This window comes from Ovis aries, chromosome Y (assembly GCF_016772045.2).
Source record: "Ovis aries strain OAR_USU_Benz2616 breed Rambouillet chromosome Y, ARS-UI_Ramb_v3.0, whole genome shotgun sequence".
NCBI lineage: Eukaryota > Metazoa > Chordata > Mammalia > Artiodactyla > Bovidae > Ovis > Ovis aries.
The window spans coordinates 857,945-927,479 of NC_082741.1; the positions used below are offsets into that span (position 1 = coordinate 857,945).

The following is a 69,535-nucleotide window of genomic DNA, read 5'->3' on the forward strand; positions in this document are numbered from 1 at the left end:
CAGAAACTAACGCAACACCGTAAAGTGATTCTCCTCCAATTAAAAAGGATCTTATGATAAGTTCAGTTCAGTGCAGTCGCTCAGTCGTGTCCGACTCTCTGCGACCCCGTGAATCGCAGCACGCCAGGCCTCCCTGTCCATCACCATCTCCCGGAGTTCACTCAGACTCACGTCCATCGAGTCTGTGATGCCATCCAGCCATCTCATCCTTGGTCGTCCCCTTCTCCTCCTGCCCTCAATCCCTTCCAGCATCAGAGTCTTTTCCAGTGAGTCAACTCTTCGCATGAGGTGGCCAGAGTACTGGAGTTTCAGCTTCAGCATCGTTCCCTCCAAAGAAATCCCAGGGCTGATCTTTAGGATGGACTGGTTGGATCTCCTTGCAGTCCAAGGGACTCTCAAGAGTCTTCTCTAACACCACAGGTCAAAAGCATCAATTCTTCGGTGCTCAGCTTTCTTCACAGTCCAACTCTCGCATCCATACATGACCACTGGAAAAACCATAGCCTTGACTAGATGGAACTTTTTTGGCAAAGTAATGTCTCTGCTTTTGAATATGCTATCTAGGTTGATCATAACTTTTCTTCCAAGGAGTAAGCGTCTTTTAATTTCATGGCTGCAGTCACCATCTGCAGTGATTTTGGAGCCCCCAAAATAAAGTCTCACACTGTCTCCACTGTTTTCCCATCTATTTCCCATGAAGTGATGGGACCAGATGCCATGATCTTCATTTTCTGAATGTTGAGCTTTAAGCCAACTTTTTCACTCTCCACTTTCACTGTCATCAAGAGGCTTTTTAGTTCCTCTTCACTTTCTGCCATAAGGGTGGTGTCATCTGCATATCGGAGGTGATTGATATTTCTCCCGGCAATCTTGATTCCAGCTTGTGTTTCTTCCAGCCCAGCGTTTCTCATAATGTACTCTGCATATAAGTTAAATAAGCAGGGTGACAATATACAGTCTTGACATACTCCTTTTCCTGTTTGATAAACCATAATGGAAAAGAATATTAAGAAAAGAATGCACATATACATATAGCCAAATCGCTTTGCTGTACAACAGGAATTAACAATATTGTAAATCAAATTCTTGAAGAGCTGGGAATACCAGACCACCTGACCTGCCTCCTGAGAAATCTGTATGCAGGTCAGGAAGCAACAGTTAGAACTGGACATGGAACTGGTTCCAAATAGGGAAAGGAGTACGTCAAGGCTGTATATTGTCACCCTGCTTATTTAACTTATATGCAGAGTACATTATGAGAAACGCTGGGCTGGAAGAAGCACAAGCTGGAATCAAGATTGCCGGGAGAAATATCAATAACCTCAGATGTGCAGATGACTCCACCCTTATGACAGAAAGTGAAGAGGAGCTAAAAAGCCTCTTGATGAAAGTGAAAGAGGAGAGCGAAAAAGCTGGCTTGAAACTCAACATTAAAAAAATGAAGATCATGACATCCAGTCCCATCACTTCATGGGAAATAGATGGGGAAACAATGGAAACAGTGAGAGACTTTTTCTTGGACTCCAAAATCACTGCAGATGGTGACTGCACCCATGAAATTAACAGACACTAGCTCCTTGGAAGAAAAGTTATGACCAACTTCGACAGCATGTTAAAAAGCAGAGACATTACTTGGCCAACAAAGGTCCATCTCGTCAAAGCTATGGTGGATCCAGTGGTCATGTATGGATGTGAGAGTTGGACTATAAAGAAAGCTGAGCCCTGAAGAGCTGATAATTTTGAACTGTGGTGTTGGAGAAGACTTGACAGTCCCTTGGACTGCAAGGAGATCCAATCAGTCTATACGAAAGGAAATCAGTCTTGACGATTCATTGGAAGGACTGATGCTGACGTTGAAGCTCCCATACTTTCACCACCTGATGGGAAGAACTGACTCTTTGGAAAAGACCCTGATGCTGGGAAAGATGGAGGGCGGGAGGAGAAGGGGACGACAGAGGATGAGATGGCTGGATGGCATCACTGACTCGATGGACATGAGTTTGAGTAAGCTCTAGGAGTTGGTGATGGACAGGGAGGCCTGGCATGCTGCAGTCCATGGGGTCGCAAAGAGTCGGACACGACTGAGCGACTGAACTGAACTGAAAACAACACTTCAATACAAATAGATAGATACGGAAAACATGGTGATTCTGGTGCTCCCTGTGTAGATCTGGGGGAGAAAGACTGTGGAGCTGTGAGGAACGCTTTTGAGAAATGATGGAGAAGACTGCAAAGCCTGAGGACATGACTCATGTGTGCACAGTGGGAACAACCACCCTGAAAATACAGCTCAGCTCTGCATGCCTGGAGCGGGGAGGGCCCTTGCTGAAGCGACCTCCTGCTCCAGGAAGCACCTTGTGTGTCTGTCTACAATCTCATGATGGGCCACGTAGGCGAAGGGAAGTGTTAGATGAACGTGAACTTGTCACAGCGAGCTCTAACCACAGCCTCCACCTGGAAGCTGCCGGCCGGGGTACGGTTTGGCTTCGTGTTGATCAGCCAGGATATTGTTCTCCGGGGGAACTCCACCAGAGGGCTCTGAGCTCCTCGCCCCCAGGGAAAGTCCTCATAAGGACCTTGGGCTACTGCCCCCTGGGCTCCGTGCAGAGGAACCCTGTCTGCACCAGGAGGCCAGGTTCATCTCAGCTTCCTTCAACCAGCCCTGTGGTCCCTCCCGCCTTTGAAGCTCTCATCCTGTTCTCCTACGGGTACTCCGCCTTCACCTCCGCAGGCTATCAGCCTTTGTCATCTTCCTTCAAAGCCCTGCTGTAAACCGTAGCTCTTCTGTGCTTTGCTCGTGTGAAGTGAAGATGCTGTTGTTGTTCAGCGGCTCGGTCGTGTCCCAATCTCGGCGACCCTGTGGATGGGAGCCCGCCAGGCTCCTCTGTCCGTGGGATTCTCCAGGCGAGAATACAGGAGTGCGTTGCCATTCCTGTCTCCGGGGGATCTCCCCCACCCAGGGATCGAACCCTGTGTGTCTTGCAGGGTTCCAGGCAGGTGGATTCCCTATCGTTGAGCTACCAGGGAAGCCCCTGGCGTGTATGCAGTCAAGACTTGACCTGACTCAAAGACACATCCAAAGCTCCAATCCTTTGGCCACCTGATGTGGAGAGCTGACTCAACGGAAAAGACCCTGATGCTGGGAAAGATTGAGGGCAGGAAGAGAAGGGGGTGACAGAAAATGAGATGGTTGGAGGGCATCACCGACTCGATGGACATGAGTTTGAGTGACTGGACAACACGGAAGACAGGTCTGCCTTTGCCTCCAGGCCCCTGGAGTTTCCTTCTCAGAGCCATGCCTTTGTTTATTTGGGGGCTTAAGTAACTGGACCCTTTAATGATGCAGTTTATGATAGAGCCTTTGGGACACACCATGTAAGATCCAAACTCCAGGGGAAGACAGAGACTGCACATATTAGTTTCCTGAACTTCTGGGAGGGGCTGGAGACTTCAGAACAGACATGTGGCTAGTATGTGTTTGAGTACTGATAAATATTGGATGCTGAGCTTCAGGGGAGCTTCCCTGGTGAACAATACTCCATGCATATTGTGACGCATTGATGCTGGCATGAATGGATGGATGGATAATTGAACTGGTGGATGGATAATTGAATTGGTGGATGGATGGATGGTTGGATAGATAATTGAATTGGTGGATAGATGATGAGTGGATGGATGGGTAGATGGATAATTGAACTAGTGGAGAGATGGGTGGATGGATGGATAACTGAGTTGGTGGGTAGATGGATGGATAAATGAACTGGTGGGTGGATGGATGGGTAGATGGATGGATGGATGATGGATAATCGAATTGGTGAATGGATGGATGGATGGGTGGGTGGAAGGGTGGATGATGGATAATTGAATTGGTGGATGGATGGATGGGTAACTAAGTTAGTGGGTGGATGGATGGATAACTAAGTTAGTGGATGGATAACTAAGTTAGTGGATGGATGGAGGGAGGGGTGGATGGGTGGATGAAGGATAAGTGAATTGGTGGATGGATGGATAACTGAGTTGGTGAATAGATGGGTGGATAAATGAACTGGTGGGTGGATGGATGGGGGAATGGATGGATGGATGATGGATAATCGAATTGGTGGCTGGCTGGATGGATAACTGAGTTAGTGGATGGAGGGATGGATGGGTGGAAGGGTGGATGATGGATAATTGAATTGGTAGATGGATGGATGGATGGGTAGATGGGTGGATGGCTGGCTGGATGATAATTGAATTGGTGGGTGGATGGATGGATAACTAAGTTAGTGGATGGATAACTAAGTTGCTGGATGGATGGATGGAGGGGTGGATGGGTGGATGATGGATAAGTGAATTGGTGGATGGATAGATGGATGGATGGATGGGTGAATGGGTGGATGATGGATAACTGAATTGGTGGATGGATGGATAAGTGAGTTGGTGGATAGATGGGTAGATAAATGAACTAGTAGGTGGATGGATGGATGGAGGGGTGGATGGATAGTTGAAGTAGTGGATAGATGGATAATTGAATTGGTGGATGGATGGATGGATGGATAACTGAGTTAGTGGATGGATGGAGGGAGGGGTGGATGGGTGGATGATGGATAAGTGAATTGGTGGATGGATGGATGGATGGATGATGAATAACTGAACCGGTGGATGGATGGATAACTGAGTTGGTGGATAGACGGATAAATGGACTGGTGGGTGGATGGATGGACGGATGGATGAATTGAGGGACAGACGTGTGGACTAATGGATTGTGCCCAGTTTTGCTCCTGTCCTGGGCAAGCTCCTCCTATATCATGACCTTTTTCTGCTGTAGACTCACCCTGGACTCCTTACCTTACGGGACAGCTCCTTTAAGGCTGCTGGTGTCTCCGAACTAACTCAACCCGACTGGACTCTCTTGCCTCCTTCCTACTCCAGCGTGTCCCTTCCCCTGTGGGTTTCCCCCTCAGCTCATGTCACTGCCCTCAGCTGGTAGCCAGAGCGTGGGACCTCAGGTGCAATCCAACCGGACACCCCTGATCGAGCTGCGAGGCCTTCATCCCATCCTCATCCTCCGCTCGGCACCTTCGACACGGCAGCCGCCCCCGCCCCCGCCCCACGCTGCCGATCCTGGTGTGGAGCCACGTGGGAACGCCGAGGCACGACACCGGTGGGAGGCGTCACAGGTCTGCAGTGTAAGGTCTTCCCGCGAGCGCGTGGGTGGGTGAGCACACCCGAGCCTGACTCAGCGTAGCCGTTACTGCAAGAGCTTACTCGGCATCCTGTGTGTGCCTGAGGGCTGTCTCCAATTTCCGGTCGCCTGCAGACAGACGCCTTCACTGCGCACACGGCTTTTACACCCACAGGGACTGTGTGTGTGCGTGCAAGCCCGGTCACGCGGTCACGTCCGTCTCTTTGCGACCCCATGGACTGCAGCCTGCCAGGCTCCTCTGTGCATGGGATTCTCCAGGCCAGAACACTGGAGTGGGTTGCCACGCCCTCCTCCAGGGGATCTTCCCGACCCGGGGATTGAACTTGCATCTCCTACATGGGTACGCGCATTCTTTACCCCTAGCGCCACCTTGCGGAGCGGCCACACAAACGTACGGAATACAACTTACACATATGCTCTTGTGTATCTGCGGGAAAATCATTCCATAGGACGAATTACCAACATCGAGATTGCAGACGCAAAGACAATGTGGGCACGTTGAAAGCGGTATGTAATAGAATTTGTCCAACCTCCTTTGGAGAATCAGACGAACTTGTGCACCCAACTCCAGCAGAGCAGAGACTGGATTCTCTGCTCTGTCTTCCATTCACAGGGCGACTTTTTATTATGCTGTGGAGTGGCCACGAATGGATGTGAGAGCTGGACCACAAAGGAGGCTGAGCGCTGAAGAATTGATGCTTTCGAACTGTGGTGCTGGAGAAGACTCTTCAGAGTCCCTACAAAAGCGGGGAGATCAAACCAGTCTATCCTAAAGGAAATCAGTCCTGAATATTCATGGGAAGGACTGATGCTGAAGCTGAAACTCCAATCCTTTGGCCACCTGATGCAAAGAGCTGACTCATTGGAAAAGACCCTGATGCTGGGAAAGATTGAAGGCAGGGGGAGAAGGGGACGACAGAGGATGAGATGGTTGGATGGCATCACCGGCTCAATGGACATGAGTTTCAGCAAACGCTGTCAGACAGTAAAGGACAGGGAGGCCTGGCGGGCTGTAGTCCATGGGGTTGCAGAGAGCTGGACACAACTTTCAAGTGAACAGGAAAAGGCACGGGAAATTGCATTGAAAGTTCTGGACTAAATAAAGATCTAACAAGAGGCTGAGGTGCAGAGGACGGACGGGTTCCATGAACTGGGTAACGTTCATGGGGAATGACCAGGCTGATGCCTTTGCTAAGGACGGATAATTAACGTTGGCTTCAAAACCAGACCAAAGGATATCTAAGGGAGCTCCCTCCAGTTCCTTAAGGAGGTGCATGCGCCACCTGGTGGAAAGGAGTGGTTCTGACTAAAGTCTCGAGATTTCCTGGTGACTCAGTGGTAGAGTCCACTTGCAATGCAGGAGATGTGGGTTCAGTCCCTGGCTGGGGAAGGTCCCCTGGAGAAGGAAATGGCAACCCACTCCAGTACTATTGCCTGGAAAATCCCATGGGCAGAGGAGCCTGGTAGGCTACAGTCCATGGGGTCGCAAAGAGTCGGACATGGCTGAGCGACCTTCCGTCAGTGGTAAAGAGTCCACCTGCCATGCAGGAGACCCGGGTTTGATCCCTGGGTCGGGAACATCCCCTGGAGGAGGGCATGGCAACCCGCCCCAGTACTGTCGTCTGGAGAATCCCACGGACAGAGGAGCCTGGGTGGGGGAGCTACTGTCCACGAGGTCACAAAGAGTTGGACGTGACTTAGGGAGTGAAACAACAAGTCTTGAGAGGCATGGATCTGTGAGGTGGATGGACAGAGGCGTGGCCCAATGGGCAGATGGAGAGGTGGGTGCGTGGTGCACATACGGACGCCCAGATGGATGGAGGCATGGACAGATGAGTGGACGCAGATGCGCAGGTGGATGGATGGATAGTCAGACCAGTGGACAGCTGGATGCATGAGTGAGTGATTGGGTGGACAGATGGATGGGTGGAAAAATGGATAGATGGGTGGATGGATGGATGGATGGGGGAGTGGATGATGTATGCATGGATGGATGATGGATGGTGAGATGGATGGGTGGAGAGATGGACAGATGGGTGGATGGATGAATAGATAATGGAATATATATTTATGGATGGATGGATGATGGATGGTGAGATGGATAGATGGATGGATGGATGGATAGATGGATGCATGATGGATGATGGATGGGTAAATGGATGGATGAATAGATGGATGGATGATGTATGTATGGATGGATGATGTATGGATGGATGGATGGATGGACTGCTGGATGAGTGGGTGGATGAGTCCCCGGATGTTTGGACAGATGGGTAGATGGATGGATCGATGAACAGATGGATACCTAGGTAGACGGACGTCGGAGGGGGGCTACACGTGGAAAGAGCACAGTCAGCTCTGACAGTCATCCTCAGGTCGGTCACCAGTGGTCTGACCAGCCCCATCTTGGTTGTTTTAGGTACAATCAATCTTCAGTTGCAAGGTCAGTTTGTTCCCATTCCTTGAGGCCAGTTCTCAGATCTGGGACAGCCTATGTCATGCCTACAGCCTGGCCATGACGTTGTTAACTTCTCCCCCTGGTAGGCGGTGTCAGTATCTACAAGACAGCTCACAGGAGGTGGCTCAGAACCTCTATAGCTCTTGAATGCGTGCTCCGTTGTTAAATCGTGTCCGACTCTTTGCGACCCCCATGGACCGTAGCGCACCAGGCTCCTCTGTCCGTGGGATTTTTCCAGGCCAGAATACTGCAGTGGGTTGCCTTTTCTGACTTCACTACAGCCCTTCGGGAGGAACTGAAGGTACTTGACTGTGCTTAATGAGTCAACTGTCATAATTTAGTCTCGCTTGACTGATTTTGTGTGGTTCTGCCATGTTCTTACTTCTCTGATTAAACTTCTGCTTCAGCTAAAGCTTATTTTATTTTTCTACAGACAGAAGGCAGGCGGAGGGCGTGGGAGACAAGGACCATAGGTTGTTGCTCCGTTTCAAAGGGACACTGCAGACTGTCAGCAAACCACAGAAAGCCTGCCGACAGACCCGGAGCAGATCCTTCCTGGGAGCACTCGGAAGGAACCGAAATGCACCCACGCCTTGGCTGGTTTCAGACTTTCTGGTCTCCAGAACAGTGAGGGTATACATTTCTGTTCTTTTTGGGGTCACAGCTCACAGCAGCCCTCGGAAACGAACAGAGCAACAACATTTAAGCACAGAACATACATCATTGTCTGCATGGGGTAGAGAGGCACGCTTTACTGTGGTCGGTTGTTGTTCGGTTGCCAAATCATGCCCAACTCTCTGCGACCCCGTGAACTGCAGCACGCCAGGCTTCCCTGCCCTTCACCATCTCCTGAAGCCTGCTCAAACTCATGTCCATGGAGTCGGTGATGCCATCCAACCATCGCATCCTCTGTTGCCCCATTCTCTTCCAATCTTTCCCAGCATCAGGGTCTTTTCCAATGATTTGGCTCTTCACATCAGGTGTCCAGAGTATTGGAGCTTCAGCTTCATTCCTCCCAATGAATATTCAGGGTTGATTTCCTTTAAGATGGATTGGTTTGATCTCCTTGCTGTCCAAGGGACTCTCAAGATAGTTTGAAAGCATCAATTCTTCAGTGCTCAACCTTCTTTATGGTTCAACTCTCACATCCATACGTGACTATAGCTTTGAATACAGACCTTTGTCGGTAAAGTGATGTCTTTGCTTTTTAATATGCTGTGTAGGTTTGTCATAGCTTTTCTTCCAAGGTCAGGCCCACCTAGAATACTCTTCTCATTTCATTAGACTGACAGCATCCATACCTTCACCACTCAGAAGCCACATGCCAATTCCTGCCAAACGGCTTCTTTTTTCCCACCAGGCAATTGGCTTCCTCAGAGGCAACCAGGCTGTGTTTCCGCCGTTTTAAATGGTTTGGATGCCAACACCTGATTAGGGCAGGCCCACACGGAATAACTTCCCATTTCATTAGCTGGACTCTACAGATGATGGACTTTAACTTCAATTGTAGAATTCCTTCAGCTTTGCAATCTCACCCTGGAAGTGACCGTGCATCCTGCTCCCATTCCCCATCATGCTCAATGAGAGTGAAATTTACATACCTGGTATTTCTCACTCCTCCAGAGGATTAAGGTCCCTGGGGACTTTGCTTCTGTGTTTCTGGGGAACATTCCGTGGAGGGATATTTTGCTGAAAAATGTAAAAGGACTTTCTTTGAATATTTCCCAGATTCTTGCAATTGTCTCTGAGTCTTGCTCGTCCCCAAGAAAAGTGAGTATCTCATGTCTTAATTCGCTTTGCTTGGTACTTGGCAGTTTCCAAATTTAACAGGTCCCCAGGGATACATTTTTGCCTGAAAAATCTCACGAACAGAGGAGCCTGGTGGGGGCTACAGTCCAAAGGGCCACAAACAGCTGGACACGACTGAGCAGTGGGTGCCCATTTCCTTCTCCAGGGGATCTTTCTGACCCAGGAATTGAACCCAGGTCTCCTGCATTGCAGGCAGATTCTTTACCAACTGAGTTATGAGGGAAGCCATTTTATTTATACCATAAAATGACCTAAATGTATGGAGAAGGCAGTGGCACCCCACTCCAGTACTCTTTTGCCTGGAAAATCCCATGGACGGAGGAACCTGATGGGCTGCAATCCATTGGGTTGCTAAGAGTCGGACACGACTGAGCGACTTCACTTTCACTTTTCAGTTTCATGCACTGGAGAAGGAAATGGCAACCCACGCCACTGTTCTTGCCTGGAGAATCCCAGGGACGGGGGAGCCTGGTGGGCTGCCGTCTCTGGGGTCACACAGAGTCGGACACGAGTGAAGCGACTCAGCAGCAGTATCAGCAGCAGACCTAACTGTATTATTATGCATAAGATAAATATTACAGGTAAAGTTATACAAAAGGTCATTATTTTTGAAATCGATTATATATAACGTGGGTGGCATAGTGGTAAAGAACCCACCTTCCAATGCAGGGGACACAAGACACACAGGTTTCACCCCTGGGTCAACAGGATCTCCTAGCGAAGAGAATGGCAACCCACTGCAGTACTCTCGCCTGAAGAATCCCACGGACAGAAGAGCTTGGCAGGCTACAGTCTATGGGCTCGCAAAGAGTCAGACACAACTCAGCAACTGAGAACACAGATATATAACACAGAAAGCACATTATATATTTATATTTACATTTTATATATTAAGCAATTTAAAATAATAAAATGCACAGATGCATATCAAAAATATAAAATAATAATTATGCAATTTCTGTTACTTTCCGACATCCTTAAAAGTAAGCATGGAACATCAATGTTAAAATGTAAAAAGTTTCAATAGTAAAATACTAGATGTTTATACTAACACTATATTACTTAAGTGAGTGTAGTTACATTACGGGAGGTGAAAGTCGCTCCGTTGTGTCTGACTCTTTGCGATGCCTATAGCCCACGGGATTCTCCAGGCCAGAATACTGGAGTGGGTATTCATGCCCTTCTCCAGGGGATCTTCCCAACCCAGGGATTGAACCCAGGTGTCTCGCATTGCAGCCGGACTCCTTATCAATGGATCCACCAGGGAAGCCCGTTGCATTATATGTATGCTACATTATAGCATGATATAACAATGTCATACAAGCAATCCATACTCATACGGAATAAAATCAGTAATTAATAAATATACACTTGTCATAGTTCATAACGATATCTCATGTGCGACGCATGACTGTAACAGCAGTGTGCCCCACACAGCCGGCCTGAGTCCCGAGTCCGGTGTCTTCACCCTGGGGCCCCAAGGTGAGGCCTCTGCCTGGACCTGAAAACAGGTGGCAGGGTTGGGGGCGGGGCGGGGCGGGGCGGGGTGGGGGAAGGGCGCGGCGGGCTCGCGCACGCGCACCGCGAAGCCCGGGCCGGCCGGCCCCACCCACCGCCGCCCCGGAAGTCCCGCCTCTTGGGGGGCGGGGCCATGGCCAGGAGGAGAAACCCGGGCCCGCCGCGCGGCCTGCTTCCGCGGGCCCGAGCGGCGGAAGCGGAAATGCGTCACAGGGGCGGGCGGCGGCGGCGGCCGAGGCGGCGGCAGCGGGTCGCGTCGGGGGCGCCTCCGGCGGACGGTGGCGGCGCCGGGCGGGGAGGCCGGGCCTGCCGGCGTCGTCGGGGGCCCGCGGGAGCGCTGGGGCCAGGGCGGCGGCGGCCTGGTACGTGGACGGGGCCCCGCCCGCCGGGCGCCGGGGACCCCGGGGCGTCGGGGGGCCGGGGAGGGCGGCCTCGCGGGGCGGGCGGCCGGGGCGCGGCTCTCCTGGGCCTGCGGGCTTCGGGGGTCGAGAGCCTTCGAGGGGCCTGGGGGCGGGGGGTCTGGGGGTGACGGAGAACCGGCGGCCGGGGGCTGCGGGGGTCTCTTGGGCCTGCGGACTTGGGAGCGGGGGGCCTGGGGACTTGGGGGCGCGGCTTTGGGGGTCGAAAGCCTTTGAGGGCCTGAGGGTGACGGAGTGCCGCGGGCTGGGGTCTGCAGCGGTCTCTCGGGGCGACCGGGGCACGGGGTCTCGTGGGACTGCTGACTTGGGGGCAGGGGCTTCGGGGGTCGAGAGCCTTTGAGGGGCTTGGGGATGACCGGGGGCTGGGGGATGCGGGGGTCTCCCGGGACGGCCGGGGCACGGGTGTCCTGGACCTGCAGACTTGGGAGCAGGGGTCTGGGGGACTTGGGGGTGTGGGCTTTGGGGGTCGAAAGCCTTTGAGGGGCTTGGGGTGACGGACAGCTGGGGGCTGCGGGGGTCTCCCCGGGGTGCGGAGAGTGGGGGGCGTCTTCTGGGAGAGGATTTGGGAGAGGGGACAACGGCGATTGAGCAGAGGAGGGGAGGTCTCCAGGGAGCTGCGGGGTTGGGGCGGGGGGTGGACAGGGTCCCTGCAGGCGAATCGGGGTCCACCAGGGTAAGAGGTAAGCAGGCTGTACTGGGACGGGGAGTGAAGTTAGGGGTTACTGGAGGTTGGAGGGGGTAACCGGGGGCCACAGAGGCGGCTGGGGAGAGAGAAGGCGGGAGTTGGGCCAGTGGGGTGAGCATTTGGAGGGGTGGAGGCGATGGGGATCGTGAGGGGCTGCCAGGGGTGTGTTGACAGGGGTGCAGCGAAGGGGCTGGGGGTCATCCCCAGGGTGCAGGGGCAGCTGGGCGACCAGGGAATATGGGAATCCCCAGGGTTCCTAGTAGGCAGTGGGCTTCCGGAGTCTCTGACTCAAGTTCTCTCTGAGGTCTGGAGGTTTTCTGCGGGTGGAGGGGGGCTGTCGCCACTCTCAGCCCAGGCTGAGCCCCCTCCCTGGTGCCCCAGACCTGGGCCAGGTGGCTCTTCCCTCCAGCTGGGACCCCTCCACCCCCGTCCCTGCAGCTTCTCCTGGGTCTGGGTGTGTGTGTGTGCTGAGCTGTTCAGTCGTGGCTCTCTGTGACCCTGTGGACTATAGCCCACCAGGCTCCTCTGTCCGTGGCTTTCTCCAGGCAAGAATACTGGAGTGGGTTGCCATGCCCTCCTCCAGGGGATCTTCCCGCCCCAGGGATTGAACCCAGGCCTGGTCAGAAGCTCTCAGAGCCATCTGGTGCGCGGGCACACAGCCCAAGGCCCCCTCCATTACTGTTTGCTGTCCGTGGGTCAGGTCTGGCCCTGCTTTGCGGAAGTAGGCACCTGTCTGACCGGTAGGGAGAAGCTGGTTGAGGGGGAGGAGAGCACAGTCAGCTCCCCGTCCGCGGCTTCCCAGAGGCCCCGCGGCTTTGATGGTTTTATCTGGACACAGAGAAAATGCTTCTGCCTGCGGTAGAGATACTGAAGTCAACGGTCTTCAACCATTCTCTCAGCCTGAAAGTTCCTTCCTGTTTCCGCGGGCTTCCTCCGGCACAGACCTTCCCAGGTGCTTGTGTGGGTCGTCCCTTCCCCAGTGAGACGTCTGCAGCCTCCATGGAGGTGGCCTGTCCCCCACATCCCGAGGGCAGGGACCCTGCCCATCTGGGCTCCTGCCAGCCCAGCCCTGGTGGAGATGCCTCTGAGTATTGGGGGCAGCTCAGTGCCCATGGAGGCTTGGGGCAAGCAAGTGTTCCTAAAAGTTTTGAAAACCCAAATTTTTTTCCCCTGCATTTGTGTAATCTGATTAAAAGGGCCCACATGTCAGGGGCTGGGGTTTCCCTGGTGGTTCAGACAGTAAAGCATCTGCCTGCAATGCAGGACACCCAGGTTTGATCCCTGGGTGGGAAAGACCCCCCCTCCTGGAGAAGGGAAGGGCAACCCACTCCAGTATTCTTGCCTGGAGAATTTCAGGAGCAGGGGAGCCTGGTCGGCTACCGTCCGCGGGGTCACAGAGAGTCTGACACGACTGAGCGACTAACCCTGAGGGGCCGAGGGGCCTTCCCTGACGTAGCGACTAGTGTGTCGGGCACGCGGAGGGCAGACGGGCCTCCGTGCCCCGGGCCGCGTGCTGGCCAGCCTGGGGGCGGGGCAGCGGGCCGGCCGTGAACGCGCGGCGTGCGCGTCTTGTGTTTCAGGCCCAAGGTCCCGGCTATGGCTGCGGCCACCATCGTGCACGACACGTCTGAGGCGGTGGAGCTGTGCCCGCTGCACGGCCTGTACCTGAAGCCCATCACGAAGATGACCATCAGCGTGGCGCTGCCGCAGCTGAAGCAGCCGGGCAAGTCCATCTCCAACTGGGAGGTGATGGAGCGGCTCAAGGGCATGGTGCAGCACCACCAGTTCTCCACGCTGCGCATCTCCAAGAGCACCATGGACTTCATCCGCTTCGAGGGCGAGGTGGAGAACAAGAGCCTCGTCAAGTCCTTCCTGGCCTGCCTGGACGGCAAGACCATCAAGCTGAGCGGCTTCTCCGACATCCTCAAGGTGCGCGCCGCGGAGTTCAAGGTCGACTTCCCCACGCGCCACGACTGGGACTCCTTCTTCCGCGACGCCAAGGACATGAACGAGACGCTGCCGGGCGAGCGGCCGGACACCATCCACCTGGAGGGGCTGCCCTGCAAGTGGTTCTCGCTGAAGGAGTCGGGCTCGGAGAAGCCGAGCGAGGAGGTGCTGGTGCGCGTGTTCGAGCGCTTCGGCGAGATCCGCAACGTGGACATCCCCATGCTGGACCCCTACCGCGAGGAGATGACGGGCCGCAACTTCCACACCTTCAGCTTCGGCGGCCACCTCAACTTCGAGGCCTACGTGCAGTACCGCGAGTACGCCGGCTTCATCCAGGCCATGAGCGCGCTGCGCGGCATGAAGCTCATGTTCAAGGGCGAGGACGGCAAGGCTGTGGCCTGCAACATCAAGGTGCGGGGGGTGGGGGGGAGGCGGGGCGGCGGGCTGCGCCCCGAAGGGCCTCCGACATGGGGAGGGCTGCCTGGGCCCCCCACGCGGTGAGCGCACTCTGTGTCTCAGGAAACGTGGGGAGAAGTGGAACACGCTCGCAGCCGCCCTTGAAATGAGGGCGCTGTCCATCATCGCCGCGGACTCTGGCTCGTGCTGGCTCCCCACGTCAGGCTGGCGGAGGAGCCGGGGCCCTCGGGGCGCGAGCTGTGCCCGGGCGCTGGGTGGTGAAGGCAGCTGGCTGCGGAGGGCGGGGGGCGCCCACCGCAGGAGGGGGAAGGAGTCAAGCTCTTGCATGCAGGGCTGGCCTCCGGAGGCCCTGGTGTTTCCGGCAGAAGGGGCCGTCCTGGAAGGGGTGGGGTCCCTGAGCGCTGACTTCGAGCCCTGCCCCGCAGTCCCGAGGTCCCCCCGGTCAAGGGCGTTGGGGGTCCCCGCTCTCTGCGGTGAGTCTGAGGCAGGCCGTCCGGTGAGCACGGGCTTGTCTGCGTGCTCAGGACGGTGCGTGCACCTCCTAACCCTGCCCTGTCCTGCCTCCGAAGGTCTCTTTCGATTCCACCAAACACCTGAGCGATGCCTCCATCAAGAAGCGGCAGCTCGAGAGACAGAAGCTTCAGGAGCTGGAGCAGCAGCGGGAGGAGCAGAAACGGCGGGAGAAGGAGGCAGAGGAGCGCCAGAGAGCTGAGGAGAGGTGCGTGCTGCGGGGCCGGGCTCTGCGGGCCTGGGTGCATGCGTCGGTCCCCTTGGAGACGCAGCGGGACTGCGGGGCTGCGGCCTACCCCCAGGGCACCGCCGGCTTCCCACCCGGCGTTTCGCTGAGCCTTCCTTCTCGCTGAGCCTCCCGGGGCACCGTGCAGCACCCTGCTGACGCGGGCACGGAAGTTTTGTCCAGCTTACAGGTGTTTTGCGTTCAGGCTGAAGCTGCCTTTAAGTGAAGTAGGGAAGTGAGGGTATTGTTGGCCTTTCCCAGCAAGAGCCGTTCAGGAGCCCTGTGAAGTGACACTGAGTCAGGCGTCTTGGCTCAGGACCTCTGTTTCTTGCTTTGACGTTCTGGCGCTAGAGGAAGAGAGCCCGCCTGCCTGCCAGTTCAGTAAGAGAGAGTGCGGGTTCAGTCCCGGGTTGGGGAGATCGCCTGGAGAAGGGAAAGGCGCCCACTGTGGTGTGCTGGCCTGGAGAATCCCGTGGACCGGGGAGCCTGGCGGGCCGCTTCCGTGGTGCCGCAGAGTGGGACGCGACTGAAGGGACTGCGCGTGGCATGCTGTGAGCCCTGCAGGCAAGCTGGCCAGTGTGCCGAGCTGGCTTCTGGGAAGGAGCGGCAGTTCCTGGTGCTCCACCGTGACCCGTGTGCTCGGGCGCTTGTCCCGCACTTGTCCGTGTGTGCGGCGGGCAGGGTTTCTTGTGTGTTTTGCAGAGTGCTGAGTCTCAGGCGTGTGTGCTCCGGCATTCTCTCCTCACCAGCCTGTGTGTGGGTCTGGGCTGACCTGGCTTGTGCGCCGCTCCGGCCTTGGGGCTCCTGTGTGGTTCCCGTTTGGTTCCGATGCTCACTAACACAGATTCGGGCCTTTCTCGGGGGTCAGCGCTTCCCCTGTCTGCTCCGGAACCCAGTGCCAGAGTGGCAGGTGCTGGAGATGGTGCTGGCCTGTGCGCAGGCAGCTGGCGGGGGTGTGGACACGGGTAGGGGGTCGGGAGCCCCGGAGTGAGGCTGTGGCTGCAGAGAGGACAGGTGCCCAGAGAGGGCGGGGTGTCCTGGGTGCATGGCAGGCCTCAGGTGGCGGCCACAAGGGGGGAGCAGTTTGGATCTCACACTGGACGAGGCCGCGGGATCGACGTGCCCACCACAGGCTGAACCAGGGAGCGCTGGTGGCATGCGGACCACGGGTCCTGGTCCCAGGCAGGCCCCGTCCTCTCTCTTCCGCGATCGACCTTGTGCGCAGTCCCCGAGCTGGGTGTCACAGGGGTTACCCCATGGCCTTTCCAGGGTCTCGGGGCAGGCGCTTTTCTCCACCTGCACATTAATGCGGGGAAAGCCGCCCTGAGGGTGGCCTTTGAGCTCAGGCGGCAAGGGGTGTCGTGTCGTGGTGGGGACACTCAAAGTCGGCGGGGCGGTACCTCTGACGGGGCTGAGGCGGCTGGCAGGGCTGGCCTGGCATGAAACATGGGCCCGGGGGTGCCCGGGAGGCCCTCGGGTGTGCAGGGCTGTGTCCAAGCCCAGTTGGCCTCACTGTTAGCCTGCAGGCCGGCCCGGGAGCCTGGGCGTCTGTCCTTTGTCAGGGGCGAGCGAGTTGGTCCTTTCCTGCTAATGAGGTACAGCGTGGCCTGCAGCAGTCCTGTTCCTGGCTATGGGCCCTTAGCTGGACAGGTGAGGGCTCTGGGCACTCAGGGCCGCTGACCAGCAGTCTGAGCGGCAGCCCCTCACCGACCCCTGTTGCGGGAGACCGTCTGGTGTGTGGCCTCCCGGACGCCAGCATCCTCGCGAGCTGCCTCGCCTCCCTGCGTGACCCGGCCTCCCCCCACGCCTGGAGCGTGGGTCCTCCGGCCTCCTCGTCCAGCGCTGCTTCTCTGCGGGCCTGGCGCCCTGGGAGTGATGCCGGCTCCTCTGCAGAGTGTCCTTCCTGGCCTTGGCGTCCCCGTGCCACGTGCTGTCCAGGGTGGCCTTGCCTCTCTGCTGTGCCCGCCCTGCCCCTGGCCTGAAGGTTAAGTCTGAGGGGTGCGAGTGTTCCGTGAGGACACGCTCATTGGTCTTCCCGCCCCTGGAGGCCCGGATCCCTCCCAGCTGTGCTGGGGTCCTGGCTTCTGGGTGAGGAAAGGGTGCTGTTGGGTCTGAGCTGGCCGGCGCTCTGCGGGTGCTTACGGAACTGCCACTGTCCCCAGGTGACCTCACGGGCTTTCCCCGGGGTGTGTGCTGTGGGGCCCCTGTGCCGAGGGCCGCCTCCCTCCCCAGAGCAAGCCGGATTGGCTTTGTGTCACTGAACATATGCCTTTTCTGCAAGTCCCCATGAAAGGCCATGCAGTGTGTTCTCTTGGGGGCTTCCAGTAGCTGGGTGCTTCTAGAACCTTCCTGCCACCGGGTGCATTCCTGCTCCCCTCCAGCTCCGGGGCTGGGGGCTCGGGATGGGAAAGCCCAGGGCAGGGGTCTCTCGTGCAGTGGGAGCCGGGCCTGTCCAGCGCTCCGGCGGTGCCCGTGTGGTGCCCGTGGTGGAGGGCCTCCTCCCTGTGCCGCTGCGGCCCGTCCTGGTTCGTCTGCTGCGGTCCCTGCAGGAGCAGCTGCATCTGGTGAAAACTCCGCTTCCCACGCGTCCGCCTTGTTTGTTCCGGTGTCTGGGCTGGGGTCGAGTTTAGCCAGGCTCTCCCTGGAAACATGGGGGAAGCCTCGCCCTGTGCGCCCCTCGCTCCTGGGGCCCTCGGCCGCGGCTGAGATGTCTGTGCGGACAGAGCGCTAAGGAGCCAAGTGCCGCGATCGCCGGCCCGGGCCCTGCGGCCCTCACGGAGCCGCCGTGTCCCGCCCGCCTGCGCAGGAAGCAGAGGGAGCTGGAGGAGCAGGAGCGCGAGCGGAGGCGCGAGGAGAAGCTGCGGAGGCGCGAGCAGAAGCAGCGGGACCGCGAGCTGCGGCGCAGCCAGAAGAAGCTGGAGAAGATGCAGGCGGAGGAGCAGCGCAAGCTGCAGGAGAGGATCCGGCTGGAGGAGCGCAAGCTGCTGCTGGCGCAGCGCAACCTGCAGTCCATCAGGCTGGTGGCCGAGCTGCTGAGCCGCGCCAAGGTACCGCCCCCCAGGGGGACGCCCTGCCCTCGGAGGCCCCGCCCACACCGGGCTGCCCGCCTATAGGGGTGCCCCGCCCTCGGGAAGCCCCGCCCACAGGGGCTGCCAATCTATAGGGACGCCCCGCCCTCGGGAGGCTCCGCCCTCGGGAGGCTCCGCCCACGGGTGACGCCCCCACAGGGACTGCCAGTCTCTAGGGATGCCCCACTTACATGCTCAGGAATGCCTGGTACAGAGGGCGGGTCAGCCCTTGGGATGCCGTACCCTCGGGGAGGCCCTGCCAGCCTATAGAGATGCCCTACGCTGGGCCATCCCCCGCCCACAGGGCCTGCCCGCCTATGGGGATGCCCCATCCACAGGGATGACCCGCCAGCGGTTATGCTCCGCCTCTGGGAAGCTCCACCCATAGGGCCTGCCAGCCTATAGGGATGCCCTACCCTGGGGGGTGTCCCGCCCACATGGCCTGCCCGCCTATAGGGATGCCTGGATGTCTAGGCAGGATTGGCCCTTGGGACGCCGGGCCCGGAGGGAGGGAGGCGCGGCCTTCACGGACACGCTGCTCCTCGCTGGCGCCTGGTTCTAGCCTGGGGATGGTGTTCGTCGTGGGGGACCGCGGTTGCAGCTCTCCATGTTGCCCCAGGCCTGGGCTGTACCCCAAAGAAATGGCAGCGCCGTGGGCCCGTGTCCAGGCTTCCAAGGCCCGGCGCGCCACAGCCTCGCCAGCGACGGGAGGGCCACTGCCTGGCTCCACGACTCTTCGTGGTCCCGCTGCGCCCATGGCGCCAGTGTCCTTCAGGCCAGGCGTCCCCGACCGCCCGGGAGGACGGGGCGGGCCCCAGACGAGGCACAGTCCGCGTGGCAGCCCTTGGAGCCGGGCTGTGCTCCCGCCCCCACTGTCGTGAGCTAGCTAGCGGCCCTGTGCGGGTGGCGCGCGTGGAGCGCAGGCAGGCGCGGGGCGACCCTCACCTGCCATCTGGTTACAGTTGTGACCAGTCTGCGGGAAGGAGAGCAGCATGCATGCCGAGAGCTGTGGCCGCGTGTTCTTATTGTGTGGTGAACGTTGAAGACCCCGAGCAGGCCAGGTCTCCACGCCTCCCACACCCACGCGGGATGTCAACTGTCCGCACCGTAATCTGGGGCCTGTGTGGCAGGGAGCGTGCACCGGAGGGCCCGGGCCGCCCTCGAGGCGCACCCCACCCAGGGCTGTGCCGAGGAGGTTTGCTGGGCTTGCTCCTGGCTGACGATCGTGGCCACAGAGCGTGCCACCCGGAGAGGCCTGGTCCACCCGAGAGGGGCCCCTTTCAGGAGGGCTGTGCCGGGAAGCTTTGCCGGGCTTGCCCCTGGCTGACGATCGTGGTCTGCGAGCGTGCCATTTGGAGAGGCCTGGGCTGCCTTGAGCGGCGCCCTTCCCTGCCTCCCTACGCCACGAGGTTGTGCCCAGGAGCTTTGCCAGGCGGCATCCTGGCTGATGGTCTTGGCCTCCGAGTGTGCCACCCGGAGGGCCCCGGCCCCCGCTAGGCGCCCCCCCCAGTGTTGTGCCCAGGAGCTTGGCCGGACTTACCCTTGGCTGCCGGTCGCAGGGCTCCCGGTGTGGTTGGACCCAGCGGGCTGCGCTCCAGCAGGGCCGTCCTTGGAGCGCTGGCCTGTGCGGAGAGCCCGGCTCAGGCCCCGCCGTCCCCCTCTGTCCCGCAGGCCGCCAAGCTGCACGAGCAGGAGCACAAGGAGGAGAGCCTGCGGCTGCAGCAGCTGGAGGAACGGCGGCGGCTGCAGGAGGCCGAGCTGCGGCGCGTGGAGGAGGAGAAGGAGCGCGCGCTGGGCCTGCAGCGTCGGGAGCGCGAGCTGCGCGCGCGCCTGCTCAGCCTGCTGCTCAGCAAGAAGGCGGACGAGCCGCGCGCCACCGCTGCCGAGCCGGGCACCGCCTCCCCCGCAGACCTGCTGCGGCCGGTGCTGGACATCCTGCACACCGTGTCGGCCTCGGCCGGCGCCGCGCCCCGGGACCGGGAGCCCGCGGTGCGGCCGGCCGCCCCCCAGAACCTGAACGGGAGCGTCGCCTCCGCCGCTGCCCCCGTTGCCGCCGCCGCCCAGGAGGAGGCGGCCCCGGGCAAGGAGGGGCAGGACCCTCGAGGCCCGGAAGACAGCCACTCGGAGAAGAGGTGCCCCGCCGTGCTGGCCTGCATCCCGGACAACACCCAGCAGCCCAAGGCCGCGCCCGCTGCCTGCGAGCCGAGTGCGCCCCGGAAGGACGCGCGCTCCGAGCAAGACAAGTGCAACCGGGAGCCAAGCGGGGGCGGCGGCCGGGCCGGCGGCGGGGCAGGCCGGGACGACGGCGGCGACGCTGAGCACAGGCCCAAGCGGGAGCGCAGCGCGCCCCGGCGGCGGGCAGGCAGCCGGGAGGACGGCAGGCCGCGCAGGGAGCGGCGGGCGCACCGCAAGCGCTCGCGCCAAGGCCGCAGTGCCAGCCCCGAGGAGCGCGGCCGCCCCCGCAAGTCTCGCAGCCGCAGTCGAGAGCGGCGCAGCCGGCGGGAGAAGAGCCAGAGCCGCGGCCGCGAGCGGGACCGCAGGGCGAGCTCCAGCCGGAAGCGCAGCCGCCATCGGCGGGGCGACGACAGGCCGCGCTCGGGCTCCGCCGGCCGCCACCGCAGCGCCTGGAATAGGTAATGCAGGCCGCGCGCCCCGGGGGCCGCCTTCCCGGAGACCGGCCGTGCCACGCGCCCCCGGGGGAGCGTCCCGGCGAGGAGCGCAGGGCCCCAGGCTTTTCGTCCAGAGCATCCTCCAGGCGGCGGCCCTAGTGCGTGGGGCTCGTGATCACGAGCTTCGGTTTCCCATCGAACTGTTGATCCAGTCGCTTTAATGTCGCCGGTCCTCCCTGGATCAGGAGAAGCTCAGGGGGTTGCGAGCCATGAGCATCGGAGACCCCGCCGGGCGCAGCCAGACCAGCGGCGCGGCATCGGGCCACTCGCAAGGAGACGCCGTGTCCTGACCTCACGGGAGCAGAGCCAGGCCGCAGTGACGGGGACGCACCGGCTTCCAGTCGGGCAGCCGCGGCCCCGCCGGGCATTAAGAACAGGGAGCCTCTCGCTGGAGGTCTTTGGTTTGCTTTTTGTTTTTCCTGTTTTTTGTTTCGTTTTTCCCCCTTTTCTGTAGGGTTAACCTCTCGGGAATGAAGTTTGGGTGGGAGGCCAAAGGCAGGTGGCTGTTAACGCGATTAAGTCACCGGAAGGAAGCTGCGTGCTGTGAAACACGAAATTCTTCTCGGGCGTGGGCTGGTGCAGACGGGATACAGAAGGGGCCCAAACTTTCACTTCCTACGAATTCAAGTCATCCAGCGTACAAAAGAAAAAGCGTCAAGTGGTACACAGGGGTCCTAAACATTCACTTTTTACAAACTCAAGTCATTCAGCATAAAACAAAAAAGCAGGTTGGTTTAAAATTAGCTTTGGTTTCTAGTCACGGTTAGCCTGTGTGGTTTTTTTAAGAAGCCGTTTTGCTAAATTATTTTTACTTGGAACGTTTCAGATTTAAGGCTGCAAACTTGTTAAATTTTATAATTGTCAGCTTCTCCAAGGGAAGCTCGAAAATACTTAAAAATAGCTGTAACGTCCACCTTAGGAGAGATGGTGTTTATTCCAGTTTGCATTTTTATGGTAAAATAAAATCTTTTTTTCCAATGAACTCATGTTTCCCATACTCACGTGGGGGGGGGGGGTTTGTTTTCAAGTTCTTTAGGCTATGTCACAAGCTGAGCATAATCTAGTGTCTTTGAAATCACTTGGTCATTTGTAAATGTTTATTTCACATGCTGTTACTATCCTAACATAACTCCCTAGAGGAGAACATTGGTCCTCAGAGGCATTTCACTCGTTTGCAAGTGAAAGTGTTAGGTGCTCACTCGTGTCCAGTTCTTTGCCACCCTGTGGACTGTAGCCCGCCAGGCTTGTCTGTCCGGGGGATTCTCCCGGCAAGAATCCTGGAGTGGGTTGCCGTTTCCTCCTTCAGGGGATCTTTCTGAGGCAGGGACTGAACCCTGGTCTCCTGCATCGGCTGGGAGGTTCTTTAGTTCACAAAAGCAATTTTTTTTAAGTTACAGTGCTATTTTAAAAAGTGATGGAAAGAAAGTGGGTCTTTTCTAACCTTGAGGTAGTGGGTAGGTGTTGCTGCCCCTGCAGAGACCCTGGTTCTGAGAGAGGGGCGTCTGTGTGAGTCGCTAATTCACGTCCATCTCTCTGCCACCCACGGACTGCAGCACACTCACTGTCTCCCAGGGTTTGCTCAAACTCATGTCCATTGATCCGTGACAGCATCCAACCGTCTCATCCTGTGTCCTCCCCTCTCCTCCTGCCTTCAGTCTTTCCCAGCATCAGTGTCGTTTCCAATGCGTTGGCTCTTTGAATCAGGTTGCCCAAGTATTGGAGCTTCATCTTCAGCATCAGTCCTTCCAGTGAATATTCAGGACGGATTTCCTTTAGGATGGGCTGGTTGGATCTCCTCGGAGTCCACGGGACTCTTAAGAGTCTTCTCCAGCACCACAGTCTGAAAGCAACCATTCTTTGGCGCTCAGCTTTCTTTATGGTCCAGCTGTCACACTTGTGTATGACTGCTGGAGAAACCATAGCTTTGTGTGGGCAGTTTATTGGCAAAGTGATGTCTCTGCTCTTTAAGATGCTGTCTAGGTTTGTCAGAGCTTTTCTTCCAAGGAGCAAGCGTCTTTTAATTTGTGGCTGCAGTCACCATCCAGAGTGATTTGGGAGCCTAAAAAATAAAATCAGCTACAGCTTCCGCTGTTTCCCCATCTATTTGCCGTGAACTGATGGGACCAGATGCCATGACCTTAGTTTTCTCAGTGTTGAGCTTCATGACAGTTTCTTTACTCCCGTCTTTCACTCATCAAGAGACTCTTTAGTTCCTCTACACTTTCTGCTCCTAGAGTGGTGTCATCTGCGTATCTGAGGTTATTGATGTTTCTCCTGGCAGTCTTGATTCCAGCCTGTGCTTCCTCCAGCCCAGCGTTTCTCATGATGTACTCTGCATAGAAGTTAAATAAGCAGGGTGACAATATCCAGCCTTGGCGTACTCCTTTCCTGATTTGGAACCAGTCTGTTGTTCCATGTCCAGTTTTTTGTTTTTTTTTTTTTTAGTTTTTTATTTTTTAAATTTTAAAATCTTTAATTCTTACATGCATTCCCAAACATGAAACCCCCTCCCACCTCCCTCCCCATAACATCTTTCTGGGTCATCCCCATGCACCAGCCCCAAGCATGCTGCATCCTGCATCAGACATAGACTGGCGATTCAATTCACATGATAGTATACATGTTAGAATGTCATTCTCCCAAATCATCCCACCCTCTCCCTCTCCCTCTGAGTCCATCCATGTCCAGTTCTAACTGTTGCTTCCTGAACCTGCATACAGATTTCTCAAGAGGCAGGTCAGGTGGTCTGGTATTCCCATCTCTTGGAGAGTTTCGCACTGTTCGTTAACGATCCACACAGTCCAAGGCTTTAGCGTAGTCAGTGAAATCGAGGTAGATGTTTCTCTGGCATCCCCTTGCTTTTTCTGTAATCCAGCGAGTTTTGGCAATTTGATCTCTGGTTCCTCTGCCCTTTCTAAACCCAGCTTGAGCATCTGGAAGTTCTCAGTTCAGTTACTGCCGAAGCCTGGTTTGAAGGATTTTCAGCATAATTCTTGCTAGCGCGTCCGATGAGTAAAATTGTATGGTGATTTGAGCGTTCTTTGGGATTGCCTTTCTTTGGGATTGGAATGGAAACTGACCTTCTCCAGTCCTGTGGGCACTGCTGAGTTTTCCAAATGTGCTGGCGTGTTGACTGCAGCACTTTCAGAGAATCATCTTTCAGGATTTGAAACAGCTCAACTGGAATGCCGTCACCTCCACTAGCTTTGTCTGTATTGGTGCTTTCTGAGGCCCGCTTGCTTTCACACTCCTTGCTGTCCAGCTCTAGGTGAGTGACCACACCGTCGTGGTTATCCGGGTCATTAAGATCTTTTTTTTTTTTTGTACAGTTTTTCTGTGTCTTGCCCCTCTGCTTCATCTCATGCTTCTATTCAGTCCTTACCGTTTCTGTGCTTTTTCATGCTCATCCTTGCATGAAATGTTCCCTGATGGCCCCAGTTTTCGTGAGGAAATGCCTAGTCTTTCCCGTTCTGTTGTTTCCCTCTGTTCACTTAACAGGGCTTGCTTTTCTCTCCTTGCTGTTCTCTGGAATTCTGCGTTCAGTTGGGCATATCTTTCCCTTTCCCCCTTGCCTGTCACTTCTTTCCTGAGCTATTTGTACAGCCTCCTCAGACAACCAGTGACTTCCCCGGTGACTCAGCGGTGAAGAGTCCTGCCTGCAATGCAGCAGCTCCGGGAGATTCTGCGTCCATCCCTTGGTCGGGAAGAGGCCCTGGAGAAGGGAATGGCAGCCCACTCCAGTATTCTTGCCTGGAGAATCCCATGGACAGAGGAGCCTGGTGAGCTACAGCCTGTGAGGTCACAAAAGAGTCAGACACGACTGAGCGTGCCCGCAGAGAACCACGTTGCCTTCCTGCAGTCGGACCTCTGTATATGGGTCCGACGCCCACAGACTCCACCAGCCTTGACTGAGAACGGTGTTTACCAGCTAAGCTTCGTTGAATCCGGTGGCACAGACCCACAGATGCAGGAGACAGAACTCTGGGACTTTAACATTGGAGAAGTTTGGTGCTAACAGTGGGTCCTTGGAACCCCACCCAGGGTGATGGTGTCGGGGTGGGGGGCGTTTGGGAAGTGACAGGTTATGCAGATGGAGTCCCACGGCACGTCTTCATGAAAGACTCCCTAGGGAGCTCCCTTGTCCCTCCACCACGGGGTCACACAGCGAGACGACACCCTCTGAGAACCAGCAGGAGCCCTCACCAGACGCTGAATATGCCCCCTCCAGGGTCTTGGACGTGCGGCCTCCGGGACCCTGAGGAGGGTTCTCTTGTTCCTAGGGCCCCCTCATCTGCTCTGAAACAGCACAGGAGCCACAGTTACCCAACACAAGGTGATGTCTAAGAACATCCAAGCACGTCCCCTCTGGTTTCAGGGCAGCAAGCTAAAGAGCTTTAGAGCTGGTGCAGTCTCCAGACTGAAAAAAATGAAAAATGTTACTCCCTTAAAGGAAAACACGAGGATAGCAATAGTACTCGTTTCTGTCATCGCTGATGACAATACAAGGGGGGAAAGTGCTGGCAGGGATGCGGAGAAATTGGCTTCTTTGGCGCTGCTGGTGGGAAGGTAAGGTAGGGCAGCCGCTGTGGGAAACAGCTGAGCAGTTTCTTTTAGAAGTCAGACATGGAGAAGGAAATGGCAACCCACTCCCGAATTGTTGCCTGGAGAATTCCATGGACAGACTACAGTCCATGGGGTCGCAGAGTCGGACACGACTAAGCGGCTAACGCTTAAACAGTCAGACATAGAAGTTCCATGGTACCTACTTGCCCCACTCTACACGGACACCTGAAATATGTGAGGAGTTGTCCGAGAGAGACTTTCTACAGTAATTTTCATAACAGCGCTGTTTACAACGGCCATGGGTATGGAGATCACCCAGGTGCATGGATGGATGGGCGGAAGGGTGGGTGAGTGGGTAAATGGGTGGATGGGTAAGCAGGTGGGTGGGTGGAAGGGTGGGTGAGTGGGTAAATGGGTGGATGGGTAAGCAGGTGGGTGGGTGGAAGGGTGGGTGAGTGGGTAAATGGGTGGATGGGTGGAAGGGTGGGTGGGTGGAAGGGTGGGTGAGTGGGTAAATGGGTGGATGGGTAAGCAGGTGGGTGGATGAACAGATGAGGGAGTGGATGGATGGATAGGTGGATGGATGGAAGGGTGGTGAGTGGATAAGTCGATGGATGGCTGGGTTGATGGATGGGTGTATGGATGGATAAGTGGGTAGTTGGACAAATGGATAAACAGCATGGGGTCCACGCACAGTGGACTATGACGCAGCCATGAAAAGGAGTGAAGCTCTGACAGGCCACAGCGCGGGGGGACGCTTCGCACACGCTGCTCAGTGGGAGAGGCAGGCAGAATGGCGCACGGTGTCGGGCTCCACTGGTGGGAAACGTCCAGAACAGGCAGGTCCGCAGAGACAGCAAGTGGGATTGTGGTGCCAAGGACGGGAGGAAGGGGATGAGGAGTGGCTTCTACTGGGGACAGGGTCTCCTTGGTGGGGTTGGGAATGTGACGTGACAGGCGTGATGTCTGCACAGCACCGGGAAAGGCCTGAGATCTTGCGAGCTCACTTAAAACAGCTTTACGTTACGTGCAGCTTTGTTACAGCTCAGTCGTGTCCGACTCTTTGCGACCCCATGGACCGCAGCATGCCAGGCCTCCCTGTCCATCACCAACTCCTGGAGTTTGCTCAAACTTGTGTCCATTGAGTCGGTGATGCCATCCAGCCATCTTTTCCTCTGTCGCCCCCTTCTCCTCCCGCCTTCCGTCTTTCCCAGCATCAGGCTCTTTTCCAATGAGTCAGCTCATCGCATCAGGTGGCCAGAGTATTGGAGCTGCAGCTTCAGCCTCAGTCCTTCCAGTGAACATTCAGGGTTGATGTCCTTTAGGATTGACTGGTTTGATCTTGCTGTCCCAGGGACTCGCAACATTTTAATGCAATACTGAGCATTTTCCTTGAATAAAAACCTAAGAAGAGGGTGTTTGGGCTTCTACTTTTGGTTTCTTCTTTCCCTGGGCTCTGGAGGATCACTTGGTCTAATGAGTAGATAAAACTGGGGTCCACTCACCTGCACAGAGATATAGCCAACCTCCTGACCGTGGGTGCTGGTGAAGGAGAGGGCAGCTTTATTACAGCAGGTGCTGGACGGGTGCTGGACGGGTGCTCAAAAAGGGCAAACTCCCCCCCGCGAAGGGTTTCAGTCAAACTTTAAAAGGCTGCGTGGTGCCTGAGGGGCCATTGGAACGTCTGGGAGGTGGAGCGGGGGTGTAAGGTTCTCAGCCCTCAGTACTCAGGCGCCAGCCACCTGGTGGTGATTTCAGCATCTGCAAAACCATTCAGGAAGTGTGCATCAGAAATGGTTAGCCGTGAACTTTAGGGAGGAAGTAAATGGGAGGGCGTAGGGGAGGGGGTCTCTCCCTGCAAAGGCGCCTTACGGTCCTGCTCGGTTACAAGGATTTCCCTGGGTGCTTTGGACTTTGTCAAGGTTTCAGTCCAGTCACTCAGTCGTGTCCGACTCTTTTCAACCCCATGGATTGCAGCACCCCAGGCCTCCCTGTCTGTCACCAAGTCCCAGAGTTTACTCAAACTCATATCCATTGAGTTGGTGATGCCTTCAAACCATCTCATCCTCTGTCGTCCCCTTCACCTCCTGCCTTCAATCATTCCCAGCATCAGAGTCTTTCCAGTGAGTCAGCTCTTTGCATCTCGTGGCCAAACTATTGGAGTTGCAGCTTCAGCCTCAGTCCTTACAATGAATATTCAGGACTGATTTCCTTTAGGATGGACTGATTGGATCTCCTTGCAGTCCAACGGACTCCCAAGAGTCTTCTTGTAATCCCCAGACATCGGGCAGCCCCGCCCTCTCAGGCCAAGTGCAAAGGATGAGGATGGCATGGCCCCCACCCTCCCGCCCCCCAGGTTCTCCCCACTTCCCCCGCATCTGAGGCTCAGGTGATACCATCTTCCTCACGCCCACTCCGTACCTCCTTACCCTCAGACCCCCGCTGCAAGACACAAGAGTTGTGGCTGCCCCTCTGAGAGATGAACCCTGCCGTCCGCCAGTCCCCCAGCGCTCTGACCCTCCAGTTACTCATCATGTAGCCACGTGTTGTGGGAAACACACTCACTCAGAAGGACGATGCAGATCGTGGAGTGCGGTTGATTACACCGGCGGGCCCCAGGCAGAGTCTCCTCTTGGCCAAGGATCCCGACCAGTTTTTCTGAAAACGCTATATACCCTAAGCATCCATGCCCAAACCCACCTCCCCAAATTCCCTGAAACTAGTCTGAATGAAGGGAAAGAAAGACGCAAAGTTAACCCGTGATTCGTATGCCTTAAGCCTAGGTGGTTAACGGTGGACGATTATCAATAGGCCTGTGGTCATGCCCCAGTAAGCAGAATAGAATGTATGATGCCGTTCGGTCACACGGATAATTGGGGTATTCTTTTAGCTGACCGAGAGTCTAGATACGGATCCTGCGGTTCTTCCATCCGGGGGCGGGGGGGGGGGGGGGTTGGTTTTCCAGTTGGTTGTCGTTTCCATAGATACTGGGTATAGCGCTCAAAGTCCACAGTCCGGCCCGAGATGGGGTCCTGCTCTCAAGACGGAGCCTGTTCTGTCTGTTTCCTCCTTCGGTAAGAAATCCATAGGGGTTTTCTGGGGAGCGTGTGACGAATCGCCACGAGCTGGGGGCTTAGATAAGAAACACTTGGCATGCGAGCTTCTGCCCAGTCGTGTCCGACCCTTTCGCGACCCCATGGACTGTAGCCCTCCGGGCTCCTCTGTCCATGGGGGTTTTCCCGGTAGCTCAGATGGTAAAGAATCTGCCTGCCACAGAGGAGACCCGGGTTCAAAGAATGACTGAGCGACTTAGAGTTTCACTTTCAGCAGAACAGGGGCGCTTCCCTGGTGATTCACTGATAAAGGATACGCCTGCAATGCAGGGGATGCGGGTTCGATCCCTGGGTGGGGAAGATCCCCTGGAGCAGGAAATGGCAACCCACCCCCGTGTTCTTGCCTGGAGAATCCCATGGACAGAGGACCCCGGTGGGCTATGTCCAAGGGGCCGCAGAGTGGGACATGACTGAATGACTCACACAGTGCTGGAGGGGGTTGCCGTTTCCTCCTCCAGGGGATCTTCCCCACCCAGGGATGGAACCTCGTCTCCTGTGTCTTCAGCATTGCAGGCAGAGTTTTTTTTCTACTACCCGAGCCACTGGGCTAAGAAGCACTCACGTTCCCCTTAAGAGCGAAGATTCCACAGGCCACGACTCAGACCCAGGGAAGCCAAATAAATAAATGTTACTTAAAAATCCGTACATTGATTCCCTGCAGAGCCCCTGCGGTATGAAGCAGGAAGGTGGAGTTTCTTCAAAGTTAACCCGTGAACTGAGGGCATTCTCGCGAAAAGGAGACCAGACGTCTGAGGTCAGGGAGTCCCAGGTCTGAGCTCCCTGCAGAGGCTCCAGGGGAGGGTCCTCCCCGCCTCTTCCGGCTTCTGGGGGCTGCAGGCGTCCGTCCCTGGGCTGGTGGCCGCCTCCCTCCCGTCTCCGCCTCCGTCTCCACGTGGCTTCTCCTCTGCATCCGTGTCTCTCCTGTTCCGAGTCTTATAAGGACCCCATCCTTGGGTTTAGTGCCACCCCCACCCAGGAGGACCTCATCTCAGACCCTTGCCTTTATCACACCTGCAGAGACCCAAGGTTCCAGGAATTTTAGGGGAACAGTCTTCAACCCAGAGCAACATCCCAGTTTCAGAGATGTTAGATGAGTGTGTGTGTGTTTTTTTTTTCCCTATGTTTTCGCCACCCACAGTCCACGGGGTCTTAGTTCCCCGATCAGAGATTGAACCTGTGTCTTCTGTAATGGAAACTGCACTGCCAGAGAAGTGCATTAAAAAAAAAAAAGGTTTGTTTTTTTTAATCTGCATTTTGCGGTTGACGCAACCATTTCTCATGTAATGACTGCTGGTTTAGTCACTAAGTCGTGTCTGACTCTTTGAGACCCCATGGACCCTGCCTGAGTCCTCTGTCCACGGGATTCCCCAGGCAAGAATACTGGAGTGGGTTGCCATGCCCTCCTCCAGGGGATCTTCCCGACCCAGGGATCGAACTTGGGTCTCCTGCACTGACAGGTGGACCCTTTATTGACAGAACCACCCAGTAACTAGCTCGTGTTGAATCTTTGATTTTACACATCAGACCTGGAGTGTTTTAAAAGCCAAAAAACCTGATTTCCTGATCGCAGGGATCCAAGCTGGCCCATTTGAACGCAGAGTTCCAAAGAATAGCAAGGAGAGATAAGAAAGCCTTCTTCAGCAATCAATGCAAAGAAATAGAGGAAAACAACAGAATGGGAAAGACTAGAGATCTTTTCAGGAAAATTAGAGATGCCAAGGGAACATTTCATGCAAAGATGGGCTCAATAAAGGACAGAAATGCTCTGCACCTAACAGAAGCAGAAGATATTAAGAAGAGGTGGCAAGAATACACAGAAGAACTGTACAAAAAAGATCTTCGTGACCAAGATAATCAGGATGGTGTGATCACTCATCTAGAGCCAGACATCCTGGAATGTGAAGTCAAGTGGGCCTTAGGTAGCATCACTACAAGCAAAGCTAGTGGAGGTGATGGCATTCCAGTTGAGCTGTTTCAAATCCTGAAAGATGATGCTGTGAAAGTGCTGCACTCAATATACCAGCAAATTTGGAAAACTCAGCAGTGGCCACAGGACTGGAAAAGGTCAGTTTTCATTCCAATCCCAAAGAAAGGCAATGCCAAAGAATGGTCAAACTACTACACAATTGCACTCATCTCACATGCTAGTAAAGTAATGCTCAAAATTCTCCAAGCCAGGCTTCAGCAATACGTGAACCGTGAACTTCCAGATGTTCAAGCTGGTTTTAGATAAGGCAGAGGAGCCAGAGATCAAATTGCCAACATCTGCTGGATCATGGAAAAAGCAAGAGAGTTCCAGAAAAACATCTATTTCTGCTTTATTGACTATGCCAAAGCCTTTGACTGTGTGGATCACAATAAACTGGAAAATTCTGAAAGAGATGGGAATACCAGACCACCTGACCTGCCTCTTGAGAAACCTATATGCAGGTCAGGAAGCAACAGTTAGAACTGGACATGGAACAACAGAGTGGTTCTAAATAGGAAAAGGAGTACGTCAAGGCTGTATATTGTTAGCCTGCTTATTTAACTTCTATGCAGAGTACATCATGAGAAACGCTGGGCTGGAGGAAGCACAGGCTGGAATCAAGATTGCCAGGAGAAATATCAATAACCTCAGATATGCAGATGACACCACCCTTATGGCAGAAAGTGAAGAGGAACTAAAAAGCCTCTTGATGAAAGAGGAGAGCGAAAAAGTTGGCTTTAAGCTCAACGTTCAGAAAATGAAGATCATCGCATCTGGTCCCATCACTTCATGGGAAATAGATGGGGAAACAGTGGAAATAGTGTCAGACTTTATTTTTTTGAGCTCCAAAATCACTGCAGATGGTGACTGCAGCCATGAAATTAAAAGACGCTTACTCCTTGGAAGGAAAGTTATGACCAACCTAGACAGCGTATTAAAAAGCAGAGGCATCACTTTGCCAACAAAGGTCTGTTTAGTCAAGGCTATGGTTCTTCCTGTGGTCACGTATGGATGTGAGAGATGGACTGTGAAGAAGGCTGAGTGCCGAAGAATTGATGCTTTTCAACTGTGGTGTTGGAGAAGACTCTTGGGAGTGCCTTGGACTGCAAGGAGATCCAACCAGTCCGTCCTAAAGGGTATCAGTCCTGAACATTCATTGGAAGGAATGATGTTGAAGCTGAAACTCCAATACTTTGACCATCTGATGTGAAGAGCTGACTAATTTGAAAAGACCCTGATCCTGGGAAAGATTGAGGGCAGGAGGAGAAGGGGACGACAGAGGATGAGATGGCTGGATGGCATCACCGACTCGATGGACATGGGTTTCGATGAACTCTGGGAGGTGGTGATGGACAGGGAGGCCTGGCGTGCTGTGGTCCAAGGGGTCACAAAGAGTCAGACACGACTGAGCGACTGAACTGAGACTGAAGCTGGCCCAGGGGCAGGTCTCTGAACGGCCCCTCCCCCAGGCAACCTGCACTTGCCGTCAAGATTGAGGACTGGGCAGATAAACGTCCTGTTCCTTCAAGTCCCTTCACGGGTCCTGAGATCAGAGACTGTGGCCGACGGGAGGGTGACCAGCCATCTGGAGAATGAGATGTGCTGATGGTCGAATAGTCAGAGGTTCTGAGCCGTGGATCCGACCCCCATCCTTCCTTAGCTGCAGTTCAGTTGCTCAGTCGTGTCCGACTCTGCGACCCCACGGGCTGCAGCACGCCAGGCCTCCCTGTCCATCCCCAACTCCCGGAGTTCACTCAAACTCATGTCCGCCGCGTCGGTGATGCCATCCAGCCATCTCATCCTCTGTCGTCCCTGATCAGTCTCCATTGATTAAGGAGGCCAGGAAACCCTGGTCGGTTACCATTTTCTGCTCCCGCAAGAGTGAATCCAAGGTCTGACCCTGAATTTCACGGTTCAGTCTCAGGGAGGTGCTGATCCTCTTCAATGCTCCATCTCATCACTAAACTAATCGCCTTAAGTGAAGACCCGGGATTGATTCCACAGCCTCAGGGGATCTGGCTGAGAAAGGGCTGCTGGCAGTTTAATCAAGCAAATGCACTCGGTGGCCAGTTGCTCTGTCCCCCTGGGGGCCCTCCTGGGGGTCCCTCCTGAGGGTCCCCCCGTTGCCTTCCCCTTTAGGCTTTTTGCCAATAAACCTTTACTGGAACCCTTTCTCCCTACCACCTGTCCGGTCAACAAGGCTTTCACCTGTGTGGTCATCTTGCTTTATTGGTATCTGTTCCACCACGCTTTTTGTCAATAAAGCTTTATTGGAACCTTGTTCTAATACCTCTCTTGTCAATAAAGATTTATTGGTATCTGTTTCACCACCTTTTTTTTTTTTTTTAATCAATAAAGCTTAATTGGAACCTTGTTCCAACACTTGCCTGGTTAATAAAGCTTCATTGGTATCTGTTCCATCACTTGTTTTGTCAATAAACCTTTATTGACACCCTGTTCCACCGCCTGTTTTGTCAATAAGCCTTTATTGGAAACTTGGTGTTCCAACACCTGTCTGGTCAATAAAGCTTTATTGGTATCTGTTCCACTCGCCTTTTGTGTGTGTGTGTGTGTGTCAATAAAGCTTTATTGGAACCCTTGCTCGCCCAGCCACGAAGCAGAGAGGACCTCTCCGAGACGAAGCAGAGCAGAGCATTGTTTCATAGTCGGAGCTTTCCCCCAGCCCCTAATCCAGCTGGGCGTCCCCAGAAACAGGGCATGAGGTACGGTGTGGTCAGCGGACACTGAGGTGTGCTTGCCGGGGTTCAGGATGGAAGAGGGCAGGGTGGGGGGTGGAAGCTGAAGGCCCGTCTGGGCTCCGTGAAGCTGAGCGTCAGAGATGGCTGGGAAAGAGAGAGTGTATCCCCCAGCGGGGCTGGGGCGGCCCACGGCAGGACGGCAGCTCAGGGCAGGTTCTGGGCTTCCTCCCCCAACAGCGGGGCTCACCACGGTCCCTGGCAATTGAAATGCCGCTGCCGGAAATAACTGATCACCCTGATGAACGGGGATGCCTCGACCACCCCCGTGTATGAGGTTGAATCACGGCTCCCCAAACAGCTGTCCATGTCCTCACCCCCAGAACCTGAGAACCTGGCCTTGTTTGGACAAAGGTTCTCTGCAGCTGTGATGGAGTGAAGGGTCTGAGATGAGGTCCTCCTGGGTGGAGGTGGTCCTAAACCCAAGGACGGGGTCTTTGTAAGACTCAGGAGAGGAGAGACACGGACACAGAGGAGAAGCCACGTAGAGACGGAGGTGGAGACGGGAGGGAGGTGGCCACCAGCCCAGGGATGGACGCCCAGAGCCCCCAGCCCAGGGATGGATGCCCGGAGCCACCAGCCCAGGGACGGACGCCTGGAGCCCCCAGCCCAGGGATGGATGCCCGGAGCCCCCAGAAGCTGGAAGAGGTTGGGAAGGAGCCTCCCATGGAGCCTCTGGACAGCGCTCAGCCTTGGGACACCCTGACCTCAGACATCTGGTCTCCAGGGCTAGGGGAGGACGGATGCCTGTGGTTTTAATCCCACAGTGTGTGGTCATTTGTTACGGCTGCACCCAGACAGTTAATACACCTGTCCCCCACATTTGAAGGGCTCAGAGCGTGTTCAGTCCATCCAGTGAGTCATCATCAGTAGTGATTAGTGGGCATGTGGGTTTGGGACCAGTGGCACGGCTGATGGTACAAGGATGGGAGGCGGCTGGGGGTGACAGGTGATTTTCGGGCTGTGTGCTCATCACAGACAGAAGGAGTGAACAGAATCCCCACGGGTCCCCTGTAAGCTTTCTCATCCCCTTCAGGAGGCTGACGGAATCTCCTAGAACGATCCGTCTTGGGCTTGCTCCTCGGCTTGTCCGCCCAGGTTGCTCATAGACTGGTGAAGCCCAGAGCTAAGATAGCCGGGGTCCCTCCAAGCCAGACCAGCCCAGAAGGAAGATGTGCTCCCAGGAGGGTGACGACTACCGTCTCCTGAAGGAATACGCCAACGGCTTCATGGTCTCCCAGGTAGGAAGAGGCCCCATCGGCTGGGGTTCTGTTGCCTGGAGGTGAGGAGGACGACAGGCACTCAGTGCTGAGTGAGGACGGGGTCTCCTCCGGGGGGCGCGAGGGTGTGCTGGAACTCTGGGCGTGTCCACGGGCAGAAGCTTGGCCATCGGGGCCTGGGGCCCTTCCAGGCCTGTGTTGGCCCTCACGGAGTGGCGTCTCAGAACGGCACTTGGAGGCACTTCCCTGGGGGCTCATTTGGTGAAGAATCTGCCTGCAAAGCAGGAGGTCCAGGTTCCACCCCTGGGTCGGGAAGACCCCCTGGAGGAGCGAATGGCAGCCCACTCCAGGATGCTTGCCTGCAGAATCCCACGGGCGGAGAGGCCTGGGGGGCTACAGTCCATGGGGGTCGACGATGAGTCAGACATGACTGACTGACTAACCCTGTTTTCATTGTTAGTGAGACAAGAGTGCATACAATCTTACTAGAATAAAACTTAATATAAGCCGAGTATTAAGAAATAGCATCTCAATAGAACAAAGGTGAATCCGGCGTTGAGGATAAAACTTAATAGAACCTCAGCAGAGAAACAGACTTAATAAAATCTTGGATGGCTTGGGAGGCTGGGATTGAGACATATCCACTGTTGATCGTGTGTATAAAACAGGACTAGTGAGAACCTGCGGTATAGCTCAGGGAACTCGACTCGGAGTTCTCTGCTGACCTACATGAGAAGAAAATGCAGAATAGGAGGGGATCTATGTGTAAGCGATGGCTGACTCCCTTTGCTGCCCAGAGACTGACACAGCGTTGTAAAGCTGCTGCTGTAAAATTAACTAAATATTTCGATAGAACAAGAGTGAATCCAGTGTGAAGAGAATAAAGCTGAATCCAACCTGAGTGGAATCAGAGCCTCAGTAAAACTCAATAGAAGGACCTCCCCGAGGGCCCAGTGACTAACACTCGGAGTTCCCAACGCAGCGGCCCGGGGTTCGGCCCTGGGTCAGGGAACTAGACCCCACATACCCTGACTAAGACCTGGTGGAGACTAATAAATACAAATAAAAATAATTTAAAAACTCAATAGAATAAAATCTGAATACAACCTTAGTACGATGAGTTCAAAACATCTCACTCAGACAAGAGGGACTGCAACTTCCCTGGTGGCTCAGAGGTTAAACCGTCTGCCTGCAATGCGGGAGACCTGGGTTCGATCCCTGGGTCAGGAAGATCGCCTGGAGAAGGAAATGGCAACCCACTCCAGCGTTCTTGCCTGGAGAATCCCATGGACGGAGGAGCCTGGAAAGCTACAGTCCACGGGGTCGCAAAGAGTCGGACACGACTGAGCGACTTCACTTCACTTACTATAGGAAGAGTTAATACAACCTCAGTGGAAAGCCAACACCGTATTAATTGGATAAAACGTAACGCAACCTCAATAGGACAATTGATAAAACCTCGATAGGATGAGAGCGTACCCAATTTTTAGAGAATAAAACGTCCTGCAGCCTTACAGAGTCAGAGTCACCACCCCTTTAACAGAACAAGAGCTGATACTATCTTAACAGAAGATGACTGAAGACAGCCTTCGTATGAAGAGAGCGGATAAGATGTGAATAGAAAAAGACCGGAATGCAACCTAAATGGAGTGAGAGTTTATAATACCTCAGTAGAACCAGAGTGCACCCAACGTTAAGGCAAGAAAATGAACTACAGTCCCTTGGAATAGGGGTTCATAAAATCTTCTTTCACAGAGAGTGAAAGAAACCCGAATACAGGGCTTATACTATCCTTGCAGGCTAAGTGTTAGTCTCTCAGTCGTGTCCGACTCTGCGACCCCATGGACTGTGGCCCTCCAGGCTCCTCTGTCCATGGGATTCTCCAGGCAAGGATACTGCAGTGGGTTGCCATTTCCTCCTCTAGGGGATCTTCCTGACCCAGGGATCAAACTCGAGTCTCCTGCATTGTCAGGCAGATTCTTTCCTGTCTGAGCCACCAGGGGAAACCCCAGAGGCGCCCGTCTGCTGAAACCCGGCAGCAGAGAGTGAATAGAACCTGAATATAGGCGCTTGTATAATCACAGCAGGGTAAGAGATCGTGCCAACTTTACTGAACAAGAATCAACACAAGTTTAACAGGGTGAGAACTGATTCCACGTGAACAGAATACGGCTGAATACAACCTTTGTACAAGGGGAGTTAATAAAATCCTGATAGAAGAAAGTCTGAATGCACTCTTAATGGGCTGTTCATGACATCTCAATAGAACAAGAGTCATTAAAACTTAATATAATAAGAGTTAATACTAAGCTCACCGCAAGAGCTGATACCATCTTAAGAGGATAAAGCTTAACACCATCTTAATATAGTAGGACTTTGAGCAACCTATTAAGGATAACAACTAATAGAACTTTAAGAAGAGTAGATACGATCTTAACAGAATAAGAGTTAATACAGTCTCAACAGAACAGGAATGGATACGGCCTTTTTAATGTAAACGTTTAATTTTATACTGGGGTATAGCCAATGAACAATGCTGTGATGGTTTCAGGCGGACAGCAAAGGGACTCAGCGAGACATGTACACGTACCCATTCTCCCCCAAACTCCCCTTCCATCCAGGCTGCCACGTGACATGGAGCAGAGTTCCCTGTGCTGGACAGCAGGTCCTTGCTGGTTCTCCATGTTAAACACAGCCATGTGTCCATGTCCACCCCAAAGTCCCTGACCATCCTTTCCGCCACCAACCATAAGTTCATTTTCTAAGTCTGTGAGTCTCTTTCTGTTTTATAAGTTGGTTTGCATCATCTCTTTACAGATCCCACATGTAAGGGATGTCGTGTGATATTTCTCCCTCTCTGTCTGACTCACCCTCCTGAGAGTGTGAGTCTCCTGAGAACTAAGGCTGACTCTGGCTTCATTGCCCCGAGGTTCTCTTTGCTGCCTGTGAGCTGGGGGTGTTTGAGCTCCTGGCAGAGGCCCTGGAGCCCTTGGACTCAGCGGCAGTGTCTTCACGTCTGGGCTCCAGCCCCCGGGGGACAGAGCTGCTGCTGGACACCTGCGTGTCCCTGAAGCTGCTGCAAGCCGCCGTGAGGGGAGGAAAAGGTAAGCACCCTGGCTCTTTGGAAGAAGGCGTTTTAAAGGCACACTCTCAGCACAGTTTTCCGTTTTATTTTTCTGGAAAGAGCCACAGAGTAAGCCTTCTCAGCCTGGTGGGCTAGCCACTGTGTCTCTGCAGATGACACTCATCTCTGCCTTCGGAGCATCAGAGCTGCTGGAGACAGCAGCTGGGCGGGGCTGAGTCCTAATAAAACTTTATTGGTCAGACAGGTGGTGGAACAGGGTTCCAAATAAAGCTTTCTTGATCAAACAGGTGGTGGAACAGGGTTCCAATAAAGCTTTCTTGATCAAACAGGTGGTGGAACAGGGTTCCAGTAAAGCTTTATTGGCCAGGCAGGTGGTTGAACAAGGTTCCAGTAAATATTTAATGACCAAACAGATGCTGGAACAAGGTTCCAATAAAGCTTTATTGTCAACACAGGTGGTGGAACAGGATTCCAATAAAGCTTTATTGACAAAACAGGTTGTAGAACAGGGTTCCAGTAAAGCTTTATAGACGAGACAGGCAGTGAAACAGTTACAATAAAGCTTTTTAGCAGAACAGGTGATGGAACAAGGTTCCAATAAAGCTTTATTGGCCAGAGAGGTGGTGGAACAGAGTTCCTATAAAGGTTTATTGGCCAGACAGGTGGTGGAACAGGGTTCCAATAAAGGTTTATTGACAAAACAGGTGGTGGGACAACATTCCAATAAAGCCTTGTTGACTAGACAGGTGGTAGACAGGGTTCCAATAAAGATTTATTGATAGACAGGTGGGGGAACAGGGTTCCAATAAAGGCTTATTGACAAAACAGGTGGTGGAACAAGGTTCCAATAAAGACTTGTTGACTAGACAGATGGTAGACAGGGTTCCAATAAAGATTTATTGATAGACAGGTTGTGGAACAGGGTTCCAGTAAAGCTTTATAGACCAGACAGGCAGTGAAACAGCATTACAATAAAGCTTTTTAGCAGAAAAGGTGATGGAACAAGGTTCCAATAAAGCTTTATTGGCAAAAACAGATGGCCAAAACCGGGTACCAGACTCCGGCTGTCTTTTGCTGACTGTGGATCAGGAAGTTTCGAGAGGCTGGTGTTTGCACTGAAACCCTGATGAAATATCCAAGGAACAAGACAGAAACGTGACCGAAAAGTTACAAGGGAGGAGTTTTTCCATCATGCTCAACTGCTTTTCAAGGGTTGCCCTTTGTGTTAAGATCATACCCTTGTTTTGGTATTGAAGCTGCTTTCCTCTTACAGAAGATGGTCCTTGCCAGTGTTTTCTTTTAATGCCCTTTCTTTGCAAAATTAAAAATTGTCTAGCCCTATCTCAGTCACTCAGATGGTTTTTTTCTTTTAGAATCTTGAGAGTTTGTGAAATTGCAAAGTGTAGGGACCACTGCCTGACAAAGTAGGGGTGGCTGGGCGGGCAACGGTAGGGGTGGGTGATGGGCTTTCTCCCTGAAGCAAGGACTTGCGTCCCCGTGGGATTTATGGGGTGCAAATAGTGAGGGTGAGTTAACTGGAACAGGAGGACATTGTTTGGGGGTTGATGGTACTCAGATGGCCGCGGGCTTGGGAATCCAGCAGTCACGCCCCGTGAGTAAGCTTTGCAGCCCCGTCCCTTTCCCCCACTGGCAGTGCCGACCTCAAACCCCCAGGGCAGGCTGCGGTCTGGCCAGGACACACCTGTGGAGGATGGTGGACGTTCACGGGGAAGCTCCTGGGGGCGGGAGGAGCCTGCTGTACCTGCAGACCCTCGGGGAGGCACGTCGGGATGTGGGCTAACCTGCCGGCCTGGAGACGCGGGGATGCTTGGCTCAGGGACCAGGTTAGAGAACCTCCTGCTGCGGCTCTGTTGCCCTGGGGACCCCTTGGAGCCCCCAAGCATTCGGCAGGTACAGCTTGGGCAGAAACAGTGAGCGGATTCAGTTCAGCCCAGTCGCTCCGTCGTGTCCGACTCTTCTCGACCCCATAGGCTGCAGCACACCAGGCTTCCCTGTCCTTCCCCATCTCCTAGAGTTTGCTCCACCTCATGTCCATCGAGTCGGGGGTGCCATCCAACCATCTCATCCTCTGTTGTCCCCTTCTCCTCCCGCCCTCAGTCCTTCCCAGCATCAGGGGCTTTTCCAGTGAGTCAGTTCTTTGCAGCAGGTGGCCAGAGTATTGGAGCCCCATAGACACGTATTACATGTAGTCGACGGGTCGCAAAGGGTCGGAGGCGACTGAGGGATTGAACAACACAGGGGCTCGCTGGCCCTTTCCATTTGCTAATCGGATCTTTCCGTGGGATTTACCAAAGCTGAAGGCAGCAGGCAGGGCACGCAGCCCCTGCACCACAGGTCAGCCGGTCCTTTGGGACCGAGGGTCCAGCTGTCGGGGTTCCGACGGTCCCAGGCGAGAGTCACGTCTCCAATCAGGAAGTTGCCAGAGTCACTGTTGGCACCCTGGCGATGCCTGGGTGTCTAACTTTATTTTTTTTTCCCCTCCGTTCTGTTTTCAGCTGTGTATGCCAACACGGAGCTCGCCAGCACCTACCTGGTGAGAGGCAGCCCCAGGTCCCAGCGGGACATGCTGCTGTACTCGGGCAGGACCGCTTACGTCTGCTGGCGCCACCTGGCCGAGGCAGTGAGGTGCGTGTCAGCCGCGCCCCCGAGTCCCCAGGGCTGCCTGCGGGCTGGCTTCCGGGCGTCCCAGGAACCAAATGTTAGGTTTCTTCTCGCACGGGTCTCCAGACTCCCGGGTCTAATGCCTGACGGTGTGAGGGGGAGCTGATGGGATCATAGCAGGGATAAAGGGCGCAGTCACTGGAAGGGCTGAAGCTGAAGTTCCAAAGCTTGGGCCACCTGATGTGAAGCACTGACTCACTGGAAAAGACTCTGATGCTGGGAAGGATTGAAGGCGGGGGGAGAAGGGGGCGACAGAGGATGAGATGGCGGGATGGCATCACCGACTCCATGGACATGGGTGTGAGCAAGCTCCGGGAGCTGGTGATGGACAGGGAGGCCTGGCGTGCTGCGATTGATGGTATTGCAAAGAGTTGGACACGCGTGAGGGACTGGACTGAACTGCAAACTGGAAAGCGATTCCTGAGTAGTCTTGGGTTACTCGTTTCTGGCGCAGGCCGTCTGTGGTGCCAGGGTAAGGTCTGTGAGCGCAAGGCTGCGTGAACCGAGAGCAGTGACCTCTTGGGGCCTGAGTGACGGTCTCCTCCTCGTTTTCAGGGAAGGGAGGAACCAGTATCCGAAAGCCTTCGGGATCCCGTCCGAGGAGCTCTTCTCTGCCATCTACAGGTGACGCTGCCCACCCACTTGGCGACCTGCTTTAGAATCAATTTCTGTATTTCTCACTGAAGGACAACCACTTTGCAGTGTTGTGTGCGTTTCTGCCGGACATCCGCATGAGTCAGCCGTGGGTTTGCCTGCGTCCCCTCCCTCTTGAAACTCCCTCCCACCTCCCACCCCATCCCACCCCTCTAGGTTGGCCGAGAGCCCTGGTTTGAGCCCCCTGAGTCACCCCGCAGATCCCCATCGGCTACCCGCCTCACATATGGTGACGTGCGTTTCCAAGTTCCTCTCTCCGCACCTCCCGCCTTCTCCCTCCTCCCTACCTCCCCGGGTCCGTAACTCTGTTCGGTTACGTCTGCGTCTCCACTGATGCCCTGCCAATGCCTTCAGGAGCACCGACTTTCTAGATTCCATGCGTATGTCTCAGTACAAGAGATTTGTTTTCTGACTTGCTTCCCTCTGTGTAACAAGCTCCAGGATCCCCCACCTTATTAGAACTGACTCAAAGGTGTCCCTTTTCGTGGCTGAGTGACATTCCATTGAATACGTGTACCACAACTTCTTCATTCATTCTCTCGGTGGGCATCTAGCTTGCTTGAAACGTTACAGCAATAGTATTGATTCACGATGTTCCATGAATTGCCACTCTACAGCAAAGGGATTCGGTTATGCAAATATACGCATGATTTCATTTTGTAACAACTTATGAATGTCCCAGCCTGTATACGCACCATCTCTTCTTTCTCCGTTCCTCTGCTGATGGACCTTGAGGTTGCTTCTGTGTCTTTGCTGTCGTGAAGAGTGTTTTGATGAACCCTGGGGTACACGTATCTTTTCTAATTCTGGTTTTCTCCAGGTGTATGCCCCAGCGGCGGGACCACGGGATCGAACGATACCTCCATCTCTAGTTTTTTAAGAACGTCCCATACCGTTTTCCATAATACCTGCACAAGTACAGATTCCCACGAAAACTGCAGAGGGCTCCTTTTTTCTCCACGAGCTACAGACATTTAACGTTTGTAGAGTTTTTGATAAGGGCAGTTCTGGCCGGTGAGAGATGATATACCTGTTGTAGGCTTGATTTGCATTCCCTAATATTCAGCAACTTCCCTGGTGGCTCAGCTGGTAAAGAATCCGCCTGCAGTGCAGGAGACCTGGGTTTGATTCCTGGGTTGGGAAGATCCCCTGGAAGAGGGCGTGGCGACCCACTCCAGTGTTCTTGCCTGGAGAATCGCACGGACAGAGGAGCCTGATGGGCTACGGTCCGTGGGCTTGCAGAGAGTCAGGCACGACTGAGCGACTAACACTTTCAAGAGCGATGCTGACATCTTTTTATGTGATTTTCTTAACGGGGTGTGAGCTAAAGGTACCTCTTGAACTTGGATTCGTGCACCTTGCCCAGTGTCTAACTCTTTCCGCTGACCGCCCCTAGAAGGCTTCTTGGAGGGCAGCAGTTTCATGCTTAGAGCCCAGTCGACCGGCTGAAGGTCAAGGGCCCTTCAGCGCAGCCTTTAGGTTGTTGTTCCAAACTCGGACACAAGGTGGCAGCATTTCTTCATGGCCGCCTTTTTTTTTTTTTTTTGTATTTTCATCGTTGCTTTCTATTGGAAACAGCGCCCCGCTCCAGGACTCCTGCCTGGAAACTCCCATGGATCGAGGAGCCTGGTGGGCTGCAGTCCATGGGGTCGCTGAGGGTCGGACACGACTGAGCGACTTCACTTTGACTTTTCCCTTTCATGCACTGGAGAAGGAAACGGCAACCCACTCCAGTGTTCTTGCCTGGAGAATCCCAGGGACGGCGGAGCCTGGTGGGCTGCCGTCTATGGGGTCGCACAGGGTCGGACACGACTGAAGCGACTCAGCAGCCTCAGCGTTGAGTTTCCACGTGGTGTTTCTTTTTTTCAGGTATTCGGGAGTTTGATTCAGTTATGCAGAGAGGTTTATTTCTTTTTTGGGTTCTTCTTCTCACAGAGGTAATTATATGTTCAGTAGACTTCCCCGTGCAATTCAGCACAGACTTTTTGATCCTCAATTCCATTTATATGAGCGTGTATATGTTCACTCCTAACCTTTCCTTTGTCTCTTTCCCATAATTTTTTTTTTTTTTGATAGTCATAAGTTCCTTTCAGCCTTAATGGTAGTTCAGTTGGTAAAGAATCCGCCTGCAATGCAGCAGACGCCGGTTCCATTCCTGGGTCGGGAAGATTCCCCTGGAGGAGGGATAGGCCACCCACTCCAGGATTCTTGGGCTTCCCTGGTGGCTCAGCTGGTAAAGAACCCGCCTGCAATGTTGGGAGACCTGGGTTTGATCCCTGGGTTGGGAAGATCCCCTGGAGAAGGGAAAGGCCACCCACTGCAGGATTCTGGCCTGGAGAATCCCATGGGCTGTATAGTCTGTGGGGTCACAAAGAGTGGGACACGACTGAGCACCTCTCACCCATGAGTTTCTTTACTCCGTTTCAGAGTCTGGCTCCCTTGTGTCCGTCAGTCCGTCTGGTGAGCGCCTAGAGCCCGCGTCATGGTCCTGTGACACCTGTCTTTGTCTGACTCCCGTCACTTGGTACGGTAGTCGCTCGGCCCGTGCAGGCTGCTGGCAGCGGCCTCCTTCCTCTCCGCTCTGTGGCTGAGCCGTGTTCCTGTGCAGAGGCCTTACCACCCTGCCTCCCTTTTCCTGTCAATGGACATTTCGGCAGATTCGGTATCTTGGCCGTTCTGTCTCCTGCTGCCCCGAAAACAGGAAGGCGTGTGTTATTCTGAAACAGGACTTTTCCTCTGGATCTGAGCCCAGAAGTGGGATTACTGGATTGTACGGTTGCTGGATGCTGAAGTTTTATAAGGAACCTCCATGCCGTTTTCCACATTTGGTGCACCAGTTTAGCTCCCCACCAAGAGTGCAGGAGCATTCCGCTTTTCGTCTGCCCTTGGCACCACTTAATGTTTGTAGATCTTACCGAAGATGGCCATTCTGACCTGTTCGAAGGGATGCCTCATGGCACTTTTGATTTGCTTCTCTCTAATGATTACTGATGCTGAGCATCTTTTTATGGGCCTGATGCCAACCTGTATGCCTTCTTGGACGAGATATCCATTTTGATCTTTGGCATATATATATATATATATATATATATATATATATATTTTTTTTTTTTCTTCTTGGGTTGTCTGTGTTTCTCATATTGAGATGCATGAGCTCTTTATAAGTTTTGGAGTTGAGATTCTTGTGAGTGTCTTCATTTGCAAATGCCTTTTTTTTTTTTTTTTACAGTCTGGACACTGTCTGCTTCTCTCATTCAGGACTTTCTTTGCTGTGCAAATGCTCTTCAGGGAGAGGAGGTCCTGTCTTCTTCTTTTTGTCGATTATTCATTATACTAATATATATATAGTTCAGCTCAGTCACTCAGTCGTGTCCGATTCTTTGTGATCCCCATGGACTGCAGCACGCCAGGCCTCCCTGTCCATCACCAGCTCCTGGAGTTTGCTCAAACTCATGCCTATCGAGTCAGTGATGCCGTCCAACCATCTCATCCTCTGTGGTCCCCTTCTCCTCCCGCCTTCAATCTTTCCCAGCATCAGGGTCTTTTCAGATGAGTCAGCTCTTCACATCAGGTGGCCAAAGGACTGGAGTTTCAGCTTCAGCATCAGTCCTTCCAATGAACATTCAGGACTGATTTCCTTTAGGATTGGACTGGTTGGATCCAAGGGACTCTCAAGAGTCTTCTCCAACACCACAGTTCAAAAGCATCGATTCCTCTCCTGCCTTCAGTTTAACGACAGTAAACATATTGAAAAGCAGAGACATTACTTTGCCGACTAAGGTCCATCTAGTCAAGGCTATGATTTTTCTAGTGGTCATGTATGGATGCGAGAGTTGGACTGTGAAGAAAGCTGAGCACCGAAGAATTGATGCTTTTGAACCGTGGTGTTGGAGAAGACTCTTGAGAGTCCCTTGGACTGCAAGGAGATCCACACAGTCCATCCTAAAGGAGATCAGCCCTGGGATTTCTTTGGAAGGAATGATGCTGAAGCTGAAACTCCAGTCCTTTGGCCACCTCATGCGAAGAGTTGACTCATTGGAAGACTCTGATGCTGAGAGGGATTGGGGGCAGGAGGAAAAGGGGACGACAGAGGATGAGATGGCTGGATGGCATCACCGACTCGATGGACACGAGTCTGAGTAAACTCCGGGAGAAGGTGATGGACAGGGAGGCCTGGCGTGCTGTGATTCAGGGGGTCGCAAACAGTCAGACTCGACTGAGCGACTGAACTGAACTTCACTGAAACACAGCTTTTATGTTTGTCGTTACAAAGCCCAGCCATGAGGTGGCAGCATTTCTCCATAAACCGTTTCTTCCCCCCATTTGTAGTAGAAATGTTAGTTTCCATTGGAGAACGCTTCCTTTGCGCAGTGTTGGCCTTTGTTTCCAGCGCACAGGACCTTGGATCTCATTATACGCACGTGTTTATCTCTTCTTCATTTTCCCGCCACAGAGGCGGTTAGAGTGTGTTCAGTAGAGGCTGTTCTGCGGATCAACAGGTCATTTTTGATCACCTGTTTGAGTTTATTAATCTGGTGGCTCGGTGGATAAAGAATCTGCCTGCAATGCAGGAGATGAGGGTTTGATCCCCAGGTCGGGAAGATCCCCTGGAGGAGGGCGTGGCAGCCAGCTCCAGTGTTCTTGCCTGGAGAATCCCGCGGACAGAGGAGCCTGCTGGGCCACAGTCCACGGGGTCGCAAAGAGTCGGACACGACTGAGCGACTCAGCCTGAAGAAATGTGTGTGTTATTAGCAAACTCTTAATGGATCCCTCATCACTAACGTTTTTTGTTTTTATAAGCGTAAGGTTCTTTGTGTGTGTGTGTGTAATAAAGTTTTTATTAAAGTTTAAAGGAGATAGACAGAGCTTCTGACATAGGCATCAGAAGGGGGCAGAAAGAGTGCCCCCCTCTGCTAGTTGTTGCTCAGAGCTTCAGTCCCTTCACTCCACCTGAAACCATCACAGCATTGTTAATTGGCTGGACTTCAATACAAAATAAAAAGATTTTCTAGAAGTGCCCCCCGCGGCTAGCCTTCAGCGGGATGTTATATCGTCACTAGCAGGCTGCTAACGAAAGAAAGGAAAGTCTCAAAACTCAGAATGGCACCAGGCCCCTCACCCATAAGATGCATTTTGGGGTAATCTTGGCCCGTAAGTTTCTTGTCTCTGTTCCAGCGTCTGTTCCTGTTGGGTAAGGCAGTTGGCTTGTACCCATTGTTAGATTCCAGCCCCAGGTGGTCTCCTGTGATATTTCGCCCTGCCTGCCTTCCTTCTCTAGGTGTGACCTTCTCTGCTTCCTTGTCTCAGACTGGACGTGGCATTCTCTCCTGCCCGTCCAGGGCTGAGTTAATGGTCCGTCGTGTCTGTGTGGCCCGGCTTCTTTACCCATTCACCTGTCCCCGAACGCTCAGGCTGTTTCCGGGTCCTGGTTATTTTCCTGGCGCGGCTGTGATCTCCCAAGCGTACCTATGTTTTGGAAACCCTGGGGTTTCTCTGGCTCTGTGCCCGGGGTCGGGGTGAGCGTGTCCTAAGATGTTTCACTGTTTCGTTCTCTGAAGGACCCCCATACTCTTCTCTCTCGTACATGGACCGTTCCCCATTCCCAGCAACAGTGCAGGGAGGCTCTCTCCCCTCCACACCCTCTTCAGCGTTTATTTTTGGAGATTTTGTGAGATGCCCGTTCTCACAAGATGGTGATAAGATACCTCACTGGACTTTAAAGAGGCCTCTCTCTAATAAGCAGGGACGCTTAGCACGTTTTCATGTCCCTAATGCAATCTCTCTGCCTTCTCGGAAGACATCCCCGTTTCAATCTCTGTCCCCTTTATTTCTTGTGTGTGTGTGTGTGTGTGTGTGTGTGTTTGACACAGAGCCGCACAAGCTGTTTCTGTGTTCCAGACACCAGTTCTCCGTGGGTATCTTGGTTTGCAAAGATTGTTCACCATTGTGAGTGTTATCTTTTCACGTGGGGTTCCCCGTGCTGTGCAGATTCTTTGGCGGCTAACTGTGTCCTGTTTTCTTACTTTGGCGTATCTTTCATCGCTCTCAGTGGATGGCAAGGCCGTCCCGACTGTGTTTTCCGCCTGAAGCTCACAGTCTTGGTCCTCTGACTTAGAGCTCGCTCTTCCCTGAAGTGCACCTTTCTGTACGGTCTTGGGGAATATTCCCATTTCGTTCTGGCTTCCATTGTTTCAGGCGCCCCCTACGCTGTCCCGCATGACGCCCGTCACCTGTCTGGATCCCCAGCATCCCCGGAGGAGGCTCCCCTGCTCTCCCACCGCCTCTGCGGCGTCGGATGTGTGTCGAGGGTTTGACCGGAATCATCCTCAGCTGTGTGAGGCGATACCTCGCTGGAATTTCATCTGCCTCTCTCTCATAATTCCTGGTGCCCAGCACGTTTCATGAATCTAACGCAACCTCTATAATAGTTTCTTGGAAGAAATATGCATTTCCATCTTTGGCCCCCTGTTTTTTTTTTTTTCCCATGGGTTGGTTGTGATTTTGGAGATGAATTTCTGGCAGGTATCTTCGTTTGAAAATGATCCTCCCACCCCGCCACAATTTTAGGGATTTCTCTTTCCTTGAGGATGTCCTGGCTGTGGAAACGCTTTTAAGGTTAATTAGGTCCTGTTTTCATTTTGGGTTTAGTTTTCATTCTTCTAACGGAAAGTCGCTCAGTCGTGTCCGACTCTCTGCGACCCCGTGGACTATACAGCCCGTGGGATTCTCCAGGCCAGAATCCTGGAGTGGGGAGCCGTTCCCTTCTCCAGGGGCTCTTCCCGACCCAGCGATGGAACCCAGGTCTCCCGCATTGCAGGCGGATTCTTTACCAGCTGAGCTATCAGGGAAGCCCAAGAATCCTGGAGTGGGTAGCCTTTCCCTTCTCCAGGGGATCTTCCCGACCCAGGGATCGAACCAGGGGTCTCCCGCATTGCAGGCAGATTCTTCAGCAGCTGAGTTACCAGGGAGGCCCCATTATTCTGAGGGGTGGGTGTCAAAATGTGTCCCGTGTGTATTTCCCCTGAGAATTTCATGGAACCTGTCCTTCCATCCAGGTCTTAGACTGTTTGCGGATTCTTGTTGTGTGTGGTGTTAGGGGTGTTCTGATTGCCTTCTCTCTCTTTCTCTGTCTCTCTCTTTTTTAATTGTTTGAGGGGCATCCACACTGCTATCCACGGTGGTTGGCACCATCTGCATTCCCGGGGGGGAGGAGGAGAATTCTGTTTCCTGCACAGACTCTTCAGCACTGAGTGTTTGTGGAGTTGTTCGCAGCGGCCATTCTGACCGGTGCCAAGTGATTGCATTGAAATCTGGTTTGCCTCTTGCTAGTAATCTCTGATGCTGCGTGTTCCTCACCCCAGCAAAGTGGCTCTGGTATGCTAAGTACAGCTGGCTTCTTTCCCCTTTTGCGGCTGAGCCATATTCCACGGTGGTGTACAGCACGGCTTCTTTCTCTGCGTCGTATCGCACACCTTCCTCGTCTGCGCCTCTGTCCACGGACAGCTTGGTTGCTTCCACGCCTTGAATATTGTGACTAGTGTTGCTGTGATCGTCGAGGTGCGTGTATCTTTTCAAATTATGGTTTTCTCCAGGTATATGCCTCGAGGTGAGATTGCTGGGCCATGAGTTCCGTTCAGTCACTCAGTCGTGTCCGACTTTTTGCAACTGCATGAACCACAGCACACCAGGCCTCCCTGTCCATCACCAACTCCTGGATTTCACTCAGACTCACGTCCATCAAGTCAGTGATGCCATCCAGCCATCTCATCCTCTGTCGTCCCCTTCTCCTCCTGCCCCCAATCCCTCCCAGCATCACAGTCTTTTCCAAGGAGTCAGCTCTTCGCATGAGGTGGCCAAAGTATTGGAGCTTCAGCTTCAACATCAGTCCTTCCAAAGAATACTTAGGACTGATGTCGTTTAGGATGGACTGGTTGGATCTCCTTGCAGTCCAAGGGACTCTGAAGAGCCTTCTCCAACACCACAGTTCAAAAGCATCAATTCTTTGGTGCTCAGCTTTCTTCACAGTCCAACTCTCACATCCATACATGACCACAGGAAAAACCATAGCCTTGACTAGACGGACCTTTGCTGGCAAAGTAATGTCTCTGCTTTTGAATATGCTATCTAGGTTGGTCACAACTTTTCTTCCAAGGAGCAAGCGTCTTTTAATTTCATGGCTGCAGTCACCATCTGCAGTGATTTTGGAGCCCCCCAAAATAAAGTCTGACACTGTTTCCACTGTTTCCCCATCTATTTCCCATGAAGTGATGGGACCAGATGCCATGATCTTCATTTTCTGAATGTTGAGCTTTAAGCCAACTTTTTCGCTCTCCTCTTTCACTTTCATCAAGAGGCTTTTGAGTTCCTCTTCACTTTCTGCCATAAGGGTGGTGTCATCTGCCTATCTGAGGTTATTGATATTTCTCCCGGCAATGTTGATTCCAGCTTGTGATTCTTCCAGCCCAGCGTTTCTCATGACGTACTATGCATAGAAGTTAAATCAGCAGGGTGACAAGATACGGCCTTGGTGGACTCCTTTCCCGATTTGAAACCCGTCTGTTGTTCCCTTCCCTAGTGCTTGACTGTGTTGAGATCATTTCATGTGACTTGCTTTTAATGAGTGCAGGTTAAAGGTGCCTGTTGACACTGGCTTCGGGATCATCTGCCCAGGTTTGAGTTCTCGTTCGCTGACCACCCCTAGGAGACTTCTAGGAGCGCAGTAGTACTTTACTGGGGAGCCGTGCAGAGCTTGGGAATATTGAGGGCCCGTCAACGCGGCTTTTATAGTCGCTGTTACCACAAACGGCCACAAGGCGGCAGCATTGCTCCAGGTAATGCTTTCGCTTTTCTTTGTCCCCTTCGTTCTTTCGTGGTTTCTTTACAGTGGAGCAGAGTTGAGGATCGGAGAAGGCAGTGGCGCCCCACTCCAGTGCTCTTGCCTGCAAACTCCCGTGGACGGCGGAGCCTGGTGGGCTGCAGTCCATGCGGTCGCTGAGGGTCGGACCCGACTGAGCGACGTCACTTTCACTTTTCACTTTCATGCATTAGAGAAGGAAATGGCACCCACTCCAGCGTTCTTGCCTGGAGAATCCCAGGGACGGGGGAGCCTGGTGGGCCGCCGTCTGTGGGGCCGCACAGAGTCGGACACGACTGAAGCGACTCGGTAGCAGCAGAGTTGAGCGTCCGTGACAGGTTTGTTTCAGCTGTACAGGACGTTGGTTGAGTGAGACACAGACACGCGTCTATTTATTCTTGTTTTCGGTTCTTTTGCCCGTATAAGCTGATTACTGTGTGCTCCCCAGACTGCCCCACGCTGCTCAGGACGTGCATTTCCATCATCTGTGACATATGCATTCATGCCTGGGAAAATCCCGTGGGTAGAGCAGCCTGGTGGGCAACGGTCCATCGGGTCACAAAGACTTGGACACGATTGAAGTGCCTGAGGATGCTTGCCCAAAGTGTATTTGTTATTCGCCAACTCAATTTTTCCTTTCTCCCTTTTTTTTTTTTTTTAAATTTTTGATAACATTAGTTGGTTTTCCAAGTTTAGGTCTTTCCTGGTGGTTCAGACTGTAAAGAATCCGCACGCAATGGTGGAAATCTGTGTTCAGACTCCGGGTCCGGAAGATCCCCTGGAGGAGGGCATGGCAACCCACTCCAGGGTTCTTGCCTGGAGAAACTCATGGACAGAGGAGCCCGGTGGGCTGCAGTCTGTGGGGTCGCAGAGAGAGACTAACGCTTTCTAAGTCTGTGTTTTTTTTTGGTAAAATGGTTGGTTTGCATGAATTTCTAGTCCCTGCCTGTTGGCGGTATACTGCCTGTCTTTCTCTCTCTGAGTTCCTTTCCTGAGTATAATAGCCACTCGGTCCATCCACGCTGCCATCAGTGGGAGTAATCTGTTCTTTTTCTTGGCTGAGTAATACTCCAGCAGAAAAGTTAGGCGCTCGTTTGATCTGTCCAGAATGAGCCGGGAAATCCTCTTTATTTTGGGGGTGGGGGAGGCTGTGGAAAGAGACAAGCCTGGGGCTTTGCAGGCAGCACCAGCGTCAGCTGTGGGTGACTCGTCAGATGACGTATGAGGCCGCAGGGGTCAGGCCGTGCTGGTGACTTTTTGACGACGAGTCAGACGATGCTGATGGCTTCGTGACTGTCTGCAGCGTGTGGGGGCTGCTCCCAGGGTGGGGCGGGAAATGCACCAAGGATTAAGGGGTTAGGGTGGTCACTGCTGAGGGTCCTGAGACCTGGCGCCTGCTCTGCACACCGTGTACTCTTCCCCGCCTCCCTGCCTCCTCACTGACTCCAAAGCCACAGAGCAGCCTCAGTGGAGGGTGAGAGGAGAGAGGCGGCCCCCAGGAGACCCTCACCGGCCCCCTCTCCCCACCCACCTTGGCTCCCAGCGTCCTTGGCTCCTTCTCACCTCTGTCCCCTCCCGAGACCCTCCTCCCCGTTCCTCCTGGGACCCAGCTCCCCGTACACTTGTCTCCACCTCCCTGAATCCCCGTCATGCCCAGCCCTCTCCCCCAGCCTGTGTGGACACCCCCCGCAGCCTCCAGCCTCCCGCATTGCACAGCTGACCCGGTGGCCTGGCGTTCCACCCCGGTGGGTGGAGGACCCAGGTCTCTGCTCAGCTCAGGGGCCCCCAGGTTGTTGCTCAGGGTGATACCCACCAGACTCCACGTGGTTCTCATGGGCTCATCTCGTCGTGTTCCAGGTCGGAGGACGAAAGGCTGCGGTTCATGGAGGGCCTGCAGGACGTGTGGAGGCTGGAGGGGGCGAGCGTGCTGGCCGCCTTCGACCTGTCCCCCTTCCCGCTCATCTGCGACCTCGGGGGTGAGTGTCCACCCCGGACCTCGCAGCTATGTTTGGAAACCTGTTTGTAGACCCTTGGCCTTCCCTGGCGGCTCAGATGGTGAGGAATCCGCCTGCAATGCAGAACTCCTGGGTTCAATCCCTGGAGGAGGGCATGGCGACCCACTCCAGGATTCTTGCCTGGAGAATCCCATGGACAGAGGAGCCAGGGAGGGCGACTGTCCATGGGGTCACACAGAGGTGAACACAACTGATGTGCCTTACCACACAGGCACACTATATTGAGTGGAATTCCCTGCGCTGTGCACTAGGAACTTGTCAAGTATCAGCTTGGTTTATAGTAGCGCGCCCACGTCCGTCCCACCCTCCAATCAGCGTGGTTTATAGTAGCGCGCCCACGTCCGTCCCACCCTCCAATCAGCGTGGTTTATAGTAGCGCGCCCACGTCCGTCCCACCCTCCAATCAGCGTGGTTTATAGTAGCGCGCCCACGTCCGTCCCACCCTCCAATCAGCGTGGTTTATAGTAGCGCGCCCACGTCCGTCCCACCCTCCAATCAGCGTGGTTTATAGTAGCGCGCCCACGTCCGTCCTAGTCTGCGCATTTATCCCTCCGCTCTTTCCCCGTTGGTAGCTGTGCGTTTCCTTCCCGTGTCTGAGAGTCTATTTCTGTTTCGCGCCTGAGTTCCTTTGCATCGCATTTTACGTCCCACGTGCGGCTGACACCACGTGGTATCTGTCTCTGTCTGTCTGACGAACTTCACTGAGTACGATCGTCTCTGGGTCCGTCCGCACTGCGGCAGATGGTATCGGTTTGTTCTTTTTCATGGCTGCGTAATATTCCACTGTATATATATACATCTTCTCTGTCCATACCTCCGTCGATGGACCTTTAGGTTGGGGTTATTTTATAAAATAAACATCCCTGACTGTGGGATGTTCATGCTGCTGGCATCTGGAGCGAGGTCTCCATTTCCTCACCCGGGTGTCCCCCGGAAATGTCTCCCACAGGCAGACATGGGCATGTCTTCCCGTAGCATCTGCCCAGGGGCTTCCTCTGCCTGGCCGCGTCTGTCCTTGGGCGGACGAGGGGAAGCCATCAGGTCAGGGTCTACGTGGAAGGTTGGTGTGCGGGTTGGTCCAGCCCGGAAGATACCTTAGGTGCAGGGCTTTGTAAGTGAGCCTGTCACCATGGAGACCGGGCTGTGGGTACCGCCCAGGTCTGGGGGCCGTCACAGTCCATGCCCTCTTGCAGGCGGTTCCGGGGCTCTGGCCAGGGCGTGCGTGTCCCTGTACCCGCGATGTCGGGTCATCGTCTTTGACATCCCAGGAGTGGTGCGGATGGCAAAGAGACATTTCTCAGCCTGGGAGGATGAGCGGATCAGCTTCCATGAAGGTGGGTGTCTGGAACGCTGTCTGTGTCCACGGGGAAACAGACGGGTCCTGGCGGGCTGGGGAGATGGAGACGCTGGGCGTTCAGCGTGGCTTTCTGGACCGTCCAAACACACCCCCTTAAAATGGAGCTTCCGGGTGGCTCAGAGGTAAAGAATCCGCCTGCAAGGGCGGAAGACGCGAGAGACGCAGGTTCGATCCCCGGGTCGGGAAGATCCTCTGGAGAAAGAAATGGCAACCCACTCCAGCGTTCTTGCCTGGAGAATCCCCATGGACAGAGGAGCCTGGTGGGGCTACGGTCCACAGGGTCACAGAGTCGGACGTGAGTGAGCACACGGGCGTTTAAACAGCACTGTGACGCAGGATGGACGGGGAACGGTGGGAGGGTCTTGTTTTCCTGCAGCCAATTCTTTCCTGAGTGTTGTGCTGAGTTCAGTGTGTCTCCTCACCCAGAGTTTGTAAACAGGACTTTAGGAAATAAGGCGTTTGCAGAGGTGACGGAGTGTAGGGTCTGAGATGAGGTTCCTCCTGGATGGGGGTGGCCCTGAACCTAGGGACAGGGTCCTGATAAGACATAGAACAGGAGAGACACGGACGCAGCGGAGAAGCCACGTGGAGACGGAGGCAGAGACAGGAGGGAGACAGCCGCCAGCCCAGGGATGGCTGCCTGGAGCCCCCCGGAAGCTGGAAGAGGCAGGGAGGACCCTCCCCTGGAGCCTCTGCAGGAAGTTCAGCGCTGGGACCCCTTGACTTCGGACATCTGGTCTCCAGGGCTGGGGGAGGACGGATGTCCTGGTCTCTGGGCATTTCTTACTGCCCAGTTTCCGTCCCGGGAAACTCACGTAGGTATTTACAACCAGCTCGTGTACGAGTGGCAATGAGTGACGTGGGTTGAAGGCAAGATGAGGGGACAGTTATCGACTGAAAAGACAGAAGCTCCTCAGACATCCCAAGGCTAAGAAACCACAGCAGCTTTGCCGAGCGCCGCGAGGGACTTGTGCTTGCCTTGGAAACGTGGGGCGCGGTTCCCAGCTGCGGGCCGTCACTTCCGTACGGAGGTCTGAGCTGCAGACACCCCGAACCTCCGTGTGTAGACGGAACTGGCTGTTCATGCCTCTTTTCCTCTGCTCTCTTGGGAGGAAGACAGCAGGTGGGGGTGTCATTTCTGTCCCCTCTGAGCTCTGCCAAGAACTCCCTATTATTATTACGATTATTGTTATGATTTTGGCCATGGGATGCAGCTTGTGGGATCTTAGTTCCCTGCCTGGGGGTTGAACCTGCTTTCTTGGTAATGAAAGCACAGAGTCCTAACCGCTGGACAACAGGGGAATTAATTCCTTATTTTATTTTTTTTTAAACAGTTCACCTCCAAGGTCAGGGCATCTCAAGGGACAGGCCACCAGCATTCCATCCAGGGCCGTATGCGGGGGGCGGGGTGGGGGGTAACTCTGACTGACCCAGGTGAAGGGTCAGCTTCTTTCCAATGATTCTGCGTCCGACAGGCGGATTTCAAGGTGTATCAGACTGTGTCCTTGAAGGACTGGATGCTGCTTTTATTTAAAATTCTTAAATTTAGATCATCAGGAAGTTTTCTTTTTTGGGGGGCATGGGGAATGGGGGTCTTTATGTTGGATTTTTTAAAACCATTGGCTTAAAATATACTGAATCTGAATGACTGAGTTTGGGGAGCCCCCCTTCGATTTTGTGCTCAGAAGGAGGACCTCAGCGTGATCTTAACCGTGGGCATCTTCTCGGAGATGTTAACCACCTCTGGGCATCTTCTTGGAGATACATGTGCTGAGGGTGTTAGTTCTGTGCCTCACCTGGGAAATGGGGCAAAGAAGGAGACTTTGGGGGACTTCCTCGGTGGCCCAAGAGGCTAAGACTGTGAGCTCCCAGTACGGGGGCCCTGGTCCCGCCCCTGGTCCCGCCCCTGGTCCCGCCCCTGGTCCCGCCCCTGGTCCCGCCCCTGGTCCCGCCCCTGGTCCCGCCCCTGGTCCCGCCCCTGGTCCCGCCCCTGGTCCCGCCCCTGGCCCAGGGGCTAAGTTCCTGCATGCTGCAAGACCCAGTACCAGAAAGAAGGAAAGGGGAGGGGGAAGGAAGGCTGAGAACGAGAAAAGAGAAGAAAGAAAGAGAGAAGAAGAAAAAAGAAACCAGGAAAGACACTACAGGCCCCGTTGGTTTAAAGGAAAAAGAGTGGAAAAAGAAGCAGGCGGGGAAGCTGGCAAACGAGATGGACGTGAAACGAAAGCGTTCGTTGCCCAGTCGTGTTCGGCTCTTCGCAATGCACAGACTGTAGCCTGCCAGGCTCCTGTGTCCATGGGGGTGCTCCAGTCGAGAATGCTGGAGTGGGTTGCCATTCCCTTTTCCAGGGGGCATCTTCCCAACCCAAGGATCCAACCCAGGGCTGCTGCATTGGCAGGCGGGTTCTTGACCATCGGAGCCCCCTGGGAAGCCCAGGAAGGTTGGGGACCGCTGCTTTAGGGGTGCTGTTTACAGGAGAGTTTCTGAAGTTGAGTAAAAATAAACCCGTCGTCCAGAGCTGATGCGGAAAGCGGGCCTAAAGGGAGTATTCCATCGTTCAGAATCGTCTCAGCATCACACGGAGACGGTGTCTGTTTCCGGAGGTCAGCAGCTGGGGGGATCTGGGGACAGGTCTGTGTGTGCAAGTGACCCAGCCACGCTGGGCGTAGGTGTGCTCACGTGGAATTGACAGGCAGGCTGACAAGAAGCCCCCGCGCCTGTGTTGCAGGGGATTTCTTCAAAGACCCCCTCCCGGAGGCGGACCTGTATATCCTGGCCAGGGTCCTGCATGACTGGACCGATGCCAAGTGCTGCCACCTGCTGCAGAGACTGTATCAGGCCTGCAGGACAGGTAGGTGGCGGGGACGCTGGGCGCTGGGCCCTGGGCTCCACTCAGGGCAGAGGTACTGGTGTCTCGATGCGCCGAGGGCTCGCAAAGCCGCGTCGTCACGTGTGTCTGTGAGTGAGGAGGCCGGAGTTCCGGCCGCCCTCTGGAGGCTGTCTTCCTTTTCAAGACATCACCACGTCTCGGGCTCCCTCATATCATCTCTTTTTTTGCCACACTCTTCCACATCCCCCCCGCGAAGTTGAGGTTCTCAAAGTACGGCGACATTTTCAGAAGTGAAGTCTTTCATGGAGGGTTGTGTCTAGAACCCTTTGGTGGGGGAGCTCTAGGAAGTGTGTTGCGCAGAAGTGAATTGTTTATGTTTGAATGCATACTGAAGTTACTTGATGGTGAGCTTTTTTTTTTTGACTTTGTGTAGAGGGATGTTTGAAACCTTGGTCCTTTAAATTTATTTTTACTGATTCATTTCTTTAGCTGGTGGCTCAGATGGTAAAGCGTCTGTCTACAATGCGGGAGTCCTGGGTTCGATCCCTGGGTCGGGAAGATCCGCTGGAGAAGGAAATAGCAATCCACTCCAGTACTCTTGCCTGGAAAATCCCATGGACAGAGGAGCCTGGCGGGCTGCAGTCCCTGGGGTCACACAGAGTCAGACACGACTCAAGCGACTCAGCATGTGGCCACATACGGCTGATTCTCTTTGCTGTGTGGCAGAAACGAACGCAACATTGTAAGGAAGCTATATGTCCATAAAAAATTAGTTAAAAGAAGAAAAAAAATATAAAGTTGTCAAGTGGGGTAGTGGCCTGCCTGCAGCTTTTCCATTTAGAATAATCAAGGCTCGGCGTCTCCAAGGTCACAGAAACCATGAGTTTCCCCCGCAGGTGACGCTGTGTGGGCTCTGGTTCACTTGCTCTGTTTCCGTTCAGTCGCTCAGTCGTGTCCGACTCTTTGCAACCCCATGGAGCGCAGCACGCCAGGCCTCCCTGTCCCTCACCAGCTTCCGGAGTTCACTCAAACTCATGTCCATCGAGTCAGCGATGCCATCCAACCATCTCATCCTCTGTCGTCCCCTTCTCCTCCCGCCTTCAATCTTTCCCAGCACCAGGGTCTTTTCCAAGGAGTCAGCTCTTCACAGCAGGTGGCTGAAGGGTTGGAGCTTACGCACATATATATATACACAAATTCCAGGTGGTGCTGTGGTGAAAACTCAGCTGCCAGTGTAGGAAGCTTGGAGATGCATGTTTGATCCCTGGGTCGGGAAGATCCCCTGGAGGAGGGCATGGCAACCCCCTCCAGTATTCTTGCCTAGAGAGTCCCATGGATGGAGGAGCCTGGCGGGCTACAGTCCACGGGGTCGCAGAGAGTCAGACACAACTGAGCAACTGAAGCCGCACATATATAACACGTAAAGCATGTTATATTTACATTTAAAGTTTATATATTAAGCATCTACTTTTAAATAATAAATGAATACACGGATGTCAATAATATAATAGTTATATAATTTGTGTTATTTTTGGATATCCTTAAAAATAAATATGAAAAATGTTAAAATGTAAAAAGTTTAAATATTTGAATGCTACATATTTACAGTAAACCTATACTACACCTGTGTATGTAGTTACATTACGGGCTGTGATAGTTGCTCAGCCATGCCCGACTCTGTGTGTGTACAGCCCATGGAATTCTCCAGGCCCGAGTGCTGGCGTGGGCAGCCGTTCCCTTCTCCAGCGGATCTTCCCGACCCAGGGATGGATCCCAGGCATCCCGCATTGCAGGTGGATTCTTTACCAGCTGAGCCACCGGGGAAGCCCGAGAATACGGGAGTGGGTGGCCCATCCCTTCTGCAACGGATCTTCCCGACCCAGGAATTGAACCTGGGTCTCCCGCATGGGAGGCGGGTCCTTTACTAACTGAGCTGTCAGGGAAGCCCATGTCTATATGGGTGTGTGTGTGTGTGTATGTATGTGTGTGTTACACGTGTTTGCATCTGTACATATATGTGCAGAAATATGTATTGACACACTCAGAAGTTGCATGCATGGTCCGAACACGACCTTACAGAAGGCTCTCTCTCTGGACAGCGCAGCTAGGAGAATCCCCCAGATCTGGAGGCAAGGCTCTTTCCCTCACGTTCTCACTGCTTGGAGGTCCCATCTCAGCCTCTCCCCGCGAGCCTCCTACTGATGGTCAGTCCCATTGTGTCTGCATCGCGGCAAATCACTGCCCACAATGCACGGATCTGACTTTGGTGTCTGCGGGAGGGAGTGTGGGCATTCCTAGCCACGAGATCCATTGTCCAAAAAGGACGCGGGACGTGGTGACTTTTCAAGGAAGCCAGGAGACCGTGGCTTAGGACACGGCGTCTGGTCCGAGAATCCGGTCAGAATGTGTATAAGCTGTGCCCCCATCGCTGGATTGGCACACTCGCGCTTGTGCTTTCAGCGAAAATGACGTGACGCATCGTTTTGTGGATTTGTTTCTAAGCGACGAAGCTGGAAGATAAGAAAGAACGGTCGCGTGTCGTTTCCCGGGCCTGCGTTCCGAGTGATGCGCTTTGGGGATCGATGGTCCTTTTCCCGCCTCCCTCCCGTCTCTGCGTCTGTTCTGACGTGGCTTCGCCTCTGTCTCTGCTTCTCTCCTCTTGTGTGTCTCATAAGGACCCTGTCCTGGCATGGCAACCCTCTCCAGCATTCTTGGCTGGACAGTCCCGTGGACATGAGGAGCCTGGCGGGGCTGCAGTCCACGGGGTGGGAAAGAGTCAGACACGGCCGAAGCGACTGAGCAAGCTCCGGGTTACACCCCGTGCAGCCAGATGGGGGTGGGCAGTGTGTGTAGACACAGCCCGGCTTAATCCTGTGCGCTCTCCAGCGCCTACGGGCCACGCTGGCCTCTAGAGCTGGGAGGGAAGAGGGGACGGTGGCTGTGTGTCCTAGGTCAGGGTCTGTCCTAAGGGGGATCCTGCATCAGGGTCTGTCCCACGGGGGGTGGGGTCCTAGGTCAGGGTCTGTCCTTCGGGGGGGGTCTTACATCAGGGTCTGTCCCGTGGGGGGTCCTAGGTCAGGGTCTGTCCCTCGGGGGGTCTTACATCAGGGTCTGTCCCGTGGGGGGTCCTAGGTCAGGGCCTGTCCCGCGGGGGGTCTTACATCAGGGTCTGTCCCGTGGGGGGTCCTAGGTCAGGGTCTGTCCCGCGGGGGGTCTTACATCAGGGTCTGTCCCGTGGGGGGTCCTAGGTCAGGGTCTGTCCCGCGGGGGGTCTTACATCAGGGTCTGTCCCGTGGGGGGTCCTAGGTCAGGGTCTGTCCTGTGGGGTGGGGGGTCCTAGGTCAGGGTCTGTCCTGTGGGGTGGGGGTCCTAGGTCAGGGTCTGTCCTGCTAGGGGTCCTAGGTCAGGCTGTGTCCCGCGGGGGGATTAAGGTGTGTCCTGCAGGTGGTCCTAGGTTTGGGTCTGTCCCTCGGGGGGGTCCTAGGTCAGGGTCTGTCTTGCAGGGGGGTCCTAGGTCAGGGTTGGTCCCGCAGGAGGTCTTACATCAGGGTCTGTCCCACAGGGTTCCTAGGTCAGGGTCTGCCCCACAGGGGGTCCTAGTTCAGGGTCTGTCCCTCAGGGGGTCCTAGGTCAGGGTCTGTCCTGTGGGGGGGGGTCTTATATCAGGGTCTGTCCCGTGGGGGGGTCCTAGGTCAGGGTCTGTCCCATGGGGGTTCTAGGTCAGGGTCTGTCCCTTGGGGGTCCTAGGCCAGGGTCTGTCCCTCGGGGGGGTCTTACATCAGGGTCTGTCCCGTGGGAGTCCTAGGTCAGGGTCTGTCTGTCTCTGGGGGGGGTCTTACATCAGGGTCTGTCCCTCGGGGGGTGGTTTCCTAGGTCAGGGTGTGTCCTGCAGGTGGTCCTAGGTTTGGGTCTGTCCCTCGGGGGGTCCTAGGTCAGGGTCCATCTTGCAGGGGAGGGTGGGAGATGCCCAGAGCTGTGGGCTAATCTGCGTGGCAGGGGTGTAGGCAGGAAGCCAGGTGAGAAGAGAGTGGACAGCGGGTCCTGGGTCCGGGCTGACCCTCGCTCAACCCCTCACCCTCCCCGCGGCAGGTGGCGGCGTGCTGGTCATCGAGAGCCTCCTGGACGCGGACGGGCGGGGCCCCCTGACCACGCTGCTGTACTCGCTGAACATGCTGGTGCAGACCGAGGGCCGTGAGCGCACCCCCGCCCAGTACCGCGCGCTCCTGGCCCCCGCCGGCTTCCGAGACGTGCAGTGCCGGAGGACGGGGGGAACCTACGATGCAGTCTTGGCCAGAAAGTGAGCCCTGCAGCGTGTGACCCCCCCGCCATGACGCAACGCCTGTGATGAAGAGGCGGTGTTGGTCACGTTTCGTTTCTGCCTTTTCTTCTTTTTTCCCCTTGTTTTCCGTCTGTTTTACACTTTTCTTGTTTTCCTGCCCTGTCGAGGGATATGAGGTTTATGCCCACGGATGGTCACTTTGCGTTCTATCTTGCTTTCTTTCATTATCCTTATTTTCATTTCATTCCAGTCCATTCTATTTTGCTTCCTTCCTGTGAGGGAGTGAAGGTCTGAGATGAGGTTCCTCCTGGGTGGCGGTGGCCCTAAACCCAGCGACAAGGTCCTTGTAAGACACGCAAGAGGGGAGACACGGACGCAGAGGAGAAGCCACGTGGAGACGGAGGCGGAGACTAGAGGGAGGCGGCCACCAGCCCAGGGACCGACGCCCGGAGCCCCCGGAAGCTGGAAGAGGCGGGAAGGACGGTTCCCTGGAGCCTCTGCAGGGAGCCCAGCCCCGGGACCCTTGACCTCGGATGTCCGGTCTCCAGGACTCAGGGAGGGTGGATGTGTGTGGTTTTAAGTCATGATCCCATTTGACATTGTTTGCTTTGGCCGACCCAGGACACTCATACACAAGGAAATGGATAGATGATGGACAGATCTCAGATTGTTTAAGTTTGCGGAAGCAGAAAAGAATTGATGGTCTAAGAGGTCTGTCATGAGGACTGTCACTGTCTCCTCCTTTAGCAGCTTTCTGACTTGCAATAAATAGAGTGGCATGAGCCACCAGCACCCCTGCATGTCGTGTGGCTTATACTTGGAGGCCGGGTCCTCTGACCGTCTTCCCCCGCTTTGTTCACCTCCCACCCCTCACCTGTGGCAGCAAGCTGTCTGTACCCGTGACGTTGTTTCCAAGGTGGACCTTCCCTCCTCTGGGGCGTCTTCCAAGGTGGACCTTCCCTCCTCCAGGCCATCTTCCAAGGTGGCCCTTCCCTCCTCCAGGGCGTCTTCCAAGGTGGACCCTCCCTCCTCCAGGCCGTCTTCCAAGGTGGACCCTCCCTCCTCCAGGCCGTCTTCCAAGGTGGCCCTTCCCTCCTCCAGGGCGTCTTCCAAGGTGGACCTTCCCTCCTCCAGGCCATCTTCCAAGGTGGACCCTCCCTCCTCCAGGGCGTCTTCCAAGGTGGACCTTCCCTCCTCTGGGGCGTCTTCCAAGGTGGCCCTTCCCTCCTCCAGGCCATCTTCCAAGGTGGACCTTCCCTCCTCCAGGGCGTCTTCCAAGGTGGACCTTCCCTCCTCCAGGAGGTCTTCCAAGGTGGACCTTCCCTCCTCCAGGCCATCTTCCAAGGTGGACCCTCCCTCCTCCAGGCCATCTTCCAAGGTGGCCCTTCCCTCCTCCAGGGCGTCTTCCAAGGTGGACCCTCCCTCCTCCAGGCCATCTTCCAAGGTGGACCCTCCCTCCTCCAGGGCGTCTTCCAAGGTGGCCCTTCCCTCCTCCAGGGCATCTTCCAAGGTGGACCCTCCCTCCTCCAGGCCGTCTTCCAAGGTGGACCCTCCCTCCTCCAGGGCGTCTTCCAAGGTGGCCCTTCCCTCCTCCAGGAGGTCTTCCAAGGTGGACCTTCCCTCCTCCAGGCCATCTTCCAAGGTGGACCCTCCCTCCTCCAGGCCATCTTCCAAGGTGGCCCTTCCCTCCTCCAGGGCGTCTTCCAAGGTGGCCCTTCCCTCCTCCAGGGCATCTTCCAAGGTGGACCCTCCCTCCTCCAGGGCGTCTTCCAAGGTGGACCTTCCCTCCTCCAGGAGGTCTTCCAAGGTGGACCCTCCCTCCTCCAGGCCGTCTTCCAAGGTGGACCTTCCCTCCTCCAGGAGGTCTTCCAAGGTGGACCCTCCCTCCTCCAGGCCGTCTTCCAAGGTGGACCTTCCCTCCTCCAGGAGGTCTTCCAAGGTGGACCTTCCCTCCTCCAGGGCGTCTTCCAAGGTGGACCTTCCCTCCTCCAGGGCGTCTTCCAAGGTGGACCCTCCCTCCTCCAGGCCGTCTTCCAAGGTGGCCCTTCCCTCCTCCAGGGCGTCTTCCAAGGTGGACCTTCCCTCCTCCAGGCCATCTTCCAAGGTGGCCCTTCCCTCCTCCAGGCCATCTTCCAAGGTGGACCCTCCCTCCTCCAGGGCATCTTCCAAGGTGGACCCTCCCTCCTCCAGGCCGTCTTCCAAGGTGGCCCTTCCCTCCTCCAGGCCGTCTTCCAAGGTGGACCCTCCCTCCTCCAGGCCATCTTCCAAGGTGGACCTTCCCTCCTCCGGGGCATCTTCCAAGGTGGCCCTTCCCTCCTCCAGGGGATCTTCCTGACCCAGGGATCGAGCCTGGGTCTCCTGCATTGCAGGTGGACTCCGTACCATCTGAGCCCCCAGGGACGCCCATGACAACGTCTAGGTCCATGCGTGGGGCTGCCGGTGGCTGCATTCCACTCTTTTTTAGGGCAGTAATGTGGTATTGTACATATGTACCCCGTCGACTTTGACCATTCCTCTGTCAGTGGACAGCTTACTGTGTGTCCACGTCTTGCCTCTTTCGTAAATCCATTCGTGTTATCTTTCAGGCTCTGCATGTGAGCATAGTGATATACTGCATTGGTCTTTCTCTGTCTTCCTTAGTTCCCTCTGCATGAAAGCAGTACTTTATGCTAATGTATTTCACGGTGACATCGCGTGTGTGGTACGTGGGGTCTTTCCAGACCGGAGATCAGACGGGTCTCCCCTTTATCGGCAGGTGGAGCTTTAACCACTGGACGGCCGGGCCAGTCCCGTTAGATACGTTTTATAATCAGAAGCAAGGCAAAACCTCAACTGTCTTTTCTGAAGAAACATGTAATCTTTGTTTTCGGTTGAGCTAGGTCTTTGCTGCTGTGTGTCTTTTCTGTAGTTGCGAGGAGCAAAGGCTGCTCTCTTCCTCCGCTTCTTGCCTACTGTCTGCTTTCCGCTTGGGAGCGTCTTCTCTCTCGCTGCAGAGCACAGGCTCTCGGGCACACGAACTTCAGTACCGGCTGCTCGTGGCCTCAGCGGTTGTGACGCCCAGGCTCTGGAGCCCGGGCTCACTGGCTGTGGTGCGTGGGTTTTCTGGCTCCAACGACGTGTGAGGCTCTTCCCGCAGAGATCGAGCCTGGGTCTCCTGTGTTGGCAGGTGGATTGTCAACCACTGCACGACCGGATGAGTCCAGGAAGCTGGTGTTTGTACTTACGTATATGTTTCCCCCCGAACTGTAACCTCTGTGATCACCCGCGAGGGGCTCCCTCCCACGGGTGTCGTTGCTCAGAGCTTCAGTCCCTTCACTCCACCTGAAACCGTCACAGCATTGCTAATTGGCTGGACTTCAATACAAAATAAAGAGATTTTCTAGAAGTGTAGGAAGAAACGTAATTTACCACCTGATGACACGCTAGGCTAATGGGCTGCTGCTTTTTTGTTGTTTACTCACCAAGTCAAGCTTTACTTTTTGGGACCACATGGACCGCAGCACGCCAGGCTTCCTTGTCCTTCACTGTCTCCTAGAGCTTGCTCAAGCTGACGTCCATCGAGTCGGTGATGCCATCCAGCCATCTCATCCTCTGTCGCCCCGTTCTCTTCCCACCTTCAATCTTTCCCAGCATCGGGGTCTTTTCCAGCTCTTCACATCAGGTGGCCAAAGGATTGGAGTTTCAGCTTCAACATCAGTCCTTCCAATGAACATTCAGGACTGATCTCCTTTAGGATGGACTGGTTGGATCTCCTTACAGTCCAAGGGGCTCTCAAGAGTCTTCTCCAACACCGCAGTTCAAAAGCATCAATTCTTTGGCGCTCAGCTTTCTTTATGGTCCAACTCTCACACGCACACATGACTACTGGAAAAATCATAGCCTTGACTAGACGGGCCTTTGTTGGCAAAGTCATGTCTCTGCTGTTTAATACGCTATCTGGGTTTGGATGGTGCCAGTTGAAGCGACTTGGCCTCGTTGGATAGAGCGCACACTTGGAAACGCTGAGCCGTGCGTTGCGGCTCAGCCAGGTGTGGCTGCTCTTAGGAGATAACAGAGCTGACTGCTGAGTCTGACCGGGGACAGGAGCGTTTGTCTTGGGTGTTGCGTGCTGGAACCTCCAGGTGCCGCCTTTGTGCGGCTAGAATTGAATGTCAAGCTGACGCAGTTATGGAAGAAAGACGCCCTGGAGGTGGTGCCTGGGGGCTCTCGTTTTGCCGGAGATACGGGGTTGGAATTGGCTTCCTGTCTACTCATGTCTGAGTTATGACTTCTAATAATTTCCCCGCTGTTCTGCCTGAAGACTGGAGCGGTGTATGAATAGATGTGCTTAGTTCTGTGGTTATATAGCGGCTGTTTATACTGCAGCCTGGCATGCTGAGAGCTTGCGAAGAGTCAGACACGACTTGGCGACTGAACCAAAGCAACAATAATAAAATACGGTGCCGCAGAAAACAGACGTGCACCTGTCTGTACACAGCTGCACGTGTGTGTGTGCACGTGTGTGTGCCTCCGCGAGTGTCTCTGATGATAGCCCTCTATCCGTGTCTTTATTTCTGACCACACTGCTCTCTTCGTATTGTCTGGAACCTAGCTCTGTGACCTGTCTGTACGTATGAAAACCTGTGTGTGCTAAACACATTATTGTTTTTTCAAAACAACTTTACCGTTTATTTCAATAAATGGAATCTGTATATATATATATTTTTTTACAGCTGCTGGGACACCTCATTCATTCCAGGTGGTCATAGAAAGAGGTATTCCACATGACTGAATTAGATAAAGTCTGAATTAATTTTTTTTTTTTCTGGAGTATATGCTATGCTGTGCTTGGACTTAGATGGTAAAGAATTTGCCTGCCGTGCAGGGGACCTGAGTTCGATCCCTGGGTGGGGAAGATCCCTTGGAGGAGGAAATGGCAACACCCCCTAGTATTCTTGCCTGGAGAGTCCCATGGACAGAGGAGGCTGGGGGGCTGCAGTCCATGGGGTCTCAAAGAGTCGGACAGGACTGAGAGACCAACAGCTATGCTAAGTCACTTCAGTCATGTCCAACCCTTTGTGCCTTTGCGGAGGCAGCCCACCAGGCTCCTGTGTCCATGGGATCCTCCAGGCAAGAATACTGGAGCGGGTTGCCATGCCCTCCTGCAGGGGATCTTCCCGACCCAGGGATAGAACCCGAGGCTCCCACAGTGCAGACGGATTGTTTCACAATAAGCCACCAGGAAACCCTATAAACATATATGGATCCATATAAAGGGGTCAAACCTGCGACTCCTGCATTGCAGGAGGATTCTTTACCACTGAGCCACGGGGCAAACCCTTTCTTGAGTATAAATTTGCTACCAGCTTCCGCTACATTCCTCAGTGGGGTTTGCCGATGATGACGACCTTCTTTGTCTCTCTTTCTTTTTTTAAAATTCCTTCTGTTTCTTTCTGCCTCTTGTCTTCTCAGCTTCTTCTTTTTCTCTTAGTATCGCACGGGTCAAAACTCCTGACGTATTTCTGCACTTCTGTTCCATGATGGTTGATCACAGGAGACTGGAGAGAGCTCCCTGCGCTGTGCGGTAGGGCCTTGCTTCTTATCCACCCTGTATGCGATAGTTTGCAGCTGCTAAGCCCCAAACCCCCTGAATCCATCCTGCCCTACCCCTCCCCGCCCTTGGCAATCACAAGTCTGTTCTCTCTCTCTGGCTAAACGCACACTGAGATAGGGACGCTCCGGAAGCAGTTTTCCCCCTTTATCTCCACGGGGTCGCAAAGAGTTGGACACGACCGAAGCAGCTAGGGCATTTTCATCTGCTTGAAGGACGTGGGGTTTGAGCAGGAAAAAGTGATTCCCTGTCTGCCTGCAAACAGTGATGTGTCTGCCTTTTTACAAATGGGCCGTCTACCCGTTTTGCCTGTTTCCAGTCTGATTGTAATTTGCCACATGAGGAGTTGGCTTGAATTACATTTTTTTAAACTGAAGAGAGATCATTTACAACGCTGTGTTAATTTGAGGTGTACAGCAAAGTGGGTCAGTTGTGCGTAAATATATGTGCGTGCTTAGCTGCCCAGTCGTGTCTGACTCTTTGCGACGCCACGGACTGTAGCCCCGCCAGGCTCCTCTGTCCATGGGATTCTCCAGGCAAGAACGCTGGTGTGGGTTGCCATTTCCTCCTCCAGGGGACCTTCCCTACCCAGGGATTGCATCCGAGTCTCCTGCCTTGCAGGTGGATTCTTTTCCACCAAGTTACCGGTATTCACTCTTTTTTAAGATTATTTTCCCAGATAGATCATTACATTCTTTTTTAAAAATCTCTGTTTTTGGGCGAGGGGGCACATGGAATAGCCTGTGGGAAATTAGTTCCCTGACCAGGGGTTGAACCGCCTGCAGCGGGAAGACAGAGTGTTAACCACCAGACGGCCCGGAAGGCCCGTCATGGGTCGCTGAGGAGAGTTTCCTATGCTATACACTCGGTCTTTGCTTGTCTCTTTCATATGCAGTCACGCCAACCCCAATCTCCCAGTTTATCTCTCCTGTGTAACTTTTTTTTTTGTTAATTGGAAGGACTGATGCTGAAGCTGAAGTTCCAATACTCTGGCCACCTGATGCAAAGAGCCAGGAGATCCAACCAGTCCATCCTAAAGGAAATCAGTCCTAAGCATTCTTTGGAAGGAAGGATGCTGAAGCTGAAACTCCAATACCTTGGCCCCCTGATGCGAAGAGCCGGACGCCTTGGAAAAGACCCTGATGCTGGGAAAGATTGAAGGTGGGAGGACAAGGGGACGACAGAGGATGAGACGGTTGGATGGCATCACCGACTCGATGGACATGAGTTTGAGTAGACTCCGGGAGTTGGTGATGGACAGGGAGGCCTGGCGTGCTGCGGTCCGTGGGGTCACAAAGAGTTGGACATGGTGGAATGACTGAAGAACAGAAATAGAAATTCTGTGCATAGCGGGTCCTAGAAACGCCATCAGTGCCTCGGTGATGGAAAGCAGGGTGCCCAGCGCAGGGGAGAGACTGGCCCGAGGGGGAAACTGGGGGAGTGATGCTTAGGGCCTCTTCCTGGTTAGCCCTTTGTGGGTCTTTCCCTGGAGGACTGCCCTGCACTTGCTCTCCACGGAGGGGAAGTCCTGCCCTTCTTAAGTCACAGGGCGTGACATTTGCCGACTGTGAAGAGTCAGGTGCAGGGAAAGGAAGAGGTTCTGTGTGTCTGATGGAGCTCGGGGGTGGGGAGGTTCTTCTGTTCCCTGTGGGGCTCAGGTGTTGGCCTTGACTTCCCCCCAGATGTCTGTGTTTCCTGCCTGCTCCTCACCTCTGGCTTCCGCCGCACATTTCTCGGTTCAGTTCAGTCGCTCAGTCGTGTCCGACTCTTTGCGACCCGATGGACTGCAGCCTTCCAGGCCTCCCTGTCCATCACCAGCTCCCGGAGTTTACCCAAAGTCATGACATGACCATTGAGTCGGTGTTGCCATCCAGCCATCTCATCCTCTGTCGTCCTCTTCTCCTCCCGCCCTCAATCTTTCCCAGCGTCAGGGTCTCTTCTAATGAGTCAGCTGTTTGCATCGGGTGACCAAAGTATTGGAGTTTCAGCTTCAGCATCAGTCCTTCCGCTGAATATTCAGGACTGATTTCCTCTAGGATGGAAAGGCAATTTCTCAAGGCCCCTCTGAGTTCATCTTCAGCGACTTCACTGAGGCTTCCCGAGCAGATGAGCCTGGACTGAGTCAGACACACACAGCTTTGCTCTGCTGATTCTGCTGGGTCCTGGGTGCTCTTGAGGACCCTGAGATAGCGACCAAACCCCAGTTTACACAGGAGACTAGGATGGTCCAGACCAGAGGTCCCCAGCCTTCTCGGCACCAGGGACCAGTTTCGTGGAAGACAGTGATTCCATGAACCATCAGGCGGTGGGGATGCTTGCTGGCTGACTCAAGCACTTTGCATTTACTGAGTGCGCGCTGAGTCGTGTCTGACTCTTTGCAACCCCGAGGACTGTGGCCCTCCAGGCTCCTCTGTCTGTGGGGTTCTCCAGGCAAGGATACTGGAGTGGGTTGCCATGCCCTCCTCCAGGGGATCTTCCCCAACCCAGGGATGGAAGCCATGTCTCCTGCATTGACAGGTGGATTCTTTACCACCTAGGTCACTGGGAAAGCCCATCAATAGCTATATGTATATAAATCACATTTATAAATATGTAACATGCATTTCTCTGGCTGCTCTGCCCATGGGATGCTCCAGGCAAGACTACTGGAGCGTGTTGCCATGCCCTCCTCCAGGGGATCTTCCCCACCCAGGATCGAACCCAGGTCATCTGCATTTCAGGCAGATTCTTTACCAGCTGAGCCGCTGGGGAAACCTTGCTTTTTTTTTTTTGTTTGTTTTTTGCAGTTCATTTCTGTTATTACATCAGCTCCATGTCATAGCATCCTTCAGGCATCAGATCCCGGAGGCTGGGGACCCTTGGTCCAGACTAGGGGGATGGAGGAGGCCCTGCTTCATTGCACCTGTGGTGGCTCATGGGTCCCCTTCCAACGTAGCTGAACATGTCCGTTTCTGCCTGCTAAATTCCAGAGCGTCGGACACTTGCTGAGCTTCCCTGGTGGCTCAGACGGTAAAGGATCTGCCTGCAATTCAGGAGACTCAGGGGTGATCCCTGGGTGGGGAAGATCCCCTGGAGGAGGGCATGGCAACCCACTCTGGTATCCTTGCCGGGAGAATCGCGTGGACAGAGGAGCCTGACGGGCTACAGTCCGTGGGGCTGCAAAGAGTCGGACACGACGGAAGCGAGTGAACACCCAGATGTTTCCTTTCAGGTTCTTTTCTCCCCTATTTGTGACCTTCACAGCCTGTACCGTTTCATTTTCTTCCCCTTTCTTCATTTCTGTTTGAGCCATCCGCTCTTGGCTGCTGTGTTTTACCTCCTGAATGAGCAGGGTTATTTATATACGGAGAAGCGGAGCCACATTATTTGAAAAAAAAAAAGGAGAAGCTGTTACCTCAGACCCAGGTCTTGGGCATGCGGAAAGATCAGAAGGCAATTGAGCGTCGGGCCGTACCTGCTTCGACGGAGGTTTCGTGCAGACCTGAGCTCGTGGCTTCCGGGAACGCGTACGTGAGGGCAGGGGCAGCTGGGCTTCTGAGCCTGATTTCCGTTCTGGGGCTTTGGAGAGAGGGGTGGTCTGCCTTGTGTGCTGGCTGCCGGGGTTGCCACGGACAGCTCAAGTTTATTGATGCATTAGAGGCTTCTCAATTGTGCTGCTGG

General features: G+C 54.4%; 2 protein-coding genes and 1 long non-coding RNA gene across 4 annotated transcripts; all 3 read left to right on the forward strand.

The window, feature by feature from the left end:
- The first annotated feature begins 7,176 nt into the window (after nucleotides 1-7,176).
- Nucleotides 7,177-8,834, forward strand: LOC132658844 (uncharacterized). Its single transcript, XR_009598967.1, has 2 exons — nucleotides 7,177-7,944; nucleotides 8,077-8,834. It is a non-coding gene; the product is annotated as an uncharacterized LOC132658844 (long non-coding RNA).
- Nucleotides 8,835-11,204: 2,370 nt separating this feature from the next.
- LOC101114495 (A-kinase anchor protein 17A) lies at nucleotides 11,205-21,893 on the forward strand. 2 transcript variants are annotated; one of them, XM_027963311.3, is made up of 5 exons: nucleotides 11,205-11,332; nucleotides 13,655-14,432; nucleotides 15,008-15,156; nucleotides 17,981-18,221; nucleotides 19,914-21,893. In XM_027963311.3, exons 2-5 carry the CDS (start codon nucleotides 13,671-13,673, stop codon nucleotides 20,877-20,879), a joined length of 2,118 nt encoding a protein of 705 aa, XP_027819112.2. In that variant the 5' UTR covers nucleotides 11,205-11,332; nucleotides 13,655-13,670; the 3' UTR covers nucleotides 20,880-21,893. The 2 variants fall into 2 exon arrangements, with proteins under 2 accessions (XP_027819112.2, XP_042097843.2); XM_042241909.2 differs by lacking the exon at nucleotides 11,205-11,332 and adding an exon at nucleotides 12,030-13,026.
- Nucleotides 21,894-34,387: 12,494 nt separating this feature from the next.
- On the forward strand, nucleotides 34,388-60,330 carry ASMT (acetylserotonin O-methyltransferase). Its single transcript, NM_001306120.1, is given in 8 exon segments — nucleotides 34,388-34,553; nucleotides 37,462-37,636; nucleotides 40,134-40,263; nucleotides 40,855-40,923; nucleotides 51,665-51,783; nucleotides 53,016-53,156; nucleotides 55,905-56,027; nucleotides 60,096-60,330. Coding segments are annotated over 8 exon segments (1,038 nt in total). The 5' UTR covers nucleotides 34,388-34,484; the 3' UTR covers nucleotides 60,308-60,330.
- Nucleotides 60,331-69,535: the final 9,205 nt, after the last annotated feature.

Excerpts from the sequence above, each read along its gene's own strand:
- LOC101114495 (XM_042241909.2), top strand. The coding sequence starts at position 12,893 with ATGGTTTTATCTGGACACAGAGAAAATGCTTCTGCCTGCGGTAGAGAT. Across the intron at positions 13,027-13,654 it reads TCCGGCACAGACCTTCCCAG|GCCCAAGGTCCCGGCTATGG; the intron begins GTGCTTGTGTGG and ends CTTGTGTTTCAG. Across the intron at positions 15,157-17,980 it reads CGCCAGAGAGCTGAGGAGAG|GAAGCAGAGGGAGCTGGAGG; the intron begins GTGCGTGCTGCG and ends CCGCCTGCGCAG.